This window comes from Miscanthus floridulus, chromosome 6 (genome assembly GCF_019320115.1).
Source record: "Miscanthus floridulus cultivar M001 chromosome 6, ASM1932011v1, whole genome shotgun sequence".
In the NCBI taxonomy this organism is placed as follows: Eukaryota; Viridiplantae; Streptophyta; class Magnoliopsida; order Poales; family Poaceae; genus Miscanthus; species Miscanthus floridulus.
The window spans coordinates 130797409-130869497 of record NC_089585.1 but is presented as its reverse complement, the minus strand read 5'-3'; the positions used below and the strand labels follow the sequence as shown (position 1 = coordinate 130869497).

The 72089-nt window shown below is 44.6% G+C and overlaps 1 protein-coding gene across 1 annotated transcript; it reads right to left on the bottom strand.

The window, feature by feature from the left end:
• Positions 1 to 13945: 13945 nt before the first annotated feature.
• Positions 13946 to 19002, bottom strand: LOC136461249 (uncharacterized). Its single transcript, XM_066460621.1, has 6 exons — positions 18870 to 19002; positions 18378 to 18475; positions 17969 to 18019; positions 17553 to 17716; positions 15270 to 16535; positions 13946 to 14813 (listed from the first exon to the last, which is right to left on the bottom strand). The coding sequence occupies exons 1-6, from the start codon at positions 19000 to 19002 to the stop codon at positions 13946 to 13948; spliced, it is 2580 nt and encodes an 859-aa protein (XP_066316718.1).
• Between the last annotated feature and the right edge of the window lie 53087 nt (positions 19003 to 72089).

Genomic DNA, 72089 nt, shown 5'->3' with positions numbered 1-72089 from the left:
TGTCTTTTTTAACATAATAATGTTTTGATAAGCCTGTGACCAATTTAAAGCATATGTTACAGGTGGATCGTAGGGTGCATTTCTCGACATAATAGTATAGTAAAGGCATATTAATCCTTTGACAAGTACAACCTTATCTTCCCATTACTAATTAGAGGCTTCAACAGAGACACCATGTTAATTTCCACCAGACGCGGTAGGAGAAATGATAGATCATAGAAATTCTTACAATAATTAGAAACATCTGGCCTTTAATTTGATAGACTCATATCATCATTGTCGATAATTTCCATTGGACTATTGTAATCTAACTCTGCCATTATGAAAATATATAAAGTAGCCCCCTAATTTTCCATCTAAATTATTCACCTCTGTCATTACGCAGGATAATCAAAATAACCCTTACCCATATCTGTCATAATGAAAGATAGTTCAAAATAACCCCTAAATTTGCATCTAATTACACGCGTGTCATTATAGCACATAATTCAAAATAACCCCACAACATTGCATCTAAATTACCCATCTTTGCCATTATGAAACATAATTTAAAATAACCCTCTAACTATGTACCTAAATTACTCAATCTACCATTATAAATGATAATTTAAAATACCACCTAATAATTTTATAAATTACCCATCTTTGTTATTATAAAAGATAATACAAAGTAACCTCCTAAGTTTACATTTGACAAACCATATATGTCATTATGAAAATTAATATAAAATATTATCTTTATATTTGTTTCTACCTCAATCGTTATAAAACATAAACAAAAATATCTCTCAAATCTACATGTAAATACTAATATATGCTATTGCAGAAAATAAATTAATATTCATAAACTATGAAACATATATATTTCTAAATTACAGACTTCTACATCGACGAGATTAAATAATCATAGTGTTATGTTTCACCATGTATACCAAGTAAACATGTATACATTACGTTAAATATTAATTTTAATAGCTATGGAAAAATGTTCATTAAAACCACATAGCGATAACACTGACAATTCAATTTAATTTATATTAATACTCTATGATAATAAATTTCATAAGTTGTCATTCATGGTAACTTGGTGGGGGTAGTGGCAACGGCAACACGCACAATGACCTGCCTCCTGTCCTGGCATAATTGCGATTTGATGGATATGCAAAAACAAAACCAAGGACTAATCACGGTTAGGAGGAGTAATCTATTGGGATTTTGATTCCCGGAGAGGCCACAAAAGTGTGTTGTGATGATGTTGTTCATCTCGTCTGCATGAAAAAGGCAGGGTAGGATAAAGAAAAGAGTTTATTTGGCAAGTGATTGACCATGAGACTGATGAGATGAACCCAATTTCAATTGGGCGGTCGGATCGCCCGTTTCGTTTCGAATCGCGCGAACAATCAGACCACGTGTGCAGTCCTCCGATGTTGTCGGCTCCCCTCACCCGCTCATTTCGTTGGCTATGACGTCACTGCTGACCCAACCTAAAAAAAAGGCAAAGCATTTACTTTAAAATGTTATAATTTTTGAATGGTGTATCTACTTTCAATTCCGTCTACACCGCTGTGTTCTATACGACGAGACAAGCAAAACTAACCCTACTTGCATATTTGTCGAAGATTTTTTTCTAGTAGTAATTTATGTATATTAACTTATAACTTATAACTTACAACTTATCCACACAAGTTGTATTGAATAACTTATGTACACAAGTTGTATAGAATAACTTATACACACAAGTTGTGTTTGATAACTTTTGTACATAAGTTGTGTTTCATAACTCTTGTGTTTCTAAATTTTGGTATAAGTTATAAGTTAATTCGTTCCTTTATGTGTTAATAACTTTAGTGTTTGCAAGTTTTGACATAAGTTATAAGTTAATTCGTTCCTATGTGTTTAATAAATTTTTACAAATAAGTTGTGTTTCATAACTCTTGAGTTTTCAGGTTTTTTGTATAAGTTATATGTTATAGGTTATATTTTATAAGTTATACTTATAAGTTATATGTTAACATTTGTGTTTCTAAATTTTGGTTTAAGTTATAAGTTAATTCATTTCTTTGTGTGTTAATAACTTTTGTGTTTGTAAGTTTTGGCATAAGTTATAAGTTAATTCATTCTTTTGTGTTTAATAATTTTTTGTAAATAAGTTGTGTTTTATAACTCTTGAGTTTCTAAGTTTTTCGTATAAGTTATATGTTATACTTATAAATTATATGCTATAAATTATATGATATAAGATAATACACATAAATTACTATTAAAATAAATTTCTTCGAAACATATGCAAGCGGGGTCTAATTTTGTTCGTCTCGTCGTGTAGAACACACCGGTATAGACGGAATTAAAAACGGATACACCGTTCAGAAGTTATAACATTTTGAAATAAATATTTTGCTTTTTCCTCGTTTGCATCAGCGTGACGTCGCAGCCTGTTGAAATTGAAAGAGAGCGGAGGGAAGTGCTGCGCGGAGGAGGAGAATGCTGCGCATATCAAATATGGAAAAAGTGATAGTTTATTTTTACTAAAAAAGAGAAATGTACTTGTCAGAATTTTATTCGCTGGTTTAGGATCGGATGAACGCTCGCTAATTAGTGGAGCCGTGAGAGGACGAATTGCAGGGGCCGAACTTTGACATCCCTTTTGAGTTTGGTTGGGGTTGTTGGTCATGAGGTGAGATTGGAGATCCTCCACGGCCGGGGATGGTCGTCATAATGAAATCTCAGGATTGTTGGATCTTGTCGTGTTGAACCTCAAGCACTCAAGCCGAGCAGATGTGTACACCAAGGATAGCTCTGCTGTGTGTACGACTGTCTGTTGGTACTGCTGTCTGCTATGAGTGCTCTACGGAGTACACGGATTTCTTGGCTTCCTGCTGCTGTACTTGATTGGTTATCTGGGTATTGTTCCCTTCCTACGAGGAGGACAACTTCTGCAACAAGACAGAACAATATCTAGGCCTTGTTTTGATTGCCTCAAAATTCTAAGTTTTTTCACTCTTTCTCCATCACATTAATTTTTGGACGCATGCATGGAGCATTAAATGTAGGTAAAAAAAAATAACTAATTGCACAGTTTGGTTGTAAATCACGAGACGAATCTTTTGAGCCTAGTTAGTCCATGATCGGACAAAGTTTGTCAAATACAAACGAAACGTGCTACAGTGTTCAGATTGCAAAAAATTGCAATCTAAACAAGGCCCTAGTAGTGTCAAAAGGTAACTTTTTTTCTCTCCAAGGCCATGTTTAGTTTGCCAGATTCCAGAATTTGGCACTATGCAAAAAGAAGATTCCCCGTCACATCAAATTTGTGGTACATGTATGGAGTACTAAATGTTGACAAAATTAAAAACTAATTGCACAGTTTGGTTGTACTTTACGAGACGAACATTTTGAGCCTAATTAGTCAACGATTGGACAATTATTACCAAATAAAAACAAAATGCTACAGTACTCAGCAGTGTCGCTACAGTGCCGAAAATTTCGGCGGCGCCGAATCAGGAGGCCAACTAAACGCGGCCCAAGAATCAGGAAGGTCCTCTGCAACAAGACAGAACAATATCCATTTTAGTTTTACTGGACTAAAGTTTCACATTCCACTCAACTCACGGGGACTGAAGCGACTAAACTACTTTAGGCACCTTTTATCACCAAATTTGGTATTTTAGGGACTAAAAGTTACTAAAATGTGTTGACTAAACTTTAGTCACCCGAAACCAAACATGCTCTCGGAATCTATAGTCGTCTGACTGCTTGGTTTAAAGTGCCTCAACGATTTCAGCTGAAAATGACCGCAACCGCCATTCGCTGTCGAGAATGTAATGTAACCAATGCAAAGCACTCTATTCGCCCCCCCTCCCCCCCCCCCCCCCCCCCCCCCCCCCATAATTTGTTCAGATTGCATTTCTATTCCTTTTTGTTTTGATGGGCAGAGCTGAAGGCTGGAGCTGTCTGACTGCTCTGTTGTGGTAGAATGGTACTCCCTCTGTCCCTGTTCGCTTCTCTTATAATCCGTCTTTTTTAGCTTGTTTTTTCAACTGGAACAGTGTTTTTCTCTCACAACAAATCAGTCGAAATAGTGTTTCAGCTTGTTTTTTTTTCAACGAAGCTAACGGGGACCTTGAAAGATTGGAGAACCTGGTATGGACACCTTGAAAGATTGGAGAACCTGGTACGTACGTACCTTGAAGAAGGTATTAGTACGATCGATACTGCTAGTAGTGTAGTAGCAGTACCATTATATTGCCCCACACGTACAACATCATCACTCTCACAGTCTCGTCTCCCTCCCTCCCTCCAACAAGCTAGCAAGCTAGGCGCAGGCTATTGATGCCGAAAAGTTTAGCGCAGTCTGAATGAAGCTGACCAATCAGCCATTAAGGTTGCTGGTTGGAAAGCAGGACGGCCATCCATCCACGATCGATCCACGCCGACGTGGCCGAACCGTGGCCGCGTGCCGCCCACGCCACGACGCGCCGTCGTCAGCCGTCAGCCCACGACACGGCACGGCCGGGCAAGAGATCGAGGATGCCGTGGTCAAGCTACAGTGCCAGGACATTAATAAAAGGATCACCATCGGAGGGAGCGAGAGAGACTAGTAGAGTGAACATACTCCTACTGTCCTGCTACATGGCTGACTTGCGGGATTGAATTGAAGCCGACGTACACACACGGCCCCGTCGACATGGCGCGTTGCTGGCCAGCCACGCCTACACGGACGGCTACACCACACTTAACAATGCAACTCCGCGTCAACCGAAAGCGAGCTCTAGCCGTGGCCGTCCGCTTCGCTCCATCAACACACAAGAAATGATGGAAATATCCGCTGCGCGCAACCTACTGTGTGCGACGGCGACGTGCGTTTTCCGCACAGCTACTACAGAGCTAGCGGCTAGTTGCATTGCGTGCGCGCGAGCTGGTGGAGGACTTTTGGCGGGTGTCCGGCCTGCCAATCATGCCAAAAGAGGTCGCCGTCCTCATCTTTACTACTAGTAGAGAGCTACCACCACCGGAGACGGCCTATTTGCCTAGGGCCTGAGGCTCTCAGCAAAGGCCCATTAACCCTCGGCAAAGAGCTCTCGAGGAATTTTGAGTCGACGAAGAGGGTCTTTGCCGAGGGCCCTTTATCGGGCACTCGGCAAAGCCTTTGTCGAGGGCTGGAGCGGCACTTGGCAAAGAAAAGCAGCCGTCACGGCGCCGGCCCTGGGACGGAGTCTTTGCCGAGGGCCGTCTCCGGAGGCCCTCGGCAAAGAATTATTCTTTAAAAAAAAAACTTTGCCGAGGGTCTCCAACCATGGCCCTCGGCAAAGAAATGTGCATAATTTTTCCAAAAAATCTTTGCCGAGGGCTTCCACGCAGGCCCTCGGCAAAGAATTTTTTTTTTAAAAAAAAGTCTTTGCCGAGGGCCTCCAACCATGGCCCTCGGCAAAGAAATGTTGCAGAAATTTTATTTTATTTTTTAAAAATCTTTGTCGAGGGCAATGTGATCACATGTGGAGATGTCTGGGTTTTAGGCATCCGACGTCACAACTTGCTCGAAACCTTCTCAAATTTTTACCACAGCCTACACATGCGATAACATGACACCTCGACAAGTTTCATGATTTTTGGACTTCGTATGGATTTTATATAATTTAAAAACACTTTTCCGACAAGTTCCTCGTCATGTTACGTGAAGAAGATGCCCGAAATTTGATGCGAGTTCGTGGATAGGGACTCAACATACACCAAATACCATGAATAATATTTTTTGAATCACTAAATTGCATTATTCCATCCACCTGCAGTTCAAATTTGAAATATTCAAAAAAAATGAACGAAAAGAAATAAATTAGGGAAATATATAAAAAAAAGTCAAATTTGGCCCAAATTTTAAAATTGAGATTTAAATAATGTATTATAGCACCACAAAAAAACTAGGTTCAAAAAACCAAAAAAAACTTTTTGCCGAGGGTCTAGCCTGGCCCTCGGCAAAGGGGTCTTTGCCGAGGGCCTGGCCAATGGCCCTCGGCAAATAATATTTAAAAAAAAATAAAAAAAATCTTTGCCGAGTGCCTGACGGCGGGCACTCGGCAAAGACTAACGCCAGTGGCCGCCGTGACCCATCCGGCCATATTTGCCGAGGACCAATTTGCTGAGGGCTAGGCCATCGGCAAAGATTTATTTTGCCGAGGGCCGTTTGTTTGCCGAGGGCCTAGCTTTGCCGAGGGCTCCTGGGGCTGGCTCTCGGCAAAGACCCCTTTGCCGAGTGCCCGAGATCTAGCCCTCGGCAAAGAGGACGTCTCCAGTAGTGTACAGTAGGTTGGCGCAACGCATCACGCTCATCCATCATCAGCTGCAGCTCGGACGAGAGAGCGAGCCAGCGAGGGCCGGTCGTCTCCGGTTCCGGTTGTGACGACAGATTCTTCCGTGGGGCTTGGGCTGCCTTTTACTTTAGCCCTGTTGACGACGGAGACCGGGTGCAATGTACGTACTAACGTCCCTGCCGTACGTGGGTTAGGGTCCCGGTTCCATGCATGCATGCATGGCCTACATTGTGCTTGTCTAGCGCCGTGGTAAGAGCGCGGCATGCATGCACACCAGTATACTTGTCGCGAGCTTTTGCACTAGTTAGGTTCGGGCGTTCGGCTAGCTAGTTGACCGCAGCCGGCGACCGGGGCAGCACACAAGTGGCGGCGGATCGATCGGCCGGCCGGTGCCGCAGTTCGGTGCATGCATGCAGCTTCATCGGTCGTCTCTCCACCGTGCGCGCGTACGTACGTGCCGCTTGCAGGAAACTTGGAAGGCGTACGCTCCTGCCTCATGCTGGACTTCAGTAGTTCATTTACGTGCGTGCATACGTACGGAATGCCTGCGTGGAACTAAAATGTACTACGTATCATGTCTGCATACATACGTACGTACGTACGCAAGCATATATATTAGCTTAGGTGCCTACTCCTCTAGCTGCTGGTACTAGCTTATTATTAGCTGTAAAGTCCAGCAAGACCGATCGTAACCAATATGATCGTTCCAACGGTACGTACGCAACGCACGTCGTCATCCCGTGCACGTAACAGTCGCAGGCCGGCATGGGGGTCTCTCGATCGTCAGCATGTGAAAGCCTTTTTTCCTTCGATTCGATTTTTACCTTTTCAGGTTGACTGCGGGCAGCGGCGCAGGTGTCTGATGGTGTGGGGTGTGGGGGGGGGGGGGGGGGGGGGGGGGGGGGGGGGGGCACGTACTAGGAGCAGATGTCCTAGTATAGGCCCCGTTCGCTTCGTTGAAAAAACAAGTCAAAACATTGTTCCGTCTGATTTGTTGTGAGAGAAAAACACTCTTCCGGCTGAAAAAACAAGCTGAAACAGACGGATTATAAGAGAAGCGAACATGACCTATGCTTGCTTGTCATCAATCCGCAGGTGGCCCGAGCTTCGTTTCCGTTGGTTTCGGTGCGGTGGAGGCAGGGGCGGGCCCAGCGGGTAGTCCAGGTAGGCCCGGGACTACCCTGGAATTTGGCCCAAAATGTTTTCAGTACTCTGCGCAATCCATGAGAATTTGGCCCATTCGTCATCTCTCCCAATCTGCGCACTCTCGACCGTGAGCCCGCAGCCGTCTCGGTGTCTCCCTTCCCTCCCGACGCGTGTGCGACGAGACGGCCGTCTTCCTTTCGGTTCCCGACCCCCGGCCGCACCAGGCCCCCACCGGCCCACCCCAGCCGTCGGCGGTCGCCGTCCTCCCCCGCAGCCGCGCCTAGCCGGCGACCGCCCGGCTCCAGCCGCCAGCCCCACCACACCCCACTCCCGACGGGCCGGGTGACGGGGCTAGCCGCCACTCTGCCATATCTCGACGCGCGGCGCGCCAACGTCGGCCAGCAGCTGGGCGAGTTGGCCTACGCAGCGGCCGTCCGCCCATCCTCTGGTGGCCTCTGTTTGGCCTGGACACCGACGCATGGTGAGTTTCTCCACTGCAGCACTGCTTTCTCCCCCATTGTTTTATGCAGTTAAGCCTTAGGGTTTGGATATTGGAGATTTGAGATTGGACTGTAAAGGCTTAGTAATTGTGGATCTATCATATGTGAGCCTAGAATTGAATCAAATTTGTTATAATTTTTTAGGAAGTTAAGGTATGAAGAAATCAAACACACATGCTATGGTTCCAACTTTAGAGTCATTTGAATTAGTTTTCAATGCAATGAGAAAGCGCAAAGCAAAAGCCTTGAACTAGAACTACTATTGTAGTCTCTTATTTATGTAAGGCCTTATCTTATCTATGTATGATCTATTTGTGCAAGTTTTGAACCTATTTAGGTAAGTTTCGAACTTTTTAAATGTATTATCGCAATTTGGTTAATCTATAGCCATTTTACTGAAGTTTTCCTTTGGATTTTATCGTATTGCACATGAATTTTTTTTGACTAGGACTACTCTGATTCAAAATCCTGAGCCCGCCAATGGGTGGAGGTCGTAGGCTGCGCGTGCGCCACACACACGTTACAGATGGTCAGTACTGCTACTCTCTCTAGCCTCAAATAAACTGCTAAACTTTTAGAGTTATTTCAAGTAAAATAAATAAATATATGGCATCAAAGATTTGAATCAAATCTATATATTATAAAAAAGCATTAACTTTTATATGGCACTAATGAAACAAAAAAAAACATTTCATGCTTTGATTGGTTATTAGCCAGTAATCCCCAAGTTTGCTCTTGTACTATGGGGCGGTAGAATACTTGAACCGTCCCAGAACGCCAAAACGTGCCGCGCTGTTGTAAAACTATTTCTCTTATCTTAAATAAAAATTAAAGATGGCTAATTTTTTTACGTATTCGAGAAAATATTAATTGTGCGGTGCGTCTATTAATACAAATTTAGTGTTATAAATATTTATATTTGTTTTTTAAATAAAATCAGTTAATTTAAAAAAATGGCTCAAGATAACTCAAAAAAGTTGATTTAGTTGGGACTGAGTGAGTAGGTGCCAACAAGAAGCGAGCTGCGATGCATGATGGAGCTGGCGACCATTAGCTTAATTGCTTGCATTATTGTCGAAGTCGTCGGTCGATCAGAATCAGGTCGATCCGGAAGGAACTACAACTGCTAGTAGCATAACTGTGTAAAGCGCATTAATAATGGCGGTGTTTGTTGGTGTCAAGCGAGCGTAGGAGGATTTGAATTGAAGGCCTCCTTTGACCGCACGCCGCCCTGGCCCCTGGGTTTGTGGGTGGGTCGCAAAAGCGGGCACGCCGCGCGATCTGCGTGCGTTCCGGCGGCACCCCGGCCAGCCGGCAGCAGCTGCAAGTCGTCTTCTGTTGAAACTTGAAAGCGAGCGACGGAGCGAGCAGCTGCTGCAAGTTTACCACTCATCATCACGTGGATGGATTATTTGGGTGCATGCACGGCGCCGCGCGCGTAGGGATGTGCGCGGTGAAAGACTCGACCGGAGACTTTGGAGGCCACCATGAGACTCTCTGCTCACGGGTGACTGAGGCTGAATGGCACAGACTGCACAGGGCATGCATGCTGCTGCTGGCAGTGGCACTCGGGAGTCCAGCACGATAATGCATGGCACGGTAGAGTACCTTGCCACATCCACATGATTGCTGTAATGCAGTGGATCAATCAATCATCGTGCTGTCTCTTCAAGTCTTCATGGCTAAACTGCAGTGTCCCGACGGCGACGACGGTGGCGGCGTGCATGACTCGCTTGATCTCTGACGCATGCAATGCAAACGCGCGCGGGGCCGGGGCGCCCCGTCCGGCATCCACAGCATGCACATCTGTAGCGCCGCCTTCTGACACCTGGCTAGCCAGTAGGCACTGTTGTATGCACCTGCCTCCTCGCCTACCCGGGCACGGAAGTACACAGCCACTAGTCGGCACTTGGCATCAACAACGTGCGACTTGCCACGTACTGTACGAGAGAGTGCGAGTACGTCGTGAGTAGGTCCTGTTCTGAAATTTGGCTTAAACTGATGCTTATGCTGATTTGTTGCGAGAGGAAAATACTGTTCGTTCGCTAAAAAATACCGTTGAACAGGACATTCGTTGGCAGCTGGCCGGTAGGCTTGCATTGTTGCCTTGCTTCACTTGTTGCCCTTTGCTTGTATAGTCGTAGACCATACATGCAGGAGAGCATAGCATGGATGCAATGCAGCACCGCCGGCCGTCGGAATATTAATGGGCGTGGAATTTCCAGCTTCGTCGGCCGCCCGGCTAGCACGCAGTAGCTAGCTAGCTGGCCGAGCAAGCACCATCCAGCGACATTGTGTGTTGTATCCTCACTGCATCGCATATTCGCATATCCATCGGCGACAACGATAGAGCAACAATCGAACGTACGTACGTCCCTCGTTTGACAAACATTATTGGCCGGCCAGCCGGCCGGTGGCGGTGCTTCTTGTTCCCGGCTTTAATTTTTTTTCCCCCTCCTGTCCGGTCGCTGAAACCACAGCACACATTATACCTGAAAAAGGCAGAGGAAAAACTTGACACGGCCGGGCCTGCATTTACTACTTTGCTCGGGAAAGTGCCGGTGGCGCGAGAGGAAATAAAGGAAAGCCTCCGTAGCAACTAGCACGTCGCGTGCCGCCGACCCGCTGGACCGGACGACACAGAATCGGAAAGGGCGTTGAAAGTCTGCCGAGGCCGGCCGGGCCGGGGGCTCCGTTTTTCTCAGATGGACAAAGAGAGAGAGAGAGGCTCCGGCCGTGCCTCCGTGGTGCTTTCCACTTCGAGGAATCTATCGATGGAGACTTAAGGCCACATCGAGAGGGACGCCGCAGATGATCGATGCATGCGTGGCTGGCTGACGGTGTTCCATACGGCGAGCTAACCCTCTGAAGCTTCTTGGCGCCGGCGGTGCAGAATTAAACGAGAACCGCATGTCACGCGAATTTCTGGGCATGCATGCATGTGTTTCGCTGCTATTACATATCGCGTCTCTTACCTAAAAGGCCATTTAATTTCTTCGTCTATCTTCCTTAATTACAATTCCATATCACTGTTTTGCTTAATTAACACCCTAATTAATGAACATACAAACCATCTAATTTCTGGGCTGGTAGTGCCCTAAGTTTTTATATTTGTGAACACATTCAAAAAATGCTACTACCTCTGTTCATGAATAAATCAGTTCCGAGAGTTGTCTTAATTGAAATTTTTTAAAGTTTGACCGCTCAAATTTATATAAAAAATTATAAAAATTTGTGACACAAAATGAACATATTATGAAAATATAATTTATGATTTATCCAATGATACTGATTTAATGTTATAAATCTTGAATTTTTTTTCTATAAATTCGATCAAACTTACAAAAGTTTGACTTAAGAGAACCCTATGAATTGATTTATTCAAGGATGGAAGGAGTAAAAACCATTACATTTTTATTTTCTGGGTGTAGAGAGTATATATATTGGAACCATCAAGGGAAAGGGGTCTACCATCTCATTAAAAAAGAATTTATGTCATGTTCGCTTGAGCTTATTCAGAGCGTAAGCCAAATTTCAGCATAAGCGAACAATTCGTACAATATTTTTCTCTCACAACGTTTGAGCATAAACATCAGCATAAGCTAAATTGCTCGGTGATGTAAGAACAATATGTACTTTAGGAATAGTACAAATGACAGAGACGGGCGATAAACTTTAGGACTCGAAAACGATAACAATCGCATCGATTCTATGCCTTTTGGTTTATTTTTGCGATATCTGATCACTCGTTCGAGCAGCTCCAGGCTCCACCGTGCATCTTGCGTGTAATATACGTCACCAAGCAACAGCAAGTTGGGTTTAGAGAACTGCTTATAATTAGTTTAGTACTAATTTGCTGGGACTGGAACTGGATGGAGGCATTGCCAGCATTGCGTTCCTGGACCGACCATCGCTGGACGCTGATGGATCTATCACTTACTAGTTGCTTGGCGTCATCACGTACGATTCCTCTGATCCTAGCACTCGCAGCAGCAGCGTTGGGGTCTGATCGGCTGGTCTAGTTTTCAGCCGGCTAGGCTGATGCTGCTACAGCAGCCCACCAGCCAAACAGCTGGAAACCAGCCGAAACAGCAAGCACCTTCGGCCGTTCACAGCCACTTCTATTTAAATACAACTCAAATTTAAAAATGGCGCCAAATGCAATGAATGGAGTGCAAACTAGCGCCACAACAACAGCTATACACATTCAGACTGTCACAAGGCCTTACAAACATTCATCACAGTTCATACACACTTAATTAACTAACAAATTTTGTAACAACTTCACGCACAAACCGACCCAGCAGCGCATGTACAGTAGACATGCCATTGCCACTTCCAACCAACAGTTCACAAACAAGTTATTACATTCCTTTACAACATTCGACACAACAACTTCATAGAACATACCAATACCTACATATTGGACCAGTCCATGGTTACACAATTACGCATACATGCAACATTTACAAAACTTGTAGCCTTCATAAAGCAACTACAACTCTTACCTCCATGTCAGAGAATTAGTGGTGGGCACATTTACAAAACTTGCAGCCCCTAGAAGCCACTTAATTAACTGGTAGAAGAAGTGTCACAAAATCAGACTTCTACACATTTGTCCATTAGAGCAGGTCATAAACAATTGTTTTCAAATCACAACAGTCATCTACATTTAATTGGATGCTTACGTGGAACAACAATACACAAGTTGTACCTCCTTTAAGGTACTTCACACAGTGAGCAGATGAAGCCCAAATGGTGAAAATGCACATACAAACTTGAACCATCTCCTTAATGCCATCGGCTGCTCCCCTTAGACCTAATCTCCTCCAGTACCAAATGGCCTAAGTGGCATCTGTACAAAATTCGTACCCTTTTCTAGGCACATAAGAATGAGCATGAAGGCAGTTCCCATGCAAAAGCCACTTACCCAACCATCAATGGATACATCACCTCTCCACAATCATTGTTCCCATAGTCCCAAAGATATGAACTCCCTAACCGTAGACATACTGTTACTAGCATTGAGCTGAACCTAGGGAGACGGTGGGTAGGTTGCGGATCCTAATCCATGCTCCCTAATGAATAAGTAATTATGGAGTGCAAAGCAAGAAATTATAATCATCTTTTGCTTGGTCCTATGGTAGTACGGTACCCCATCAAGAATCTGCCACCTGTTTTTTAGAACCCCAAATGACCGTTCTACAACATCGCGTAGCCTAGGATGAGTCAAATTAAATTTCTCCTGTCGAGACATAGTCTCTACAGGTACACCCCTAAAATCATCCAGATGGTACCTTGTATTTTTGAAAGGACCCATGTATCCTGACTCCAATGCGTAACCAACATCCACCAGATAGTAGCGGCCTGCGACACGTGAACCAATTGCACAATTAGATTTTTTGGACTGCACAAGCTACAGAAACAATGTAAAACATGATTCATTGGCAGTACTCACTCACTGGTTGGTGGATGCGGGAAGTTTGGTTCCTCCCAACATTCTTAGAGGGCCGACATGTCATGCACTGAACCCGCCATCCCCACACCGACATATGTGAAGCGCCCATCCATGTCGACAATGGCATAGACATTCATAGTTACATCTCCTTTCCTATTTATATGGTCAATTTTGGCCTCCTTGTTCACCCTAACTTTGACATGTGTGCCATCCAAAGCCTCGATGCATCCATTGAAGAATGGTGCATATGAGCAGCGACGGAGCACGACACAAAATCAAGGGGGGGCCAACTTGACAAAAACACAAGTGAAATATGTTGACATCAGAAGTAAAACCATATATACTATGATAAATTTAACTAATCACATATCAAGTGACTACAGAGACTGTCTGACTACTCTTAACCAAGTTATGGACTAAAACTAGCTAGTTATATATATTTATAGTTGGGTCACATTTCACAAAATGCAAGTGACCACAAACTATTAAACAAGCCAAGCCAAAATATGTGTCCAACGTCATAGGACTATCAAATCCTAAAAGTCTGCTCTTCTGTTCTTCAAATCCTTGAAATCTGAGATTATATCATCATAGGTGTAGTGTTCTACAATTTCACCTTCGACCTGAACAAGCAAATTGTTGGCAAGGTATTGATCTTCTATCTTGTTGCGCAGCCTTGTCTTGACGATCTTCAAGACAGAGAAAATACGTTCTGCAGTAGCTGTTGAAACTGGGAGAGTAACAAGCAAACAGATCAATCTATCAACCAAGTTAAAGATTCTATGCCGTCCTGTCTTAACAAAGCCTCGACATAGGTCCGCCAAGGTAGAAATATTTTTCATGTCTTCATTGGTAGAAGCATCAATAGTAAAATGGTTTAGCTGACGCTCTAACCCAATCATTTCTTGCTGATTGAAATCCAACGGGTAGTACTTCTCAACCATTCTACATATCTCTTTTGTTTGGAAATATGCAAATCCATTTCTTGGTACAAGTGTAACACTAATGGACAAAAGATCCATCACCTTCTCATTGAACTTCAAGTTTAATTCAGCCAACTGGGTATCAATGGTTGCACGAAATATCTCCACTCGATAGTAGCGCTCCTTAGTAAAATGTTCAGGTTGACGACGAGCACGACCACCACGCAAAATGTATGTTTCTTCCATATTTGGAATAAGAATGTCATGATTCATGCAAAACTCAACAACTTGACCAAAAAAAGTTTCCCATCCATCATCAGATCTCATTTTCTCAAGAAGTACTTTTGTGGTTTGCACAAGACGAATAGCATTTACTATATCTTGTGATTTCTTTTGTAAAGCTTGGCCAAGTTGTTCAGTTATTTCTAACATTTCCCTCATCATACACAGCACAAACACAAACTCAAATGATGTCAAGTACCTGAAAGAAGTATCTCCATCAGCACGGTTTGCACCTGCTGTTGAGTCGGCGGCTAGATTCTACAGGACTAAACTTACTGCTTTAAACATGTTCATAAGGCTGGAAATAGAGCCTAGGTGAGAACCCCACCTAGTATCTCCTGGACGTCTCAATGAACGGATTTGGTTTTCTCCTTGACCTGTCTCGAGCTCATCAACAGCAAGCAAGCGTGCAAGTTCAACCATTTGGGCATCATGGAGCTCATCATGACGCTTTGATGATGAATCAACCGTGTTTACAATAAAGAGAAGATGCTGAAAAAACTGGGTAACATGAACCACATCCTTTGCTGCAGCGACAAGAGCAAGTTGCAAGCGATGTGCATAGCAATGGACATAATATGCATAAGGACATTCTCTAAGAAAAAGTGCTTGCAGTCCATTCAACTCTCCCTTCATATTGCTTGCACCGTCATACCCTTGGCCACGAAGGTTTTGGATGTCAAAGCCATATTTGGACAGTACAGTACATAGTTCCTCTTTTAATGTCAATGCTTTGGTGTTCTTTACATGTATCAAGTCAAAGAACCGTTCTTGTAAAACACCATTTATATCAACAAATCTAAAAACAAGTGCCATTTGCTCTCTCTTTGCCACATCACATGTTTCATCCACAAGAATAGAGAACTTGGCATCACCAATTTCTTCACGGATATGCTTCCTGACTTTCATTGCAAAAATACTTAAAATCTCTTTTTGAATATCTGGTGAAGTGTATTTGCAATATTTTGGGGCATTCTCTAAAATTACACTTGCAATTTCAGGATTGAACTCTGCAAGAAGCTTTAGCATTTCAATAAAGTTACCTCTGTTTTTTGACTGAGGTGTCTCATCACGACCTCTAAAAGCACATGACTGAAATGTTAGCCACTTAACAGCTGCTATTGATGTTCTCAGACGTAGACGATTTCTTTCCTTCTCCCTGTCAGTTGCCTCTTCCAAAATATTTTCTATATGATTTGGTTGATTCAGTATAGCTTGACATTCTCTTACTGCATTATTGTGTTGTGAGCAAGGTGTGGATCCGACATGAACTAAGAAGCCACACTTTTTCCCATCATTAACTTTCTTCCAATTATCGAAACCTTGTGCTGTAAAGACATCAAAACCACCTCGCTTCTTTATATTTTTGCTACAAAGGAAGCAGAAAAAACAATATGCACGGCCGCTGCTCTCGGAATATTCCAACCAAGACGGAAATTGACTGAACCAAATATAATTGAAACGGCGTTGATGCCCTTGGGGTCCAGAAGGCTTGTATTTCTTCAATAATGGTTGCATGGGACCTAACTGCAAGTATGCTCGCCGCACTTGATCTCTCTGGTCATTTGGATATTGCCAAATTTGTGGACCCAATGCAGGATCTCTCTCCAAGAATTCAATGCCTTGAAACATGATGTGTTCATTTCTTTGATTTTCTTCTTCCTCAGCTCTGGCTCCTTCCGTATCTTCTTCTGCTATTCCAATTGCTTCTTCCTGGACTTCTTGTCTTTGTGGCTCTGAATCATCTAACTCATTTGCAACTGCAGCTTCTTGTTCTCCTTGCCTCAGCTGATCCAATTCATCTAACTGAGCTGCTGCTGCTTCCTCATTTCCTTCTTGCCTTTGGGGTTCCAAATCACCTAGCTGAAGTATTGGAGGAGCTTGATCTTCCTCTTCCCCAACATCTGATTCATCTCGTTTTCTTTTGTAAAAAGAATGGAGAGACACAATTTTCATGCGAACCATTGTTGGTACCTAATAAAAAAATGCATCCAGTTATTTTTTATTTCAATCAAGCATCTAGCAAAAGTGCAAAACCACCTGGAAAAGAAATAGAGCACCTCCGGTCAAATGCTCAGGGAGTCAGCCGTTAGGGACTCAGCCACTCAGGGTATTCGTAAGGCACGAGACCAAGCCACCGCGACCGATCTCCGCCATACCAAAAGCTGCAATCGTTGCTACTCAGCTACAGCTCAGACAAATCAAATGCTGTTTACCCTTTCTAATGAAGCAAATAGGACGGACTGCACCTGTTGGCTGTTGTTACGCTGTTACGGGCACCGCACGCGGCAGCGCGGAGAGCGTCGGCCTTCCTGTCCTCGAGGCAGCGCGGAGAGCGTCGGCCTCGGCAGCTGCGGTGGCCTTCCTGTCCTCGAGGTGGCAGCGGAGGCGGGCACCCAGGGGGCTATTGCCTGTTGGCAAGGGCCTTGACGGTGGAACTGCAGAAGAGTCCCCGAGTCGGCACTCTGCTCAGCTATTGTTGGGTTGTCTGCCTGTCTGGGGTATTCAGTATTGGGCTTTGTGGGCAATATTTGATATTTTTGTTTTGGATAAGGGGGGGCCGGAGCCCAGTTTGGCCCCCATTGCGCTCCGTCCGTGCATATGAGCCAAGTTGCCAATTTACTCCAGCATAGTTGTTGTCTGCTGGAACAAGAACAGAGTGTGCCCACCTACACATAACCTCGGCGACATGACTAATCTTCCTACTAACTGTATCCAAAGACAGTTCAGTTCGAATCTATCGCTGCTCCTTCTAGTTGCTAGGTTGTGCACACAAGTCCACAAATAAATACCTAAATATTCTAGGGATCCTGTCTCTCATGTACCCTTCAAGCCAAACCTAAGTAAAATGTTATGCAAATGCAACAAGTTATCAGGAGACATACGCAAGTTGTCCAAGCACTTCCTTCTGTTTCGTAGATTGACTTCTATCAACTACCGCCCGGTCATCTTCTGGAAGGGGAGGTCCAGGTTCACCACGGAAGGCTCATTGGCTATTGCATCTTTGTACTTTGCAAGCAGTAGAGCAGCAGCTGCCAAGGGCAACATGAATGATCCTTCGCTTGAGTTGTCGCTGGTAGCGGATTCCTCACTGTTGTTCATCTACAAAACCAAGATTAAATATGAAATTATCAGGCAGTGAATATTAATGCAACTTCAAACTAGAATGCTAATGATTCAGAACTCATATCATACATATGGTAAAGTTATTCACATTTGAGACACATATCAATCTAAAACAACTGAAGACAGTGGCATCATCTATTTTTCTCCTCTACTTCCTCAGCTGACTACACAAGATAGCCTAGAAAAGAAAGGGAGGGACATATGCTGCATATGTGTAAACAAATGTACAGAATGCTTCGTACCTTGCGACTTCGTGGTGGCTGCAACAGCTACTTCTTCCTGAACATGAAAAACCAAAATGTTTGTTGGACAAACCAAATAACCACACACAACAAATTTATTTGGGTACTAGAAAAAAACAACAAACAATGTTCAGGCCATAGGCCGCATTACAACGAGGGAACTTTAACAAATGTTCTAAGCGACAAAATAAAACTAAACATCAATGTAGTAGGAATATAAATAACAGAGATAGCCGTAGTAGGAGGGTTGTTTTGGTTAACATCTACTTGGATCTGGATCTCCTATCATCCTAGTAGATCTTCAGAAATTTGAGGCGGCCCTCTTTGGTTTCCATGCTGACGAAGTTTCTACGGTCCAGTGTGTCCTTGCAAATTATTAAAGCTTGAGTATAAACATCATCAGTCTCTTCCACACCATCTTCTTTCATAATCTTCACCACTTTGTCCATCTCCTCTTCCTGCTTGTTTCTACGGGTCTTCTGGAGCTTATGGTCTTTAATGAGGTCAGTGATGTCGTTCAGGCACTCATCAATGGAATCACTCTTCTTACTGCGTGTCGGGTATCATTATTAGGGATACCAAAAGTAAGGAAGTTAGTGCCCATGCTGACTCCCCTAGATGGCTCGAGACGTATTAAAAGGTCTCACTCGACCCCTTGGGTACGGGCTCCATCTCCCCTGACCCCTTGGGTGTGGGCTCCGTCTCACCCGACCCCTCAGGTGCAGGCTCCGTGTCACCCGACCTTAAGGCCGCGGGCTCTGTCTCGCCCAACCCTAAGGCCACGAGCTCCGTCTCGCCTGACCCCTTGGGTGCGGGCTCTGTCTCGCCCAACCCCTCGGGTGTGGGCTCCATCTCGTCCAACCTTAAGGCCACGGGCTCCGTCTCACCTGACCCCTTGAGCTCGTGCTCCATCTCGCCCGACCCCAAGGCCGTGGGTTCCATCTCGCCCAAGGTCACGGGCTTCGTCTTGCCTGACCACAAGTACGCGCATTCCGTCTCATCAAGAGTAGTGTCAGGCATGTCAGTACTGTTCTGCCTAATCCTCGTATGAACGCTGACAGGTGCGTCAGTTCACCGCGACGTCCACTGGGATGGAGTGGAACGCCATGACCGGTAGATGACGCCTGCGTATGGTGTCAGTGACGAACCAGGCTGTGACATGGAGTCATCCCTATTGACATCTATAGGATTGGCGGGACCCACATGAAGGAGAAGAAGGACCTGGCGATCCTAGAAGCCTTCTTCTCTCTCTTGTTTTTCTCTTTTTCATCCTTTATAACCCACGCTTTCCCTTCGCCTATAAAAGGGGAAGTAGGGCGCCCTCATCGGGGGATCCGGACAGGAGATAAAAAAACACAAGAGCACAACATGAGCACACAACTGAGCGGCAATCGAGCTCTCAGCACTAGTTCACTCCCTCCACTATAGACTTGAGATCCTCTCCCTCTCTTGTCTGTTTGTAACCCCTACTGCAAACCAAGTGCCGGTAACACGAGCAACAGCAAACTGGACATAGGGACGTTCCGACCGAACTAGTATAAACTCTTATGTCCTCCAAGCACACCATCCGAACCAGACACGCAAATACAAATTTACTCATCGGTGGTCCAAAAACACCGACAGTTGGCGCACCAGGTATGGGCTTTTTGTGCATCTCGACGTCGACATCAGACCTCGGATGGCTAGTCACGGCATTAGCTAGGTCCTAGGCACGCACATGTGCTTCAGGAACCTAGACTTCATCTTTACGTCGAAGGGAGAGTTAGCGTAGGTTCCCACCGCCGTCCAGACTCTTCTCTTTGCCGGCCTCGACATGATCGCCGAGGCGCTTAAGGAGCTATAGCTGCATGCACCGGAGGCCCATGCCCCTAGGAGTGACTAGCTCCTTGGCTTCGATTATGGGAGGCTAGAGCGCCAGCTCGGTGCCTTCCTAGGACCCCAACCGTCTCGAGAGGACCTACGCCACCTCACCTTTTTGTTCGCCAGCGTCATCACACAGCTTGCTGAAAGAGAGCCGCTCTCCCTAGAATGCCTCACCCGGAGCACCCCGACAGCGCTCCTATTCGGTCTACACAACACCGCAGAGACTGTTGGCCACCTTGTAGCACAGCGCACACCCCCATCCCCTACGAACGACGAGTTCATGGGGAGGATCGAATACATCACGGAATCTTTCTACGACCTCCTCGCGGGAGAATTAGAGTCGCCCTCTAACTCTAACTCCAGCAAGGGGAGCCATCACCTCTCATGAGAATGTTTCATGGTAGGTACCCCTAAGGGATATGTCAAAAGCATCCATGATGGAGGGGCTACCCCAATAGATGACCTCGACGATGAGGTAGAGGGGGATGCAGGGGCCCCACCTCGCCTGTGGGTAGAGCAGCTGAGGGCGTGGCACCAAGAGCTTGAAGAAGTGTGACTCCAGCTCAAGCAGGAACGTGTAGATCTCGAGCGAGAGATCGATCACCACGGAAATGGTGGTCGTGCGCATGCCATGACCCACGACATGAACTAGAGGATCATCGAGGACGAAGAAGCCCTCCCACACTTCTAGGCAAGCCAGAACGTCACTGCCACAACGGCCTTACTCCAGGGGTTTCTAGAGCCCGTGACACCTGAGGATTGTTGGGCCCATCACGAGACTCACATGCTACTCGAGCGTGCAGTGGCATAGTAGGTCGAGAGCTCACTGTCCCGATGATGCGAGCTCGACGCTAGCCAGTGCACGCCCTTAGAGCGACCTGACAAGGACGTGTCAGTCCACTTGGCGCAGCGAGGTGGCAGGCCGCACACCGAGGTCCTGGTGCATGAGCGTCTCAGCCTCCACCGTGACGCGCGCGACACCCTAGATGCCCGTAGATGTGCCCATAGTAATGAGAGGGTGGAACCTAGCCATGGCTACCACCCTCGTCATGGCGGACGCTATGACAACGGCGAGGATCAAAGCTTGAGCCCTAACTTGCCAGGATCTTAGGCTTTTGGCTGACACATCCTCAACGCCGTCTTCCCACCGTGGTATCGACCACCAACCAACATCCCAAAATACTCTAGGGAAACAAACCATGGACTATGGCTCAAGGATTATCGGCTAGCTTGCCAAGCCGGTGGAGCAGATAGTGACAATTTCATTATCCGTAGCCTTCCATTATTCCAGGCCAATTCGGAGCGAACGTGGTTGGAACACCTTCCGCCCAACCGAATCCAAAGTTGGGCGGACCTAAAAGAAATCTTCATGAGAAACTTCTAGGGCACATACACGTGTCCTGGGAACCCATGGGATCTCAAAACTGCTAATAAAAATCTAGGAAAACTCTTCATGGGTACATCTGCTGCTTCTCCCGGCAGTGTAACGAGCTGCCCAACGTCGTCGACGTCGACATCATAGGAGCTTTCCTGTCCGGGATAACTAGTGAGTCCTTGGTTCACAAGCTAGGACGTAAGGGGCCGTGAACCACCAAGAAGCTTCTCGACATTGCCACCAGCCATGTCTCGGGCAAGGAGGTGGTCTGGGCGATTTTTGATCGCCCCAAAGGCAAGGCCAAGTGGGACGAGGATGTTGGCAAAGGTGCCTCCAACCGCCCCAACAAGAAGAACAAGCAGGAGTGCGAGGGCTCGCTCATGGCCACTGTCGACCGCAAGCGGGGTCGAAAGCCCACCAAGGGTACCCCGGACCACTTTGAGAAGTTGCTCAAAGAGCCATGCCCGAATCATGTTGTCCCCATCAAGCACCTATATAAGGATTACGTCCTCATGAAGCGGTTGTTGTCCAGAGGCTCCAATAAGGGACAGCATAGGAAGGAGCCCAAGTCGGCCGCAGACGACTTCGAGGGGAAGGATGTCATATTTCTGAGAGTCAGTGGCCTATGACTCCAAGCGTCGCTAGAAGCTGGCACGCCGCGAGGTCTATACGGCCGAGCCAACCACGTCATCCTTCCTCTGATGGTCGGAGACCGCCATAACCTTTGATCGGACCGATCACCCAGAAAGCGTCCCACAGCAGGAAGATACCCGCTCGTGGTCGACCCGATCATCGGCACGAAGCAGCTCACCAAGGTGCTGATGGATGGAGGTAGCGGCCTCAACATCATGTATGCTAAAACACTCGACGCCTTGGGCATCGACCGATCACGCATCCGGCCGACCGGGGCACATTTCCATGGCATCATACCTGGAAAGTAGGCCATGCCACTTGGGCCAATCGATCTACCCGTAACCTTTAGGATTCCGACAAATTATAGGACGAAGACCCTGAAAGCTCTAGTTTGGTTTTGGTGAATTGATGAAACCCTAAGTGCTAACCTAGTTTATCAAAGTGATTATGAGATAGGTTGCACTACTCCAAGTGATTAAGCAAATGAAGATCATGACATGATAATGGTGATGGCATGGTGATGATCAAGTGCTTGGACTTTGAAAAGGAGAAAGAAAAACAAGAAGCTCAATACAAAGGTAAAATTGATAGGAGCTTTTTGGTTTAGTGATCGAGACACTTAGAGAGTGTGATCACATTTAGGATCTATAGCCGTACTATTAAGAGGGGTGAAACTCGTATCAAAATGTGGTTATCAAAGTGCCACTAGATGCTCTAACTCATTGCTGCCACTAGATGCTCTAACTCATTGCATATGCATTTAGGATCTAGTGGAAAGCTAACACCCTAGAAAATATTTGTGAAAATATGCTAACACATGTTCACAAGGTGTTACACTTGGTGGTCAGCATATTTGGGCAAGGGTGGAGAAGTAGGTGAAATGAAGGAGGTGATAGTCACTGAGAAATAGTGACCGGATGCTGGTCACACGGTGACCGGACGCTAGGGTCTACGTCCGATCAGTGGCACGCAGTGAAGGCCGCCCTTGGTCTCTTGACTGGACGTAGGCGACCAAACTCTAGCTGAACACTGTTCAACATCCGGTCGTGCTGATGTGGTGGCGCACAGAGGAGACGGTGAGTGACTGGACGCTGGGCGAGTATGGTCGGTGGTGACCGGACACGTCCGGTCGTGAGTGGAACCTTAATGGAAACGACCGGACGCCAGTGTTGGTGCGTCTGGTCACTTCAAGCAGCGCGTTCGATCACAATTTAAGTATACTAATGACCATTGAGATTGGGCGATCAGTATTTGAAGTAGGGGCCACGTGGTTTGCATCACGCGACCGGACGCTGGGGTCCTACGTCCGATTGATCTGACCGGCGCGTCCGGTCGCCCCAACTTTTCATAGAACTGAGAGCCAACGGCTCTATTCATGGGGGCTCTCTATTTAAGCCCCATGGCCGACTCAAGCTCACTCTTTTGGCCATTTGTATTGACATGGCAACCTTGTGAGCTTAGCCAAAGCACTCCCACTCATCTCCATCATTGATTCATCATCTTTACGAGATTGGGAGAGAATCCAAGTGCATTGCTTGAGTGATTGCATCTAGAGGCACTTGGTGTTTGTGTTTCACTACCAGATTCGCTTGTTGCTCTTGGTGGTTGCCACCACCTAGACAGCTTGGTGCAATGGAGGAGGATTGGCATGAGTTGGTGATTGTTCGTGGCCATCTCTAGGTGATTGTGAGGGGACTTGTGCCTTCCCCGGTGAGGCACCGAAAGGTAACCCTAGTGAATTGCTCATGTTATTGAGTTACCTCACTTGTGGGTAGGTTCTTGCGGTGTCCAATTGTGTGGACGAGGTTCATGCATCACCTCTTAGCCACCGAACCACCAAGTGTTGGTCGACACAATGGGGACATAGCGTGTTGGCAATCACGTGAACCTCAGGAGAAAATTGGTTGTTTCTTGGCCTTTGGGATTCTCCTGGTGATTGATTTAGTGTTCATCTTGTGATTGGTTCACTCCTCTACATAACGGTATAATCACCCTACTCACTCATTTATATTCTCGCAAACTAGTTGTAGCAAGCTCTTTAGTGTAGTTAGAATTGAGAGCTTGCTTTATTATTTTGAGTTCATCTAGTGGAGCTTTTTAGTGTAGCAAGTGTGAGAGCTCTTAGTGAGTAGTGAATTAGCAAATTTGAGTGTCTAGTGATCATAGTAACTAGAATTGTTGGATAGGTGGCTTACAACCCTTGTAGAGCTAAAGCAAGTTAGCATTTCGCTATTTGTTATACTAATCAAATTGCTCTAGTTGGTTTGTAGATTCTTAAATAGGCTATTCACCTCCCTCTAGCCATATTAGGACCTTTCAAGTGGTATTAGAGCCGTGGTTACCGTTTAATTGAAGGCTTTACAACCTCAATGTCATATTATGGCTCAAGTTGTGTTCAACCATATGGGGGGCAAACTACCGTTCTTTGATGGCATAAGCTATGATTATTGAAAAAGAAATATGAGGATGTATCTTGGTTCAATCAATGATCAAGTATGGGATGTGACAGAGAGTGACTATGCTATCATTGACCCTGACAATCTCACCAACCAAGACAAGACCAACAAGCAATGCAATACAATGGCTCTCAACACCATATACAATGCCATTGATTCTAAGGTGTTTGAGCAAATCAAGAATTGTGAGAGCTAATGAGGTGTGGAAGAGATTGGAGAAACATGTGAGGGCACACCGATGGTAAAGAGTGCCAAGTTGTATATTCTCAAGGACAAGTTGACAAGCTTCAAGATGAAGGAAGATGAGAGCATTCCGGAGATATTCCATCGATTGCAAGTGATTGTCAATGATTTGAAGGCATTGGGAGAAAAGATCAATGATGATGATGTCTCTTATCAGTTCTTGATGTGCTTACCTCCAAGATTTGAGATGTTGAGATTGCTTATCATAAGAGGCAATTTGAAGGAGGTCACCCCTAACCAAGTACTAGGTGATGTCATGACACAAGAGACATACCATGTGGAAAGGGAAGGGGTTGACAAGGATGACAAGAAAGAAGACGAAGACAAGAAGAAGAAGAAGAGTGTAGCATTCAAGGCTTGTTCATCATCCAGGAAAAAGGGCAAGTCCAAGAAATAATCAAGTGATGATGAGGATCTTAGTGATATTGATGATGAGGCCATTGCTCTATTTGTGCGCAAGATGAGGAAATTCATGAAGAAGAAGGGCTATGGTGCAAGAAAGAGAAGAGATCACACCAAAAAACAAAGAATATGTGAGAAGATGCTAGAATTGCAAGAGCCACGATCACGTTGTAGCAGATTATCCCTACAATAGTGATAATGATGAGGATAAGAAGAAGATGCACAAGAATGAGAAGAAAGAGAAGAAGATGACCTTCCAAAATAATAAGAAGGGTGGAGGCTATGTGGTCACTTGGGATAGTGATGGCTTTTCGGATAGTGATGACTCTAGTGATGATGACAAGAAATCTATCAAGAAAGCACTAGCAAGCATCGCCATCAACAACAAGCTCTCCATCTTCGACACTCCATGGACATGCCTCATGGCAAAGCCTACCAAGATAAAATATGATGTGAGTGATGATAATGAATGTGAAAGTGATGCTTGTAGGAGTGATGATGATGATGAGGAGTACACCAAGGAGGAGCTCATGGACATGTGTGAGCAAGTGCACACTTGCTTTGAGATAAAGAGAAAGGAGTGCAAAGAATTGCACTAGAAAGTCAAATTTCTTGAGCAATCTCTTGATGAGCTCAAAGCCACTCATGAGAGGCAATTAGAAGCCCATGAGATGCTTGGCAAAGCTCACTCTAAGCTTGAAAAGGCTCACTCCTCTCTCATTGAGCAAGTCAAAATGGAGGAAGCCAAGAAGGAGCAAGTGATTGTGTCTTGTGATGTGGAACTAACATGTGATATTTTTTATGAATCTTTTTATAAGCCCAATGTTGTTGCTCCCACTAATCCTTCTTGTAGCACTTCCACTTCAACTTCACCTTTGAGTGATGATTTCACTTGTGATGCCTCACTAATGTGGAAAATGAGACCCTCAAGAAGGAGGTGAATGAGCTCACTCGTGCCTTAGGCAATGCCTATGGTGGAGATGCCCTCTTGCTAAAGTGCTTGGGTAGCCAAAGGTTTTCCCTCAACAAAGAGGGATTAGGCTATACCCCCACGAAAGGCAAGGTGACCTTTGTTACTCCCAAAGCTAGCTTTGTGAAGGGCAATGGTCAGTTTTGCAATAGATACAAGCAAGTTGGGCATATAGAGTAATATTGCAAGATTAACAAGAACAAGCAACCTAATATATCCTCAATTAGATTTGATTCTTGTTACATGCTTGCTAAGGGTGCCAATGGTGTGAAGGCTAAGTTCATTAGTACACCAATTGTGGGCCCAAAGAAGAAGGACATTTGGGTACCAAAGACCTTGGTAACTAACCTTCAAGGACCCAATAAGTTGGGTACCTAAAAAGAATTGATCTTCTTTTGTAGGTCAATTATAAAGCCGGAGGAAGGCATTGTGTGCTTGATAGTGGGTGCACACAACACATGACCGGTGATCCAAGAATGTTCAATTCAATCAATGAAAATAAGAGCAATGTGATTGATAGTATCACATTTGGTGATAATGGCAAAGGCAAGGTCAAAGGGCTTGGTAAGATTGCAATATCCAATAACTTGAGCATTTCCAATGTGCTACTAGTAGAGAGCTTGAACTTCAATCTATTATTGGTAGCTCAATTGTGTGATCTTGGTTTCAAGTGCATATTTGGTGTGGATGATGTAGAGATCATAAGTGTAGATGGCTCTAACTTGATATTCAAAGGATTTAGATATGAGAATCTATACTTGGTTGATTTCAATGCTAGAGAAGCTCAATTGTCAACATGTTTGATCACTAAGTCTAGCATGGGTTGGTTATGGCATAGAAAGCTTGGTCATGTTGGAATGAAACAATTGAACAAGTTGATCAAGCATGACTTAGTTAGAGGCTTGAAAGATGTCACATTTGAGAAGGATAAGCTATGTAGTGCATGTAAAGCTAGAAAGCAAATTGGTAACTCACATCCTAACAAGAGCATGATGAGCACATCTAAGGCATTTGAGTTGGTGCACATAGACTTTTTTTGGACCAACCACATACACTAGCATTGGTGGAAACAAATACGGATTTGTGATTGTGGATGATTTCACTAGATATACATGGGTGTTCTTTCTTGTTGATAAGAGTGATGTGTTGCAACCTTCAAGACATTCATCAAGAGAATTCATAATGAGTTTGAAACAACCCTCATGAAAGTGAGAAGTGACAATGGAAGTGAGTTCAAGAACACAAGAGTGGATGATTTGTGTGATGAGTTTGGAATTAGGCATCAATTTTTGGCCAAGTATACTCCACAATCAAATGGCCTAGTTGAAAGAAAGAATAGGACTTTGATTGACATGGCAAGATCAATGTTGAGTGAGTACAATGTGAGTCATTCATTTTGGGCTGAAGCAATCAACATGGCTTGGTACTATAGCAACCGACTCTATTGTCACCCCATGATGGAGAAGACACCCTATGAGCTATTAAATGGAAGAAAGACCAATATAGCATATTTTCGGGGTTTTTGGTTGTAAATGCTACATATTTAAGAAAGGCACTAGATTGAGCAAGTTTGAAAAGAAATGTGATGAAGGTTTCTTGCTTGGTTACTCCACTACTAGCAAGGCATACAGAGTTTGGAATTTGGCTAGTGATACTCTTGAGGAAGTTCATGATGTGGAATTTGATGAAACAAATAGTTCCTAAGAGGAAGATGAGAATCTAGATGATATGAGAGGCACTCAATTAGTCAATGCAATGAAATACATGGACATTGGTGATATAAGACCTAGAGAGGTGATTGATGTTGAAGATGATAAGAATCAAGTGCTCTCTAACTCAAATGTACAAGCTAGTGGTTCTCAAAATCAAAGTCAAACAAGTGCTAGTGTTGATAAAGTGCAAGATCAACAACAAGTGGCTAGTTCATTATCTCAACCAAATGATCAATCAAATGCAAGCAACCAAGTGCAAGTGCTCCAACCAACCAATATTGCAAGAGAATCATCCATTGGACACTATAATTGGTGATATTTCTAGAGGTGTACAAACAAGATCTAAATTGACATCATTTTGTGAACATTTCTCGTTTGTGTCATCCATTGAACCTAAGAAGATAGATGAAGCTAGTTTGGGTCAATGCTATGCATGAAGAGCTAAACAACTTCAAGAGAAATCAAGTATGGGAGTTAGTTGAGAGGCCTATGGATCATAATGTAATTGGAACCAAGTGAGTCTTTTGGAACAAGTAAGATCAAGATGGCATTGTAATATAGAACAAAGCAAGATTAGTGGCTCAAGGTTATACTCAAGTTAAAGGTCTTGACTTTGGAGAAACATATGCTTCGGTAGCAAGATTGGAAGCAATTAGGATCTTGTTAGCCTATGCTTGTTCCCACAACATCAAGTTGTACCAAATAGATGTGAAGAGTGCATTTCTCAATGGGCACATCAATGAGCTTGTGTATGTTGAGCAACCTCCTAGTTTTGAAGATGAGAAAAAGCCCAACCATGTTTACAAGTTGAGAAAGACTTTGCATGGATTGAAACAAGCACCAAGAGCATGGTATGAGAGATTGAGGGATTTCCTACTCTTTAAGGGATTCAAGATGGGAAAGGTTGACACCACACTCTTCACCAAGAAGCTTGGAAATGATGTGTTTGTATTATAAATCTATGTTGATGATATCATATTTGGGTCAACAAACCAAGATTGTTGTGAGGGTTTTGGCAAGATGATGGCAAGTGAGTTTGAGATGTCCATGATTGGAGAGCTTAGTTGCTTTCTTGGTCTTCAAATCAAGCAAATGAAGAATGGCACATTTGTGAGTCAAGGCAAGTACATTAAAGACATGCTCAAGAAGTTTGGAATGGATGATGCTAAGCTATTAGCACACCAATGGGGACAAATGGAAGCTTGGATAGTGATGCTAGTGGCAATATGGTGGATCAAAAATTGTATCGGTCTATGATTGGAAGCCTACTCTATGTGACTGCATCAAGGCCGGATGTGATGTTTAGTGTATGCATGTGTGCTAGATTTCAAGCCTCACCAAGAGAAAGTCATTTGAAAGCTACAAAGAGAATATTATGGTACTTGAAGCATACACAAAATATTGGTTTGTGGTATCCCAAAGGAGCAAAGTTTGAGCTAGTTGGTTACTCTGACTCGGATTATACGGGATGCAAGGTTGAAAGGAAAAGCACCTCAGGCACATGTCAATTGTTGGGAAGATCACTTGTTTCATGGTCATCAAAAAAGCAAAATAGTGTTGCATTATCACCCGCCAAAGCCGAATACATATCCACCGGTAGTTGTTGTGCACAAATACTTTGGATGAAGGCCACTTTGAGTGACTTTGGAATCAAGTTCAAGAAAGTGCCTTTGCTATGTGACAATGAGAGTGCAATCAAGTTAACCAACAATCTGGTTCAACATGCAAGAACAAAGCACATTGATGTCCGCCATCATTTCATAAGAGATCACCAACAAAAAGAGGACATTTGCATTGAGAGTGTAGGCACCAAAGATCAACTTGCCGATATCTTCACCAAGCCACTTGATGAGAAGAGGGTTTTGTAAGCTAAGGAATGAATTGAACATACTTGACTTCTCAAATATATGTTGATGCACCCCCATTATATGACATGCTGAAAGGTCCTTGTGTGGTTTTGGTAATTGAGTGACAACCTAGGTGGACTAATTATATTTATGTAAGATACATAGGTGATTAGTCCACAGGTACATGTGTATGAGCAACATATGCCATGAAGGTAAAAATGGCTTAGAGATGTTGCAAAGCTCACACATGTGATGATGAAGGAGCTCATTGCAAATGAGACATGACATTGAGTCATGTGATCAAGGTGGAGAAGATCAAGACATGACTTGGCTTGATGGACCAGTTGCAAGCGTGAAGGGCAAGTTGGAGGCTTTGGAGCGATGGACCACGTGGCGGTGCAGCTTAAGCAAGACTTGGTGCCGATGGACGAAGGCAACGGTGAAAAGCAAGTGAAATCAAGATCGATGAACCAATATGATCACGTGATGATATGAAGTGGATCATATCATTGTTGATCGTGTAGGTGCATGTGTTGCATCGACATTGGAGGAGATGGAATGGAATGCGCAAGGCAAAGGTGTAACCTAGGGCATTTCATTTCACCGGTCATAGGTGTGTAGAGAAGTTTATGACCGGGTTTAGGATAGATGACCATACTATCAAGAGGGGTAAACTTGTTTGCATATCGGTCATCTAGTGCCACTCGAGTGATCTAACTTTGTATCGTCGCTAGGATTGAGTGGCGTGGCAAGTTGAGTGGCTAATCCTTTGGAAAATGATTGTGAAAATGCTAACACACATACATATGGTGGTGTATACTTGGTGGTGTTGGCACATTTACATAGGAGATGAAGTTGGAGTTGATGTGGATCAACTCAGCGATGAAACAGAGGTGAGAAGGGTTCATAACTTCACCAGCGGAGTGTCCACCCGTAGAGTGTGAAAAGTCTAACGGTGCCACCGGTGCCCTGTACAGAAAAGACAGGGTTTCACAGAGTGCACCGGACGCTGGTCACGTAGTGATCGGACGCTGGGTCCTGCGTCCGATCAGTGGCAGCAGCGAACGTGCAGTCTCGGTCTTATGACCGGACGCTGGCATGAAGAGTGACCAGACGCTCAGGGGCTACATCCGGTCAGGCTGACGTACAGTGATGTAGGCGACATAGAGAAGTTGGAGAAGGACCGGACGCTGATGCTGCGTCCGATCATGACCGATCGGACACGTCCGGTCGTGACTAGAACCTTACTAGAAATGACCGGACGCTGGGGTCCTGCGTCCGATCACTTTGAGCAGCTACGTCCAGTCATCACTTGACCATTGAGATCAAGCGATTGAGGTTGAATGGAGGTGACACATGGCAAGCATCCGTTGACCGGACGGTGAGGTCCTGCGTCCGGTCGATCTGACCGGAGCATCCAGTCACCCTGAGTTTTGCCCAGTGAAGGGGTAATGTCTAGTTTAGCCCATGGGGCTATAAATAGAAGGGGGTCTTGGCCATGGCTAGGGCTGAGCACCTTGGGGGACTTTGTGTCCATGCTTGAGAGTGCTTGGGAGCCCTCCATCTCACATATGCTTGATAGTGATCATCTGATTGTGTGAAAGAGCGATTCTAGTGCGATTGCATCGTGAAGTTGCATCGAGTGGCACTAGGTGATCGAGTTGCAAGCCGGTGGTGCTTGTTACTCTTAGAGGTTGCCACCTCCTAGATGGCTTGGTGGTGGTCTCCATCGAAGCCTGCAAGAAGCTTGTGCGGTGCTCCAGAGAAGAGCTTTGTGAGGGGCATTGTGCTCGCCCTGCGGGAGCCGCGAAGAGCAACTCTAATAAAGCGTGTCATTGAGCTACCCTCACTTTTGGGGTAGGTTCTTGCGGTGTCCGACATGCAGGCTTGGCGGGTGATGCCAATTAGCCACCGAACCACCAAGTGAGCGGTCGACACAACGGGGACTAGCGTGTTGGCAAGCACGTGAACCTTGGGAGAAAAATCATCGTGTCGACCTTGTTCTTCCCATTGGTTTGCAATCCCCTTACACAAGCTTGTGATTACTTTTATATACATTGTGCTTGTGTAGTTTCTCTTATAACTAGTTAGCTTGTGTGGCTCACTAGTTATCTTCTTGCTTGTGTAGCATAGAAGTAGCTCCCTTGCGTGCCTAATTTGGTTTGTGTAACCTTGTTAGTCACTTTGCTTAGTTTGTGTAGCTAAGTATTTGCACTCTCTAATTTGGCATTGGTTGCCTTGTTATTGAGCATTGCTAGTGAGCTTAGTTGGCTTTGTGCTTTTGCTTACTATCATGTGTAGGAGCTCCCTCATTGCTTGAAATACTAGTGGCATAGGTTTATGTGACCTTGCTCCTAGAATTGGTTAGGTGAGCTCTAGTTAGTCCAGCACCTTTGTTGCATAATTATGATCTTTGCAAGGTGCTAGAGAACATAGATAGAGGGGTGTAGTCTTGGTTATATTGATAGTTTTAATTCCACACTTGTTTCGGTTAGCCAACGCGATTAAGTTTTAGTAACGACTATTCACCCCCCCTCTAATCACCATCTTGACCCTATAAGTGGTATCAGAGCTAGGTCTCTCATTTGTGGTCTTCACCGACCCGAGAGGATGACGTCTAGTGGGCTAGATGTTTGTGAGACACACATTTTTTATGGCACAAACTTTGCACTTTGGAAAAATCACATGCTTGATCATTTTTGTTCAAAGGGACCTAAGTTTTGGTGGATTGTCACTAGTGGTCTCACCTATGTCTTAGATCATAGAAATCTCACCAAAGCTCAAAGAGTTCTCTATGAACTTGATGCACATGCTTGTTGTTTTCTAATGGATGCTTTGAGTTTTGATTTGATGAAACAAGTAAACATCACGGGAACCGCTCGTGAGATATGGGAGTCTATCAAGCACACCTTCGGTGATTCCTCCACATGGGATGATGGCAAGTTCAAGGAGGATGAGCCCAAGAAAGTGGCGCATGAGGATGTTGAGCATGACCACAATTTGGTGATTGTGGAAGATTGCTCCACCTCATGGTCAAGTGATGATGATGATGATCGATCCACCACAAGTTCACTTGACAAGGTTGATAATGTTGCCACAAGTGTTGCACATGAAGATTCTACCTCAAGCACACTTGGTGGTGATCTTGATGTTGGTTCATGCTCAAGCCATGATGATGATGCTACTACAAGCTCTCCAACTACACCATATTGTTTCATGTCACAAGGTGACACTAAGGTGTCAAATAATAATTTGGTTGATCATGTTGATTCATATGATGAGCTTGTTAGTAGACATGCTAGCATGACCGTGTCTTTAGAAAATGAGAAAGCTAAAACAATGAAATTAGAAAATGAAAACTCATTTCTAAAGAACTCTTGTGAAGAACATAAGAAATTACTTGATGCTTTTAAATCTTCACATGATGAGCTAAAATTGAATCATGAGACAGTACATGCATCTCATGATGAATTATTAGAGCAACATGCTTCTCTCATTAAAGTGTTTACAAAGAAACTTAAAAATAATGAGAGCTCATCATATGGATCAAATGATAAAATGCAAAATGTTGCTAACCCTTGTGATGTAGGCAAGAAGCATATATCCACCTCTTGTGATGATTTCTTAGATATGCCATGCGATTCACATATAGATGCTTGTTCTACTTCTATGTCTTGTGAGACTAATATTTCGAAGGAGAACATTGAGCTCAAATGTGAAGTGAAGAAATTGAGCAACAAATTAGAGAGGTGCTATAACTCTCAAGTCACCTTTGAGCATATATTGAAGTCTCAAAGAAACTTTGGTGATAAGAGTGGCGTTGGCTTTAAGACTAGCAAAGTCAATCATCAAGAAAGCCGCAATGACATGAGTGGCATTGGCTTCAACAAGAGCAAGATCAAGGGGAAGAGATGGGGCAAGAGAAGATATAAAAGAGAGACAAGGAAGCAAGAACAAGAGAAGCTCTCTCATTTCATGTGCTTCAAGTGCCATGAAGTGGGACATCTTGCAAATGGTTGGCCCAATGAAGAAAAGCTCAAGTTGAAGAAAGAAGAAGAGAGGCTAAGGCATGTTAAGTGCTTCAAATACCGCACATGGGGTCATCTCACCTCTATGTGCCCAACCAAGCAATTGGTGAAGCAAGTAGAAGAGCCTCAACCAAAGCCACAAGTTGAGCAAGAGAAGACACCCCAAGAGCAAATCAAGATCAACCATGAAGATGGTAGTGACTTGATGAAGAAGAAGAAGAAGAAGAAGAAGAAGAAGAAAAGGGGTGGAAAAGCAAGGCATCCAATGCTTATTCAAGATGCCAAGATGATGAGCAAAGATCAAGAAAAGAAAATATATGCTCACATCAAGTGCTTCAAGTGTGGAAATATGGGACACTTTGCCTCTAAGTGTCCTACCAAGCTTGAGAAGAAGGCTCAAGCAATCCATGAGAGGCAAGGCAATGGGAAGCACCACATGAGCAAGGAAGACAAGGCTCAATCAAAGAGAAAGTGCTACTCATGCCGGGAAAGGGGAAACATGGCATATTCATGTCCCCTAGGTAATACTCCTAAGCCTATTTCAATTAATGATGATTCTATGCTTAGGAAGAAAGGTAATGGTACCTCTATGGTTACTATTGTGAAACATCTCGTTACTCATACTAAGGCTATGCCTAAGTATATTGCTCCTAACTTGAGAGGACCCAAAATTGTTTGGGTACCATCAAAAAGTGGATGATTGATTGTAGGTACCATCAGCATTGGAGACTTGATTCAATTAATTTCATATTGATTATCATATGTTGAGTCAAGTTATGAAGCCTAGTGCACATCTAAACCCAATGCTATAATAATTAAGTGAAGTCCAAATGTGCTACATCATACAAGTGCTATAATTCAAGTTGTTGGTGATTCATTGGATATATTTGATGGCTTGTAAATAATTGAGTTAAAACTTGCTAGTTGAATGATCATGAGCTAACAAAGGTATATCTCTTGTTGATCATTTCATTTGGTGCATATGAGTTGATTGAATTGGATAAATATAAAATGTTGCTTGCTATAAGATGTTTGAATGGATAAATTGATTAGTAATCAAGTTTGGATTGATTTATGCTGGATAAATTCATGAGATGACTTTTAGTAAGTGGTTTGAATGGATATATGTCTTATGGAAGTATTCAAACAAGTTGGTTTCAAGTTTGATTCATACTTGATGAAGTATAGCTCAAGTGATTGAAATCTATCCTATATTGAAAATCTAAGCTAGCTGTGATCTTAGCCATATTTGAGTGATCAAAACTTATTGGATTGGCATGAAAATTATTGTACATGCTCTATACTTATGGTATAAGATGCTGTAGAAATTTCATGAAAATTGGATAAGAAAGGCTTCGGTTTTGAAGTAGATTTTGTCAGATAAAGTGCAGCAGTTTTCATCATGTAACAGTGGTGGAAGAATTGAAATATGGTAGCAATCTAGAAGTCAAATGAAGTCAAATTTTTACAGCTGCTAGATAACTTAGTGAAGCTCATCTCCACCAAATTTCGTGTTATTTGGATTTGTATTTTGGGAGATATTCATTTTTCTTTGAAGAATACAAAATCTGCCAGAAAAGTGACAAAATGTTGGATCGATCTAGAGTCACTTTGATTGAAAGGTCCTCAAGTTGGAAATATGTTTATAAGTAATTGAGGCACCTAAGTTTGTTCTTGAGATGATCTAGAAACATGACAAGCAAAGAGTACAAGGGCTTTCGTTTGTGGAGTGTACTTTGCACACATTCGGTACTCAAATTGGAAGATCAAGATCAAACTTAAGATGAAGATGAAGTTTAAGTTCAAGTGATGATTGGAGATCATTTGGTAGAAAGAAAAGGACTTAAACAAGTAGAAAGGAAAGGACTTAAAGAAGGAATCGAGGTTTCTCATCAAGTTAAGTCCATCACTTGGATTAATCAATCAAGTTATTTCAAGTGAGTATCAAGAATGGTTCTTGGAGAGAGGTCACTTCTCTCTAGTGTGGGGGCTTGCCACCTATGAGTAGATAAACCAAGTGTGGTACTTGGAAGGCTAACATGGAAGTGGTGATCCGAGAAATATTTGAGATGCTTAGTTGAAGCAATCAAAAAGGTTGACCCAGAAAAGCGAGCAACATCCAAAAGAGAGCTAGTCATGATATTTCAAGTGGTATTCTCAAATTGATGATCTCAAGCAAGTAAAGATGAAAAGTAGAAGCAAGCCAACCACAACAAGAAAGTGCACTTGATCATAAGTGGTATTTATTTCATATGGGTGAAGAATGGAATTCAAAATGGTATCTATTGGTCTTTACCAAGCTTATAATTAGACTTCACATTGCTATTGGAGTAATAAATTGGAATCTATATGACTATCCTCTACTCCAACATAGCAAAGGTATCATTGTAATGCGCATGATCATTTCATCCCTTACTAGTATGCGGTTAGTGCATATAGTACATGCTTCATAGGATCATGCATAACAAATGAAATGTTTAAATTCATAGCCTATCACTATTGCTTGAATGATTACTTGATCTAGTGGTTAGTATATGAATTTGTTCGTGAGCTAGTAAACCTAAGTACTTGATTTAATTTGGATTGCTAATAAGAGACAAGTACAACATTGGCAAGATAACCTTTGCAAGAGGTGTGAAGAAGCTTGTCATTGGTTCAAACCGGACTTGAAAGCTTAGGAAAATCAGTTTAGTTCAAGTCAATCATAGAAGCTTATGATAGTGATAAGAGTACAAGCACAAGACAACAATGCAAATGGATATCTAGTTTATTTGTTACAAGTGGTATCTAGACTCAAGTATTTCATCAAGAATCTACAAGTGATGTCTAGATGAACTCACAAGTGATATCCTATAAGTGGTACTCATGAAGATAGCAAATGTTCAAGAAATGGTTTTTATTGATAAATCCAACAAGTGGTTCCATACTAAAAGATTCTTTCAAGTGGTATCACGTCTACACATGGTATCAATCTTGCAAGACGATGGTTCCACAAGTGATCCTCAACTTTAAGTGATCATCAAATGAAGAATGCATCCCTCACCTACAAGAGCTCAAGTGTATCAAATGGATGACCCATGCTATCACATAGGGGGAGGTGTCCCACAAATTAATATCAAGATCAAAGATCCTATGTGTGGTATCTTAAGAAGCCCTACACAAGATACAAGTGGTACAAGTTACAAGTGGTATCTACAAGTGGTGTAATTCCAACAATCAAGTGATGTCCATAAAAATGCAAGATTCAAGTCTCAACCATCTACTCCAAATGCATACCTTTGCATCAATGAGAAGCACACCTTTTTATGGAAATTAATGACAAAGGGGGAGAGATTGTACAAAGATATGAAAGCCTGGAGATTAAGATTGTATAAGAGATATAAGATAAGATATGAAAGCTTTGGGAGAGATTGAGATAAAGAAGTAGAGGTTGGACATGGACATGGACAAAGAGGGAATAACATTAAAGAAAAGAGATGGATCAAAATTCTTGGACAAGAGAAGCACACAAGTAGGGGGAGCAAGCTCATGAACTTTGATTAATTGCATTTGATATGTGCATATTCATGTGCTTGCTTGCATTGCATAAGTTCTTAAATTCAATATGCATGCTTGTGCGATGTATGCTAGTTGTAGAATTTGATTGATGAAATGAAAACTAGCATGCATAGGATGATAGCTAGACACTTGGTATGCTTTTCAAGTAATGCTAGTACCTTGCTTTTAACGTTGATCTCATGAGGTATCTAGCGCTTTTTATTTCCAAGTGTTATCTAGCTAACCATGGTGCTAAGGATGAACTTAAAGGTGCAACTTCGATTGGTATCACACTTCAAAGGTTTACTCTATACACCTTAGCATCATTTGGTAGTAATTACTCTCCCACAATTCCAATCTATGCATATGTGCGAGCTTCAAACCAAACACTCTAGCACCTATGTAGGGGAAGCTAATACTACCGTTTTGGGTTTGTGTTACTTGTCCAAAATCATTTTCACATGGTAAAATTGCTTGGGCAAGCAACATGAATCCAAAAGAGCTTAATTTCCATATCTTTGTAGAGTTGTCACCAATTACCAAAAATGGAGAGATTGAAAGGTCCTTGTGTGGTTTTGGTAATTGAGTGATAACCTAGGTGGACTAATTGTGTTTATGTAAGATACACAAGTGATTAGTCTACAGGTACATATGTGTGAGCAACATATGCCATGAAGGTGAAAATGGCTTGGAGATGTTGCAAAGCTCACACATGTGATGATGAAGGAGCTCATTGTAAATGAGACATGACATTGAGTCATGTGATCAAGGTGGAGAAGCTCAGGACATGACTTGGCTTAATGGACCGGTTGCAAGTGTGAAGGGCAAGTTGGAGGCTTTGAAGCGATGGACCGCGTGGCAGTGAAGCTTAAGCAAGACTTGGCGCCAATGGACGAAGGCAACGGTGAAAAGCAAGTTAAATCAAGATCAATGAACCAATATGATCACATGATGATATGAAGTGGATCATATCATTATTGATCATGTTGGTGCATGTGTTGCATCGACATTGGAGGATATGGAATGGAATGCGCAAGGCAAAGGTGTAACCTAGGGCATTTCATTTCACCGGTCATAGGTGTGTAGAGAAGTTTATGACCGGGTTTAGGATAGATGACCGTACTATCAAGAGGGGTACACTTGTTTGCATAACGGTCATCTAGTGCCACTTGAGTGATCTAACTTTGTATCATCGCTAGGATTGCGTGGCGTGGCAAGTTGAGTGGCTAGTCCTTTGGAAAATGATTGCAAAAATGCTAACACACATACATATGGTGGTGTACATTTGGTGGTGTTGGCACATTTACAAAGGAGATGAAGTTGGAGTTGATGTGGATCAACTCGGCGATGAAACGGAGGTGAGAAGGGTTCATAACTTCACCAGCGGACTGTCCGCCCGTAGATTGCGGAAAGTCCGACGGTGCCACCGGCGCCCTGTACAGAAAAGACAGGGTTTCATAGAGTGCACCGGGCGCTGGGTCCTACGTTTGGTCAGTGGCAACAGCGAATACAGGGTCTCGGTCTTGTGACCAGACGCTGGCACGAAGAGTGACCAGACGCTCAGGGGCTACGTCCGGTCAGGTTGATGTACAGTGACGTAGATGACGCAGCGAAGTTGGAGAAGGACCGAATGCTGATGCTGCGTCCGATCGTGACCGACCGAACACGTCTAGTCATGACTGGAACCTTACTGGAAATGACCGGACGCCCAAGTGCCCTGCTTCCCTTCCATCTACGCAGCTCCGACCGCCAACAAAGCCTTGAACCGAGCGCCTCCCTCTCCTTTTCTTCGATTGCCGCTCGAGCTCGCCACTGCCGCCCGTAGCCTTGCTGCTCCGATGCCCTTAACCTTGACGCTGACGCCACCCAGAGCTCCGCTGTTTTCCCCCGCGCCTGTAGGTACCGTCAATTTTTGGTTTTGGTCATGGTTTGCTCAGATTCACGCTCACCCGCACCCCTTTCTCTCTCTCTCCAGCTGCCGCCATCGATGACTCGCCCCTTTGGAGCCTCCCTGGACGCTGCGCTCCGTTCCAGTCGATTCACGGTGAGCTTCTTCACCTCCTCGTGCCTCCATTGTGTTGAACGATGCTCTAGAACGCCGTATTGGCAAGCTTATGAGCCACCAGTGATGGGGCCGCCATGGGGAACACCACCCCGACGTGCTCCCTATCCCCGTTGCGGTACCCTATCAAGTTCTGTAGATCGTATTCATGTATTTGGTTTGTCCTGGGATGGTCTGGAACGTCGTACCAGCGTTCGCCATGGAGCACAGTCGCCGCTAGCCATGGAGGGCTCGTCGGAGGCGCTGACCAGCCGCCGGAGGATCACCCGCACACACCTGCCATCGGATCTTGATGAACGGTTAGGATCAGATACCCCTTCGGGGTTAAGTGGCCGGTCCACCGTGGACCCATGAACTCGGTCCACAGCGCCGGTCAGCGCACGCCCACCGCAGGCTTGGCGCACTGCGCCAACTGGAGGCTGCCACGTGGCTGCCCAGTCAGCGGCCACACAGGTCAACCCGTAGACAGCCATGTACTTTTGTAGTTTAGCCCCTGGGTTTTCAAGTAATTAACCCGCAGTCCAACCAAAGTTTAAAATAATTTCATTTAGGTCCTGTTTTCTTCTATTTTAACCCCTATATTTTGGAGTATTAGGACCCACAGTCCAGTTAGTATTTAAAATTCAGAATTAATTAGTTTAAATTTAAATTTAAGTTTATTTAATTACAGAAATATCATTGCACCTTATTTCATGCATAACTTTTGCGTTTAAGTCTGATTTGACCTGTTCGAATTGCGTTAGGACCGTATTTATGTTTTCTACATGTTTATACTACTATTAGGCATGTTTTCAATATCTAAAATTCATGGGTAGATTTAATCTATTATTTAACTAAAGTAAAACTTGTTTAAATCATAACTTATTCATTTTAACTCCGAAATAGTCCGTTCAAGTTGCGTTGGTTTCATGACAACGTGACCTACGCATTAGTATTAATGTCAAAATCTCTAGAATTTCATGGTTTAAATCCCAACTTGAATAATAATTATGTCACTAGATTTATAAATAAAATGTAATAAATTCCACTTCGATTTTTAAAACCAAATATAAGTTTGACTTAATTCAACTTAAGTATTTTCTCTGAAATATCTTATACATGTTTTATATAATTATTAAAATAAATGAAGTATGTGGTTTTGTTTTTAAAGTAAATCTTTTGGTAGTTGTATCTTTTCAACCGTAGCTCTGATTAGCGTGCCTGCCGCGACTGTGTTCATAGCGATGCGTAGAATCGTATTTCAAACTCTTTTACTTATTTTTCTATGATTGGTGTACTGTTCTGATATAGATGCAATTGTATGCTATGCATGTGTGTGTATAGATGTTTGTGTGGTGTTCTATGATTACGTGTGATCTAGAAGAAGAAGAAGAAGAAGAAGAAGGACGTTGAAGATTAAAGCTTACTGAAGGATCAGTGCTTAAGACAAGTATAGCATGGGACCTTCCTTGTTACCTATTCATCTTTAATCACTTAATTCATATTGCATGTGTCTACCTTGTTGCCAATAAGGATATCCTAGATATTTGATATCTTGTACCTTAACACCATGGGTGATTATGCATTGGGTAGTATTATGCTAGTGCTCAAGATGAATAACCATGATCTTGTAACTTGACTAATAGAATATGCAATAAACACTAAAAGATGTCTTTTTAGCAACATGGAAATAGGGGGCTAGAGTATTTAGCTACTTTCTAAATGCTTTAGATTCCTCTCCCTAAGGACTTATCTGTAAGTGATCATCTAGGACTTACAGTACAACTATGAGAGCTATATGGCTCTGGCTTTAGCTCAGTATGAGGACCTTTTCTAGCTTGTTAGTGGTTACCTTTATGGTGCAAGAGGGGCTCCGACGGGTATGATCTCGGCCTGCCAAGTGGGTGTACTTTGTTAGTCACTCCTTGGAGGAGAGTTTATGCTTATTGATGGGGAAATGCCCTAACTTGTTAGACGAACCTTTGAAAGGCTTTATAGTGAACTCTGTCGACCTTCTTTGGTAGTGGGTCAAGGGGCTAATCACCCCAGGCAAAAGGGTAAATTATGACTCACAGTGAAAGTGTACAATCTCTGTAGAGTGTAAAACTGTTATAACAGCCATGCTCACGGATACGAGCGACCTTGGAACCCTTATGGAATATAGATGATCACTAATGGTTAATTGTTCTAATGATAATTTGTTTAGGCTATTCATTATTCATGTTTACCTGATCATGTGTTTACGGGCTTATGATAAATTTGTTGCTACTTAATTTCTTAAAAAGATGACCTAATAAAAGCTAATCGTAGTAAACCAGTGTCAATCTTTTTGAGCCTCATGAACCCACTGCTATATTGCTGAGTACGAGATGTACTTATGCTTGCTTTACTTTTCTATACTTTGGATAAAAATCCTGGATGGGTACCAGATTGCTAGTCTGGAGGAGTTAGGCTTGTGTTCAACCAGTCAGTTGTCCTTGTGGATTTGGAGTCTTCGCCAGAAGATCGGAGTTGTCTTTCTGTTGTCCATACTCTGAGGTTATATTCCTTATACTAATACGTTATGTAATAAGTATTGTCTTTTGATATTACCCTTATTTGTGGCTATATATGAGATTTGACTTCCTAGGCTCACATATAGTGTGTATCTGGTTTTATCTTTAAAACTAGGTGCTACAACCTGCCGACCCAAGCACTCCAAACGATCCCCATCATGTGGTCGTTCGTGGTCTGGGGTCTTGATTTGGTCAGGCCTCTCAAGAAGGCGCCCGGGGGATATACACACTTGCTTGTCGCCGTAGACAAGTTTACAAAGTGGATAGAGGCTCGACCGATCTCTGTGATCAAGTACAAGCAAGCCATGCTATTCTTCCTTGACATCATCCATCACTTTGTAATTCCGAACTCTATTATCACGGACAACGGCACGTAGTTCATCAGGAAGAAGTTCCTCCAATTCTATAATAAATACCAGATCCACGTCAATTGGGCCATCGTGGCGCACCCCCGCATGAACGGGTAGGTCGAGCGCACGAACGGCATAGTCATATAAGGCCCCATGCCTACGATCTTCAATCGGTTGAACAAGTTTGGCAGACGATGGGTCGTGGAGCTTCCTACGGCGCTCTAGAGCCTGAGGATGACCCCCAGCTAGGCCACCGGCTACATGCCATTCTTCATGGTCTACGGTTCTGAGGCTATCCTCCCAACCGACCTCGATTATGGAGCGTCGAGTGTCAGAGCGTATGACGAACAGGGAGTCAAGGCATCCCTCGAGGATGCCATGGACCAGCTAGATGAAGCGCATGACATTGCCCTCCTCTACTTGGCCAAGTACCAGCAAGCGTTGCACCGGTACCAAAGCCATCGAGTGCGGGGTTTGGCCTTCAACATTGGGGACCTAGTGCCCCGCCTCATCTAGAGAAACAAGAACCACCACAAGCTCTCTCCACCATGGGAGAGATTGTACATCATCGCGGAGGTGCTCCGACTAGGCACCTATAAGCTTAGGACCATCGATGGCGAAATCTTCGTCAACGCCTGGAACATCGATCAACTATGTCGCTTTTACCACTAATTTACGCACGCTTTCTCTTATCGGTTTCGCTATTGACTCCTCGATCTTTAGTGACACCCGACCCTAGCAATGGCAAGGGGCTCAAGACCATCGATGGAGAAGTATTTGTCAATGCCTGAAACATCAAATAACTATGTCGCTTTTACCCTAAATTTATGCACGCTTTCTCTTATCAGTTTTTCGCTATCAACTCCTCGATCTTTAGTGACACCCGACCCCAGCAACGGTAAGGGGTTGGGCCTCACTTTGGGGATGATAAGGGCATATCTATCTAGTAGATATTCTCTATGTCCAACCCTTTCTCATGTTAAGACCTAGAAGCAAGGGTTGCAAAAACAAACGATGAGTAAAACTGGTCGGACCGCGAGAATCCTACGCCCCAGTGACTATGGCATTTTTGCTCACCAGCGTGATTAGAGTTTTTTGCCCACACCCTAAGCTTTTTAGCCTTAACTATGGAAAGAATCAGAACACGTTAAAGAGTATATCTACCCAGCAAACTTTCACTGTGCCCAACCCTTTCTCACGTTAAGATCTAGAAGTAAGGATTATGGAAACGAACGCTGAGTAAAAATGGTCAGACCGCAAGAAACCTATGCCCTAGTGGCTATGGCTTTTTTACTCACCGGCGTGATAAGAGTTTTTTGCCCACAACCCTAGCTTTACAGCCTTAACAACGGAAAGGGTCAGAACGCATTAACCTTTTTATACAAAAGGGGAGAAGAGCTAAAGATCTGTTTAGCCATAATGAAATTTAAGAGCTTGTCCACTTATTTCAAGTTCGCCGCCTGGCTTATCTACCTAACTAATTTCTTGAGGTGATGATCTCATCCTCTATCTTGGCAGGTAATTCCTATGCTAGAGGGGCTGCCTTCTTCTCAATGTCATCTAGCTCGACGTCGATATAGATAGGCGTGAGAACCATCATAGGTAATGTGGGATACAGAGCTAAAAACACTCCTACAGCCCATTCAGGCCTAGGAGTTCGAAGGCTAGCCGTCCGATGGGTTCCCAGCCGCTCCGAGGCACCCTTAGAGTGAGAGGTGGAAAGGGATGGGCCCACTAGCGGCTAGTATCTAGGTGCACGAGTGTTGCGGGCATCTTGGCCCATGTTCTAGTCTTGGTTGGTTCCCAGTCGATGGTTTTTCCTCGATGAAAGGCAATGAACCCTTGGGACTAGTCGAACGAACCAACAACTATATGGATTAGCCACTGAGAATCTGAAGTTGGTCACCAACCGACTCATGTCGAACCCCCACAAATGGGAAGCCAGGCCCCACTCGGACTAGCCCGTTAATAGCTCACCAAGCATCATGTTTCGTCCATCGAAAAAAAACATGGCACGGCTTAGCCCCTCTATTTTATAAAAAACACTTAAGGGATGATGATTACAAAGATGAGTCAACCCTCAACCATACCCCTGCAACGCGTGAGGGCTCGAGGGAAGTTGGACTCACAAGAAGACCGAATGAGTGGTCGTAGGACGATGGCTCAGATCCAAGGGAGGGCTACGTCTCCTCGATCTTTAGTGAAACACAACCCTAGCAACGGCAAGGGGTCAGGCCTCACTCGAGGGATGATAAGGGTATATATTTATCCTTTTTGAAACAGTCACCATGCCTGACCCTTTTCTCACATTAAAAACCTAGAGACAAGGTTTGTGGAAATGAACGCTGAGTAAAGCTGGTCGGACTGTAAGAAACCTACGCCCCAGCGGCTATGGCACTCTTGCTTACCAGCGTGATCTGAGTTTTTTGTCCACATCTTGAGCTCTACAGTCTTAACAACAAGAAGGGTCGAAACACATTAACCCTTTTTCACACATAAAAGGGAGAAAAGAACAAACTTGTTTAAACCAAACAAAAGGGATGAAGCTTGTCCTCTTATTACAAATACGCCGCCTGACCTATCTGACTAAACTAAACCCCTCGAAGGGATGATTTCATCTTCTATCTTGGCAAAAAGGTCATGCGCCAGGGGGCCACCTCCTTCTCGATGTCATCCAGCTCAGCGTTGGTATAGATAGGTGTGAAGCCTTAGCTCATCATCACCAGATCGATGTTCTCCTAATGAGAACGGGCGATCGCAAATGATCGGTGAATGCCAAAGTGAAGCCCGCCCCTTGCCATATCACATGCCCGGTCCTTGATCCGGGTGGCGTGAACCGTGAGCGAGCTTTTCTCTTGCTCCAGGGCCAGCTCGAGCTCTCCTTCTGGAGGGCATCCTCACCTTGTTGAGCTCTTTCTTCAGGCCATGGCTCTTCACAACCTCCTCCCCAAGCTTATCGTCGAGACCTACCCAAGTCACGTACCGACCGTGTCAGAAGACTTACCATAGATTCCTGGGAGAAAGACAAGGGAAATCGGAGACTTACCATCCACATCCACCCAAAGCTTGCGTACCTCATCGTGCTGCCGAGTCACCTCGACCTCTAGGCACCAGACCTCTTCTTGGCGCTGACCGACCTCCACGGTGAGCTCGGCAGACAAGCCCTTAGCTGTAACCTTTAGGTCCCTCTCTCTCTGAAGCTCATCCTCAAGGTGGTCGATCCATTATTGAGCATCGTCACGCTCCTAGCGAGCCAAGGCAATCCCCGTGCAGAGCTCCTCTACGGCCCGGAGCAAATCATCCTGCTTCTTTCATAGCCACTCGGCCTCCATGGTGTCCATGCGCGCCCTCTCAATCAGGGCCGCAAGCTACTCCCTGGCCTCATGGGCATCATCGCGAGCGTCCTCTCGGGCGGCAGGGACAAGCTTAGCCACCTCCTGATGGGCGGCAGCGAGCTATGTGGATAGCCCCTAACTCCACTGTGTCTCCTTAGCAAGGAACTAGGACTTCACCTGACTATGGGCCATAAGGATCTATGAAGAAGACAAGACTTAGAGGCACGGAAAGAGAACATGAGGGTCAGAAGCACGGTCATATCATACCTGGCCAACCGGGGTGACAATGTCATGCACCGAGCTCAGCATAGTGGTTAGGGCATGAACCGCGTCCCCAACCTCCTTGTGGATGCTCCCTCATTCCCTCTCCTCTGTCGCTTCATCGAGGGCAGCCACCCGGACCAGAGACCTGGATGTCCTCGCACCGACCTCAAGCGGCGTCGACCTCTCTTGTGGCGGTAGCTCCTCCAGAGCGGCTCCTCTGGCATTAGAGGGGGCGGGTGACGTGGACACGGAGGCCTGCCCTATCGCCACATCCACAAAGGATGTCTCGGGAGCGCCCCCTTCCATCTGCCCCGCCACGGACACGGCCACCTACATGGACGGTGGCTCTGGCCTGCCTTCTCCGCCTATGACATCGAGGACACGACTGGCCGTGCTATGCCTGCCATGGGCGCCCCAGACACGCCCTCCTCTGCCTACTCTCCCATGGACATAGCCATCGACTACGCCTCCTCGGTCGACGCCGTGGTCGCCCTGACGCCACTGACGCTGTCCACCGGCGCGGCGCCAGCAGGCTCCTGGCGTATTTGCCAGAGGAGGATCTTTTTCGGAGCAAGCCGTAGGAGAGTCCCACGTCCTCCAACACTACAAGGGACATGGCGGTCAGTTCACGACAAAAATTCATCAAGACAAAATTACAAAAAAAACTTTTGACTCACCCTGATGCCATGATGCGAGGACATTTTGGGGCCGGCTTGCCCGACCCCGGCTGCTCCTCGTCGACATGTTGCCACTTTGAGCTCTCCCTTGTCTTGGAGGGCTTGGATGAGTCAGAACGGCCACCTCCCACTGACTCCGGAGGCACCGCTGAGGGCTCGGATGGAGCTGGGCGACCCGTTCTCGTCGGCTTCAGGGCCGACGTCGAAGGCCCAGACGAGGCGAGGCGGCCTGATTCTACCGGATCTGAGGCCACCATCGAAGGTCCAGACAGGGCAAGGTGGCCTATGGCGAAGGCGGGTCCTCGTCCTTGGCGTCCAGATCATCCCATGGGATGGGCAACATGGAGCCGTCATCCTCCTCCTCCTCCTCTTCTTCTTCCTCATCTTCTTCCGATGAACCTTGACGCTTCTTTCCTCGCTGCAGCTTCACTCACTACTACAACCACCCATTTCTTCTCCTCATCATCCTTCTTTTTTCCTTTGTTCATCCATGGCACAGTTTGCCGCCCTCACGGTCGCGTGCTCTGGCAGCGGTGCGATAGAGTCTCAGAAGACTAACCCACCGGTAGCTTGATGAAGCCCGTGTTCGACCACATCACGTGATGCCCAGGATCAGGAACACGGTATCAGCCACCCCCATGGCCTCCTTGATGCACTGCATGACCTTGCTGTCATGGAGCAGCCCCTAGGCGAGCGTAGTCCCGACAAGCTACATGCCGGGCGTCATCCCGTACAGTGGGAGGACGCACGCCATCAGGGGCGCCACCCTCCTCGCGTGATACCCCCCCGACGATGATGGCCCTACGGAGGCCGTGAGTCTTTAGAAACATGATGGCCTGAAGGAGGTCACGCATCGTCTTCTTCTCCTTGATGGGTGGCCCCCATGGCCATGACGGTGGAACCTCTTTAATCAGATGCCCAGAGAAGATAGGCAAGGGAGCGGTAGGGTCATCCTTTAGGTAGAACCAATGCAAGTGTCACCCCTTGTTAGATCTAGAGAGCTGGCAGGGCATGTACTTGGCCGCCCATTGCCCCCAGAGGTGGATGCCCATGGGGTGGAGAAGAAATATCTCCTTCTTCTTGATCAAGGAGATGGAGAAGAAATATCTCCACAGCTCAAAGTGGGGCTCGATCCCTAGGTACCCCTCGCACATCGCAATGAAGGCCACGATGTGCTGGATCCCATTGGGATTCAAGTGCTGGAGCTCGATCTGATAGTGGTGCAGCAGACCTTGGAAGAACGGGTGGGAGGAACCGTGAGTCCGCGCTCATGGAAGGGCGCGAAGGAGACGATGTAGCCATCGGGCGGCGCTGGCGCATCCTCACGGTTGGGCGGAGAAGACCATGTTTGACGAGTCCCTCCATGTGCGCATGGGTAACATAGGAGCGGTACCATGAATCCATGGAGGATGGAGGCGGCCGTGGAGAAACAAAGGTGGCGGTAGAGAAGCAGAAGCTACAGTCATAGGGATCCAGTGGCGGATTAGCAAGCACGACAGATTCAAATGGTGGTGGTGGAGAAATAGAGAAGGTAAGGTTGTGGTTTTGGTGTGCAAAAACATGAAGGGGGAGGTCGCTATTTATAGGACGAAGTGGGGCAAGAAGGTGAACTGTTTGCCTAGATTCACATGCCCGTTGCGCCATGTCACGTCACCTCCCTCCGAAGATCATGCGCACACTATCTCTAGCCATACCCTCAAAGGACACGCCGTATGACGGTTCGCCCGGTCGATGGGCCAAGAACCGTCATAGGTAAGGAGGGATATAGAGCTAAAAACACTCCTATGGCCCATTCAGGCCCAGGAGTTCAAAGGCTGGCCCATTGATGGGTTCACAGTCGCTCTAGGGAACCCTTAGAGTGAGGGGTGGAAAGGGATGCCCCACCAAGAAGACCAACCATGGCAAAAGGGAATCGTCATCCTACCAGGACACGCTACGGGTTACAAAAAGAACGCCAAGGCCCTCAAAGTCCTTCCATTCAGAAAAGCCTCCTAAGGAGTATTCTACTACTCCGCAGGCTCAGGGGCTACTATCGGGTATTATTATTAGGGATATAGAAAGCAAGGAAGTTAGCGCCCATGCTGACTCCCCCGGATGGCTTGAGACGTATTAAAAGGTCTCGCCTGACCCCTTGGGTGCGGGCTCCATCTCACCCGACCCTTTGGATATGGGCTTTATCTCGGGTACGGGCTCCGTCTCGCCCGACCCCTCGAGTGCAGGCTCCGTCTTGCCCGACCTTAAGGCCGCGGGCTCTGTCTCGTCTGACCCCGAGGCAGCGGGTTTTGTCTCACCCAAGGTCACGGGCTCTGTCTCGCCCGACCCCAAGGATGCAGGTTCCGTACGAGGACTCATACCACCGCCAACAACTCTAGGTCCAAGCATATGGGCTTGGGTCAAAACTTCGATACCCGGGAAGAAGCTGGCATGCCTTGATATAACCCGTGGCCATGACGGGCCATACCCAGTGATTCACATCAAGAGCAGTGTCGGGCATGCCGGTACTGTTCTACCTAATCCTCGTACGGACGCTGACAGCCGCATCAGTTCACCACGACGTTCACCGAGACAGAGTGGAATGCCTTGACCGGTAGATGATGCCTGTGTATGGCGCCAGTGACTAACAGGGCCATGACATGGAGCCATCCCTATTGACATCTACAGGATCAGTGGGACCCCCATGAAGGAGAAGAAGGACCCGGTGATCCTAGAAGCCTTCTTCTCTCTCTCATTCTTCTCATTTTCCTCCTCTGTAACATGCGCTTTCCCTTCGCCTACAAAAGGGGAAGCAGGGCGCACCTACCGGGGGATCCGGACAGGAGATAAAAAAACACAAGAGCACGACACGAGCACATAGTTGAACGGCAATCGAGCTCTGACAACCCGTTGAGTCCCTCCACCAGAGACTTGGGATCCTCTCCCTCTCTCGCCTGTTTGTAACCCCTACTACAAACCAAGTGCTAGTAACACGAGCAGCAGCAAACTGGACATAAGGACGTTCTGCCCGAACTAGTATAAACCCTTGTGTACTCCGAGCACACCATTCGTGCCAGACGTGCAAATACAAATTTACTCATCGATGGTCCAAAAACACCGACACTGCGTGGGCTATTGATAGAGTAATCTCTAGTGGTTCTCTTGGACGACTGACCAACACTTTTAACAACGAAGGGGTCCAGTGATATCTTGTGTGGACTATCATGGCTGTCATTGTTGGGTGTCGTCTCGCGATGATGGCCACCAGTCGAGATCAACGTACCCCTATCATGGGGAGTGTGTCCCCACAGAATTATCAGTAGGTCAAGGCATTTGGGCATTTTGGTCCGTTCCACAGCAGACTGGCTATTTTCCTGCACATGTGCCATGGATCCAAGGGTTAGAATTAAATAGAATGGGAACATCCCTATTAGAGGTTAGTTGTGGGGTTATAAAACAAATAGGTGGAATTAGTACCCTGTTGGCACCCTTAAAGAATGAGGGGTCAACTATGACGCCGCCTGTATGTGGGTCACGGCCTAGGCTAGTGTGGGATTGAAGGTCGCGCCAAGTAAAATATGCTCGCTTTAGCTCATTCTATAGTTGTTTCTTGTCGTACGTCAACTCCGTTGCCGTTGCGAATGATGGATACAAATTTGCCCACCCCAAGGTTGTGAGGCCTCTTTGGTTCTAGTGCAATAGGTTTTTCTGTTCTATCACAAGTTCTAGAAAGGTCCTCACGGTGGTGTCATCCTAGTTAGCACGTTTCGTGGACATCTGTTGCCATGTTTACATTATAGGGGATGATGAACGCGGTACAGACACTAATAAACAGTAGCTCTTGTCGTCACAAACAAGAGAGTTAGGGCAAAAGAAATTCGGATGTACCTTAGCAGAACGCTTGGTGTGTTTTGATCCATGGTTGTAGTGCCTGGCTTAAGGTGAAGAGCACGACAAAGTGGAGGACGCTGCCAGTGTGGGCAGTGTTGAGAAGCTCTTGCGAGCGGTGCACTGAAAGAAACAAACAAAAAACACCTTGTCAATGAAAATATATGTGCACAATGGGGAATCATAGATACAAAAGCAGGCCCAAAAACTCGGCAACCCATTTCGTGTTTCGACATAACTAATTGTCATATCAAATTTGCATCCGAGACCATAGACACAAAACAAGCAAGAAAAAAGTAGTAGTAGTTGCTCTCATCGTTGAAATGATGTGAAGTGGTGGTGACAAGGTGAAGCAGTATGAAAAAGCAAAAAGCAGGTCATAAGATTTTAAGGTTGACAAATCATAATTTGAACAAACAAATATGAAGGTTTTTACCACTGTAGAAAGTAATCAGAGTATGTAATGATAACATGCACCATTGCTAGCAATTAGCAAGCATTGTGCCGCATTGCGCCGTACCTAAACTTTAGGAGGGGTGCACCGAATAGGCCCTTAAGCATTAAAGGGTGTATAATCATCAGTAATAATCATAATAATATCAAACAATCAACTTAAGCAAAAAGCACTGCTTCCGTTCTTTTCACCTTTTTTCAAAGAAACAGGAGTATTTTGTTTGACTTTGAAGGGTATATAATCATCACTAATATCAAAGGATCAACTAAAGCAAGGTGTACTCCCCATCAATTGATCCAATACAGTAGCAAATGCCAAGTGTCAAGCAATACAAGATTACATAGGCACTGCTCATACTACCACAACCAAATTGAGAAATGGTACACTTAAAGAAAAGGGTCCACCACGAGTCTATGCATATTGCTCTAGGGAGGTGAGACGAACATGGGAGCTCAGATCCCCCGTGTACCCTCCCCCCATAGACAAACCCTAGAAAACAAAATGAAACTAAACTACAATTGAACCTATAATCGGAACATGTGTTACAAATTTGAGATGGCAAAACCACATTCAGATCAAACCAAAAGTAGACCACCACACAAAACAAATAATGAATAAGAACAAAAGGGGCACGATAGAACATAGGTCCACAAAACCAATGAACCGATGGACGGCTAGGGGTTCGAATCCTAGGAGGAGATGGCGGAGTGGAAGGACGGAAGGGGCGTTGGGAAAGTGGCGGTGGGGCACGGTACAGAGGCAATGAGTAGGGAGAGTTGGGACGCAGGTTAACGAGAACGAACCTAGGTTAACCAGATCCGGCGAGGCGGCAGGCAATTCGGGCGAGCTGAGATGCAGCACTTGCGGGAGGAAGGCGATTCTGGGTGCTGAGATGGAGATCCGTGGGCGGCGGTCTAGACTCACCTGCAAAATGAGAATGTGGGGGTCAGATCTGGAGCGGGAGGGACGACGCCGGACGCGTAACCGGGTTTACCTATCGCTGGCGGACAGGCGTCGATGGCGACAGGTTCGGGGAGGGATGTGGAGCAGACGGTCGGTGCGGAAGGCTATCGACAGTGATGGTACACCCTCATGGCGTTGCGAGGCGGGCAGGGATGGATCCGCTGACGGTGGCCGGGGCAGGCACGGCGAAGTGGAGGTGACAGCCGCCGCGCCTAGCGTGGAGGTGAGAGGCTGAGCGGCGCGTGAGCGGAACCCTAGCGGCTATCGGGGGAACAGGATGGCAGGAGGGAATACGAACGGAGCTGAGGGTCAGCTTGTAGATCAGCTGTTTGGCTGGTGCTAGGCCGCCGAACGGCTGGGCTATTCAGCCGAGCCAAAACTAGCCCAGCCAGCCAATTAAGCCCAGCCAAACACACCCCAATCCAATCTTCTTTCATACTGTAGTACATTTGATGGACGAGATTGACGATGATGACGCTACTACAGCCTCACTTTCTTTCTCTGCAGGATCGATCGAATCATTTTATATAATGAGATAAATGCACTGTAGGTCCATCAACTTTTTGTGCTGTGTCATTCAAGCCCATTAACTTTGAAAGTGCAGGTTTTGGTACATGAACTTTTAAGTTGTGCCATTTAGGTCCAAATCTGTCCGTTTAGGGATTATATCCAAGTGGCAATGCATGACAGCACCATAGGTCATGTGAGCAGCACGTGAGGGCCATTTGCCATTCATTTTTTTTTGCCAATAGCCCCCTATGCTTTCCATTCCCTCACTCTTCACCCCTTCCTCTCCCTTCCCTTCGAAGACATCGTCTTCAGACGACGCTGGGGCGCTGGGTGGGACGACGGAGGTGACGGGTGGTCGACCGACGACGACATAGCCGGTGGAGGCGGTGAAGATTGTGCGTGGTGGTGGTGCCAAGCGCTGACTGCCGCGCAGATCGCAGCCGGTCGGCACAATGGTGGCCTCTTTGCGACCACTGGGGGCACGGGCGCCACAGTATGGTGAGTTCTTCGATGTCATGAACTCTAAAATCGGTTGGTTTAGGAGGTATTTCTTGCGTCGATTAGGTCGCTTGTTGCAGAAAATATCTTATTTTGTCGGCTAGGGTTTCATGTATTAGTCATTTATGCTGTAGATTTTGCGGTTTTCTTCTATAGGCACTGATGACGAAGAATTCTTAGTGGAAATGCATCATGGGGGGTGCTTTGTTTCTCAAGGGTTAAACAAAGCCTATCTGGGTGGAAGAGTTAGTTGGTTTGACCACGTAGAAGTTGCTAAATGGTCTCCTCTTTTCATAGAGCAACTTGTTTTTAAGTTACACTACCCAAAAAATCCAAACATGAAGGTGTTCTGGCTGCTACCTGGGAAGAATCTTTCAAATGGGTTGAGATTGATTTGGTCTGACACAGACACAATGGTAATGTCCTCATTAGTTCACAAATTTAAGAATTTTGTGTTGTATTTGGACCATGATGACAACCTTTCTGGAATGCCTTGGGATGACAATGTTGCAAACCCATTGAACTCACCTCCCAAGGTTTTTAGTCCTATGAAGACTATGCATATGGACAATGCAGATAGTGGGAGGGTTGGTGATAACAGTGGAGAGGACCCTGATTTTGGTGATGGCAGAGATGATGACAGTGTTGGTGATAACAGTGAAGAGGACCCTGATTTTGTTGATTCTGACTACGAACTGGATGCAGATGATGATGACCTTTTTCAGTATGCAGATGATGAAGAAGCAAGCAAGAAGAAAGATAAGGGCAAGAAAGCTTTCAGTGTTGTAGAAAATGTTGAAGATGACATGTCAACAGAAGATGATGAGCTATAGTTGCCTAAATCAGATGATGAAGGTGGAGGAAGCCTAAGGTTTTAGACTTTTAGAGAGCAGGATATGCATAACCTAATATTTAAGTTGGGTCAATTGTTTGCAACCCCTGAGATTCTAAGGGAAGCAATTACAGAATACAATTTGAAGCATAGGGTTGAAATTAAATTGCCAAGGAATGAGAAGAAGAGGATTGAAGCACACTGTGTAGAAGGTTATCCTTGGAACTTGTATGCTTCAGTGGATAGCAGATCCCATGGTATGGTTATCAAGCAATTCAATGGACAACACACATGCCAGAAAAGGTGGGTTTTGAAGAGGTGCACATCAAGATGGCTTGCTGACAAGTATCTGGAAACATTTAGGGCAAATCAGAAGATGAGCCTCACAAATTTTGCTAGGTCAGTATAGAGGGACTGGAACATAACTCCAGCAAGGTTCAAGCTTGCTAGAGCTAAAAGATTAGCTATGAAGAAAGTTATGGGAGATGAGGTGGAGCAATACAAGTTACTTTGGGACTATGGTCATGAACTTAGAAGAAGTAACCCAGGCAGCAGCTTCTTTCTGAACCTAGATGGCAATGTATTTAGCACATTGTACATGTCATTGGATGCATGTAAAAGAGGTTTCTTGACTGCATGTAGGCCTATCATATGCTTGGATGGATGCCGCATTAAGACTAAGTATGGTGGACAAATACTGATAGCTGTGGGCATTGATCCAAATGGATGTATCTTCCCAATTGCCATTGGAATAGTGGAAGTGGAATCACTAGTGACATGGAAGTGGTTTTTGGAGACACTAAAAAATGACCTTGACATAGATAACACATATCCTTGGACCATCATAACAGATAAACAAAAGGTAAAAACAACACTGTATCCTTTGTTGTAGTTGTTTGCTAGGTGAAAACACCATTTTCATATGTTTGTACTTTTGTTTTCAGGGTCTTATTCCAGTAGTTCAACAGGTCTTCCCTGACTCTGAACATAGGTTCTGTGTCAGACACCTATATTCCAACTTCCAACACCACTTCAAAGGTGAAAATCTCAAGAAGCAGCTTTGGTGTTGTGCAAGGTCAAGTTCAATACCTCAGTTCAATAGGAACATGGAGAAAATGAAGACCCTGGATCAGAAGGCCTATGAGTGGTTGCAGAAGATGCCTTTCAACACCTGGGTTAGAGCTTACTTCAGCACTTTTCCAAAGTGTGACCTGTTGCTGAACAACAGCTGTGAAGTGTTCAACAGTTATATCTTGGAGGCAAGGGAGATGCCAATTCTTAGTATGCTAGAGCAGATCAAGGGACAGCTAATGTCCAGGTTCTACAAAAAACAGAGGGAGGTGGGAGAAGAGTGGCAGGGACCCATCTGTCCTAAGATAAAGAAGATAATTAATAGGAACACAGAATGGGCCAATACATGTTATGCAATGCCTGCTGGACAGGGCATATTCTAGGTACAAGATAGGGACTATAGGTTCATAGTGGACATCAATATGAAGACTTGTGATTGCAGAAGGTGGGACCTCACTGGAATCCCTTGCTCTCATGCAATTTCATGCTTGAGGCATCAAAGGATCACACCAGAGTCAGTTGTTCCTGAGTGTTACTCTTCCAATAGCTATCTCAGTGCTTATGGCCACAATGTGTGGCCATGTAAAGACAAGAGCACATGGCAGAAAGTTGGAGGCAATGTAATTCTACCACCAGTATATGTGAAGAAAGTTGGAAGGCCTCCTAAATCAAGGAAGAAGCAGCCATATGAGGTACAAGGTAGTCATGGACTAAGGTTGACAAAGCATGGAATTCAAATGACATGTAGATACTGTGGAGACAAAGGACATAACATGGCTACATGTAGCATGAGAAAGGCTGGACTTCCACCCAAGACACCTGCACAGAGGAGCCAAACTTCTATGCCAATTGAAACTAAAGAGGCTTTTGAGGAAGCTACAACTAAAGATTATAGTGACATGCCAATGATGCCAGTTCAAACTGCTATGCCAGTGATTAGTCAGGTAACTGCTCATGTTTAGCACATTGTACTAGTATGTCTTATCTAAGTTGTCAAATATATGTTACAGGTTTCCATGTTTGAAGAAACTGACATGCCAATGATGTCCCAGTTATCAAGTACCATGATGTCCCAGATGCAAGCAGAGGTTAGTGTCACTGTCATTTAATTCCTCTAGATCACCCAACATCTTATTCAAACTAATCATCTCCATTCTCAGTCATCACAGAGTAGATTACTGGAAAAAGAACCACTTCCATTTTCAAGCTTCATATTGTCTAACCAACCAGCAGCTAGGCCAGTTCCACCCACTACTGCAACACAGGCTGGGAGATCAAGGTCCACTACTGTGAAGAAAACAACTGCTACAAAGAAGACTACGGCTGGCAAGAAGAAAACATCCCACAAGAAGGTTTCTGCTGCAATAAACAATCCTGATGGTGCTGTTGGTTGAAGAGGACAAGTAATGATGTGTGTGAAATTGTAAATCATGCAAAAACTCTAAGTGCATGTTCTTCTTTTCTGCCTTTTGTACAGCAGAAAGATGACCTTTTGGTTAGGTATAAGTATGTGAATGACATGTATGCTTTGGTTGCAAAACCATGCTACAGTTCACTGGAATGATATCAAAGCATCTTTGGATTATCAGTTCATTTTCTGTGTACACTCTATGCTTGTTGAAATCAGTTTGGATTTCTTTCATTTTTCAAGATGAGAGAAAAATTGCAAAATCACATTCACATTTTAGACAATACACCTTCAAATTGCATAGAACTTCATAACTTAGTCATTCATCCGTACATATTCAGACCTTAATGGTGATTACAACCAGGATCAAGAACAGCAACAAGGTAATACATAGAGCCATGAAACAAGTCAGTTGCATCAACCTAACTAAGTTGTCACCAGTTCTAACCAAGGTTTTCAAATGTTTCACAATATTAGCATCAACAGCAATGCCTCTTTCCTTCTTTATCCCTACGGCTACTTCCTGCTCCTTGGATTCCACAACTTGCTCGGCAATGGAGGCACTTGCTTGCTCCTGTGGCATCAGATGCTGACAAAATCACATGCCCTCCATCTTCAAAGAATCAACATATTCGATATACTCCTTCTCCCATTTGAAAAAGGGACAGCCCAAGCCTTTGCGCTACAAGCAAGAGGAAAGGATCAATCTTCACTGCAAACTGCAATGTAAACACCCAGTCGAATCAAAACAGTTTGAATCTCACCTTGTGGGCCGAGCAACAGTAGAAAACCTCACCGTCGCTCCAGGGTTGCTTCGAAATACGCCGAACCACCTGCCACTTGTGGCATTCTGTGCACCTAATCAGTGGAACATCACCTGGTTTACCCAGATCTACAGCGGAGGAGCTCGAATCTTGAGGGAACATCAGCGTCGCCTCCGTCGTCCCACCCAGCGCCTCGACGTCGTCTGAAGACGATGTCTTCGAAGGGAAGGGAGAGGAAGGGGTGAAGAGTGAGGGAATGGAAAACATAGGGGGCTATCGGCAAAAAAAACGAATGGCAAAGGGCCCTCACGTGCTGCTCGCATGACCTATGGTGCTATCATGCATTGCCACGTAGGATCTAATCCCTAAACGGACAGATTTGGACATAAATGGCACAACTTAAAAGTTCATGTACCCAAACCTGCACTTTCAAAGTTAATGGACCTGAATGACACAGCACAAAAAGTTGATGGACCTACCGTGCATTTATCTCTTATATAATTTTAGCCACCTTTTTTCCAGGAGACGTCGACGAAACGGTCGATACTATCTACATCCCAAAAGAATACAATTCTAACCTAGTGTCACGTTTTAGTACCTTAGGTTTGACCAATTATAGATGAAAAAGTATTCATATTGGTGATACGAAATAAATACCATCAGATTAATTACCAAAATGTATTTTTAGAATAAATTAATTTAAAGACATAACTGTGAATATTATTCGATAAAAACTTAGTCAAACGTGAACCACTTTTTGCGGCACACAACCCATAGATGCATTCTTTTTATGACGGAGATAGTACAAAGTGAATGTCTATTCGCGGGTATGACTTCTGATATATGCATTATTCAATGCAAGCACGAACTCCATCCCTGCAACCACCGGTAAATCTCTATTTTTTATGTCTATGAAAAAAAGAAATATGTTTTTAATAGAAATGTCCGGTTTATTAATTATGAATTTAAAAGTGAACCCTGACTACAAGTCAACGACAAAGAAAATCTTGCGCTTGTAACTTCCAAGTTACCTTCTTTGACTGGATTGGATCCACGTAGCATCTTTTTGTACTTACGAGTAAAACTCACCTTCAATCATGTCACGCAGATCTGCTTCACAAGTCATACCTGCGGCAAGCAAGTCAAAATGCTCCTCGTCAATGAATTCAAATGGATACTCCTCTGTCCCGATCGTCGCCATGGTTAATTTGTGTGTCGATAAGTTTAACTAAATTTGTATAAAATATTAGCAACATTTATATCTCAAAATAAATTTATTATAAAAATAGATTAAACAATCTATCTAATAATATTAATTATGTACAATAAATATTAATATTTATATATATTTAGTCAACTTTGTTTTTCGAAAAGCGAAAATAACGGTTAAAAAGGGACAGAGGGAACTACTAGCATGACTTTCATTGGAAGAAGAAGAAGGCTGGAATTCTCATACTTCGCACAAGCAGAATGTCAAGGAAACTTCATCCAACAGGCACATGGTATTTTTTTTTTATTTTGTTTTGGAATCAACAGGCACATGGTAGTTTATTCAGTAGGCAGATGCCGTACTACCTGCTCTGCAGCATACTGGCTCCGCCATCCATAAACAACAATGGCATCTCGGTTGAATTCGATCGATTCACAGAGAGGTTGGCTAGCCTCGCCTCCCTCGCTCGCTCCATCAACACACAAGAATTGCATCGTTGAAATATCTCGTAACGGCGACGTGTTCGTTTTTCGCAAAGCTGGCTGGCTTGTTAGGACTTTGGCAGCCTGCCTGCCAATGCCAAAAGAGGTTGGCGCAGCGCATCACACTCGCGCGTGCGAACGACGATTGCACGAACGGTTCTTCGATCAAGTCGATCCGATCCGTGGTACTGACTGACTGATCGACCCGCTGACGACTCAGCTCGGACGAGATAGATGAGCGAGGTCCGGCCGGTCGTCGTCCTCTCCGGTGACGACGACGGATTCTCTTGGACCGCCGTTACTTTAGCCCTGTTGACGGACCGGGTGCAATGTAACGTGCCTGCCGGACGTGGGTGCGTGGGTTAGGGTCCCGGTTATTCCATGCATGCAGGGACGAAGAAGCTACGTACGTGGGTTGTGGTACGTACCATGTCTGCAAACATACGTACGTACGCAAGCTTACTAGTAGTATTATATTAGCTGTAAAGTCCAGCAAGATCGACATGATCGTGACCAAGATGATCCGTTGGACCAACGGTACGCACGTACGTCGTCGTCCCGTACACGTAACAGTCGCCGGCGGGCACGGGACTCTCTCGTCAATCGTCATCATGAACACCTTTTCGATTCCTCGGGCTATCATCATTTTTGCAAGGCGTGTGAGGTTTGGACTTGAGGCGTATTGACAGAGGACGGAGATCCTCTCCTACGAAATGGGAAAGCAAGCGGCAATGCGGCCGCGTGGTCGGTGAAGGGAGACACGGAGCGATTGACCAGATAAGCTAGGAGATTTTGGCCTGTTCAAGAAGGTGCATGAGCTGCATTTCATAACATTTTATTCCCAACGAATACGTTTGCAACCGGCCAGGCAGCAGGTTTGCAAGAGCAGGACGAACAAATCCTAGTGGAAAGCAACCGGGAACTCCAGGATTGGCTCGGTAGGAATCCCTCTCATCACAAAGATAATTGAACCAGGAATGGAAGTTTTTTTTTTATATAAATCTCAACCCAAAACGTATTTGTGGGTTCTATTTAGGGGAGCTCATTGACTCCGTTTCTGAGCCCAATTGCCGCAAATGGAAGAGAGAAAGGACTGGATTATAGAGGCATGTTGCAAGTTGGAGGCTGCATCGATACCTTTCCTCCCATTCGATGGATGGTCCTTCACTTTTAGGCTTGGTTTTAATTCAAGGTGTCTATAAACTATGTGACTTTTTGTGTGTCAAACTTTGATTCTTATTTTGAGGGAATAAAGCCAGATGTTTAATTCCATTTTTTAAAAAGATATTTGAACAAACAACCAGAGAAGATTAAGTAGAATAATATTTGTAATTTTATATGGGGATTGCTAGGGCCTGGATGCCCGCGCCTACACCCTGTTTTGCGTGCCCACACAGGGGCATGCGCTGCTCAGACGATTCACCCTGCTCGCGCCACCCGACCACTCGTTCTCCCTCCGCTTCCCACGCACATGCACGCGGGGACCGTTTGTGCCTGCTAGGCGGTGCCCCAGCAGCTGCAGCAAGCGGCTGCGGCAGGTGGGTGCTATCACAACATGTGCAATACCAGATCTACCTTTGCAACGTCTAGATGAAACACTTACAAGATACGTCCGAAAACAGCTGAAACACTAACAATATACGTCTGAAACACTTGCAAAACACCTAGAAACACTTGAAAGCCACTGCAAACATATACAACATCCAGATATCCTTTTGCAACATCCAGATGAAACACTTGCAACATACATATAAAACACCTGAAACATTTGAAACATACGCTTGCAACATGCATGTTATGTAACATCATCCAGATAAAAACACTTGAAACATATGTCTAAAACACCTGAAACACTTGAAATGTATGCTTGCAACATACACTTAAAATACAACATCGCCGCCGGAGGAGAGGCCGAGGCCGGTCGATTCTGACCAATGGGGTGGGAGCCGGTGGCGAGCGGCGGCACGCGAGCACCACCTGCATCGGTCGCACTCATGGGTGCCTTGGCTTGGCCGAAGACAACCTGAGGTGCCCAGGCATGTGCGCCCAGCGGCTGTCGGCAGGGGTGGTGGCGGCGGCCCGCGGTGCCGAGGCATCCCGGTGGCATTGGGGTTGGGAAAGAGGCCAGGGAGGTGCTACACGAAATGAGGGAGGAGGCGGCGTGGTCGGCTTGGGTGGTGGAAGGAGGCAGCGGTGCCGGCACATGGCTCTGCTGCTACCAGCGGACGCGTGCGAGAGAGAGACACAGAGAGATGGGAGAGAGAATGGGAAGAGCTGAGGCAACACGACATGTGTTGGTATTTATAAGTGCAAATAGAATATGAAGAATTCCGCAAGCGCACAGAATACCATTGTAGCATTTTATCGTGAGTATTTCAGGTATCGTTATTTATATTCTACCGTAGGGAAACAATGGAGTAAAGATTTATTGGGTAACAAAGGAGTATCTATCGGTCAACATACCAGCATTGCTAGAGCAGGGGTGAAGGTAATGATAGGAATTAAGGATAATGATACTCAGGGGGTAGATCTATAAGATAACGTAAACTAGTCAACTCGGGAGAGCAACGAGTGAGGTAGATTCCTGTGATATTCTTATTACATGGTCAAAGTATATATACATCCAACTATAGTTAAGACTAACTCTACTCTTGTGCACTTTGTGACGCCACTTAGACGGTAGAGTACCCACAATAGATAACTCTATCGACGCGACTACGGTCCTACAATTTAAGAACCTGCTCAATTCGGAGTGCACTACAAAGGATAGACGGGGCTATCGCCTCCCGCTACTACTACCGAACTAGAGAACATGGTGTACTCACAGGCAAAGCATCGTATAAGCACCATGCTTACACGAGGCTTGGCTACTTATCCCAATCGATAAACTAGCAGGCTAAGCGTTCTATGAACTCGCACACAAAAGTAATGATAATCTCAACTAAGCAAGATACATATTAAAAATAAGCATAGCCATGTATATGGAAATATGATGAATTTATAATAAGTCTTACAAGATGTGGAAGGGAATATACTTCAGCATGAGCCCAACTCGACCCTCACTCCCGAGCTACTAATCTACTACATTGGAGAGTTTAGACCTAATCCTCCAGGTGTATCTTGATCTCTAAATGAGAGGTATGAATTAGGGTTTCAGGGATGCTCTAGGGAGGGGGGTAAGGGCTGCTATATTTAGGCCGGAGCATCAATTCTAGACCATCGAATCAAACCGACTTAAAAGAACAGCGTAAATACAATCTAGAAGGTGGTGGAGAACCGACATTCGAAGGAGGGGCTGACAGGTGGGCCTAGAGGACCAGGTGACCTACAGGTGGGGTCGGCTGACCCCACATAGTAGCCACTTGCCCTCCACTTTGGTGGTTTGCCTTCTAGAGTCTTCTAGAGTCTTCTTATGTCAGTTTCACTGTGGATAAACGTGATTTGCTTTGACGAATAGGTCCTCCTTGACGATTTTCTGAGTAAATCCTCCTATAAATACAGATTCATCAAAACTTATAAAATTTATTAGTTTAAACCCCTAGACCTATGTTGGTGATCCTTTTTATGCATTTATATAAGTTATATTGACAATTTACGATGAACGTTAATTAACGTTAACAAGCTCTCCCACACTTAACCTTTGCTAGTCTCTGAGTAAAGCAAAACTCAGCAATGGATCAGGAGTTGCTACAATGCTTTCACGCCTCAAAAGTACATAGGTGTTCAATCAAAAATTCTCCTCTGGATTAGAATAAACTGATCTGACTTTCAAACTTACACATATTACCTTCAACCATAGGGCTTCTTATCCTTCACTTGGGTCTTGAGCAATTAAAGATAGAACAATCAAGTCAAGCACTATGTCTCAAGTTCTTTGATCCACCATTATTACGGAGTTTTTATAAGTTTTCAAAATAAAACTAAGAGATTCCATTGTATGACACTCTCAAGTCTCTCAATATATGTGGTATTTATAGATCCTCACCAAGACAATAAATATGTTATGCCTTTTCTCTTCCTACCACTAAGGCTTATTGGAGTTCATTGGTAGGGAGAAAGCTAAAGCATTTTGCAATGCATATATTATAAAGTCAAACTTCGAATCTAAAAAGAGTTAAGTCATACAATCAAATTAAGATGTGCATGTGTGTGGATGTATATGGTGGATATATGTATGGTGGCTAACCTGATACTGCTATGCTCTTTGGAAACATATCTCTCCTTTGACATGGAAATATTTTTGTAAGAAAACAAGGTCTATCTTATTCATCTCTTTTTTTCAGGCGGGCATCTGAGTACCCATTGTTTTACATATTTCAGATATTTGTCCATTTTTTCTCAACTTTTTTTCTTTTCTTTCTCTTTTTTGAATAACTTTTGCATAGCCCCATGTCTCTTTTCTGCAACAAAACTTTGAGAGATAGCAACAAGAACTTGGAGCATTTATTTGGAGAATGGAAAAACTATCAAGCATGTTTTTAGTGTTCACTCCCAGTGTAGGAGTAGAATATTTTTTGGTGGATCTAAACGAAAAGCATGTTTTTGCGCCTACCCCCAGTGTAGGAGTAGTGCATATTTAGGTCGTGTGTACGTGATTTTGATTTTAAGAGCATGACAAACCTCTCATAAGGGTCAACAAAGCTTGACAAAACTCAATGCAAAACTAGCAATATATATGTGGAAATTATCCTCGCCTAAATAACATGTATGGCTCTCGTAGGAATTCAAGCTTTATCATATAGGAACTCATCATGTAGAATTTTTATGTTTTAAAAAAAAGTAAATCTCCATAACTTTAGTGTCATTAGGAATAAGATAAACAACAGCTCAGATCTTCTCATATCATATCCATCGATTACCTAAACTTAGATCAAGCATGTGCTACCCATGAGTTTCAAGTTCAGAGTAAATCCTTATATCAAAACAATCTTATCCAAAACTCGGAAGAATTCAAGGCTGAAAACTAGATACTTGAAAGGAATTACAAAAGTGCAACTATCCATCATTTTCATTTTAAGAGATTATCTTAAGAGTCCTCTTTATTTTATTCAGCTCTTAAAACAAATTAAAGGAAACTGGACACACTCTCTTTATTTTATTTTCATTTTTTAGATCACACATTATAACTATATATATTTCTATAAAGATAAGTTTTACTTTGTTTTTAGTAATTCATCTTTTTTCTAATATATATATATAAAGCAAACTAAGAATAATAAAAGGAAAATAAATACTTATCTAGATACATAGGGAATGCCTTCTCCCCCAAGCTGGTTGTTGTCGTAGTTGCTCAACGAGATGGCCAGATGTGGAGGTGCTAGAACAGAGCCTTATAATTTTGATTTTGTTGTTGCTGGAAGCTGGCCATCTCCTGTCCCATGCTTACCTACCATTGTGTATGATTGTGTAACGTACCTTGGATGGCAGGTATCCTCTCATCAATGGTTATGAGCTTGTTGTCGAATTCAGAACTTCCACTTGTAGAATTTTGGGGATCGACTCCCCCACACTTTACTCAATGTATGTTCTGCTTATAAAGACAAGGTAGAGATCAAGTGCATGAGCTCTGTTAGTGAAAAAACACCAATAGAACTGAAACTTTATTTATTTTTCTCTAGCCTTAGGCACATTGAATCATGATAGAGCTAATGTTATATGCATTATTTATTCTTATAACATGGGTGATAAGATTAGAAGGATGTAGCATTTTGACTGTGACAAAAAGAGTGGAGTTGCTTAACCTATGGAAGGATTGTCCATATTTATAATGTATCAAACTTTATATGATTATGACTATTATCTTCCAAGGGTAAGATATGTAAAATTTTAGCTCATTTGGTTAAGACTATGAGATCAAGAAAGTGGAGCTATGAATAAGCTTAAGGAATAAAACATGTTGAGTTAATCAGGTTGGATTAAGCAAAATTGTAACTCAAATATATTTGTTTCTTCATTTATGTGCATACCAAGATTCAGAGGAAAATGATGACCACTTACCTTAAGATGCTACCTTCATTATTGGAGCGTGATGACATCATGTGATGAAGGTTAGATGACTTGTGGTGGTCTTCTCTTCATGCTTAAGGTTTCCTTGCTTGAGCTATTCATGAGTATCTTGTCTCCTATGTTGCACTCCTTTCCTATTCTTGTCATGCCATCTTTTTGTCTTTTGTTTTGTGGATCTTGGCATTGTGTTAGACCTTCTGCTCTACTCATTGTTTCTTTTCTACAAAGGATTAGTGGACAACACATACCCGAAAGAATATATAAATAATTCAAAACAAGGATAGTGTTGTCATAGAGCCAAAGGTCACCTTCTATTCTACAAAAGTTGGTTTTAATATTTTAATTTGTATAAAATCTTTATCCCATGTTTTAAATAGTATACCTTGATTGTTCATCACTACTTCAAATTTTTTAACAAGGTTAAGGCAAAGATGTGTAAAATTGTTTTGAAAAGTACCTCAAACCTTGAACTGTTTATACGAATGATTTCCTAATAGTTCCTACAAAATTTAAATATTTTCCTGCAAGGGTTAGTCCATATATACAACCCACTTCTATACAAGTATGTTTTGATTCAATAATCATGTCTAAATAATATTTCGAAGCATATTTGTAATAGAACAAGGAAACTTAAAAGACTAAAGAGATTCATTCAAGTAAAAAGAAGAATATGTAGAACCAAGGGAGCATGATTATTTAGATTTTTATTTGTTAGTGATTTAGCAAGTCGAGCACATCATGAAGGTAAAGATGACCAAGACAAATTAGCAATATGGCATTAGATATTTTTAAAGAGCTCGATCCCCCAGACTTGAATTTTGCAGAATGCAAAATCTAGCTTGAATGATAGAATTCTTCTATGAATGTGATTCTATGTTGCATAATGCTTGGTTGAATATACCTTATGTTTTTTTTCTTTTTGTTGAAATGATTAGTGACAAACATACCTGAAGGAAACTTATCCGATGTACCTATCAGTGAGGGCTTCATGGCTTATTCGATTTACCTGTTGACGAGAGCTCGTAGTCCGTTAAGCAGGACCTTTCCTTGTATTAAGCCTCGATCCTAGAGATAAGGATACGGACAATCGCACACTTTTCTTCCATCAACCTTTCTTGATTTTTGTTGATTCTTGGTTGACTAATTGGGGTTCATTGGAGATGCAACTCAAGTTCCTCCTTGATTGTCTAATGGCGTGGCGGAGAGTTGTTTTTCTTTATTTGTTATGCTTATTGACACAATGATGCATGCCATGCTGTAGTGGCATGTCGTTTTCTTGGTCCTTGTTGCCAACACGCGAGCTGGTCCCTTTGAAGATGATGAAACTAGGCATATTCTGGTTAATACAAGGTGGGTTTCATACTGCTTCTCATCAGCATCCTAGCTTGAGTCTTGGAAAGGTGCAAAGCTATGTTGTCTTTCATATTGCTCATAGCATGTTGATTTGTTCGTCCACTTCCACAGCTATAGTGGTGGTTTGGTTCAGGGTTTGTGGATTCATACCAAACCTTGAACAGGCATAGCTTCTATTCATTCTTTTCTGTAAAATGTTAATAAACACATATCCGAGGGAAATAACAAATTTGAAACACGGGTTGTGTTGTCCATTTTTTTGTTATTTTCCTCTATGCTAATGGAAGAATGGTTTTAGGATTGTTTAGCATAGATTTTGTTTATCATGTTTTATGTGTTTGCTGCATTCTAGTATGGGTCAAGATAAAGATAACCTGCAACAAAAGATAAGTGAATAAACCTTAATACTCACAGTTCTTCCTTTCATGAAGAATGAGCCGGGTCTTCTTTGCGCAAAGTTATTGGAGTTCATCGCATGCCTTGATTCATCTTCGATGTGAATTTATCTCAGGACTTACCCAGATTGAATTTGAGAGTTTCTATAGGTTTAATAAAATAACCAGTATCTACTAAACCATACTATCGACTCAAAAATTAAACTAGACACCATGTCTATTTTAATTTAGAAAAGTATTTTAACCTATACATCATGCTTAATTTAAAAAGCCTTTGGAAGTAAGATCAACACACCTCTTGGTTCAAAAATCAAACTAAACACCATGTCTAGTTTGATTTAAGAAAATAGTTTAAACTAAGCACCACGCTTACTTTAAAAGGTGTATGAAGATACTCCAAACCTAAGCATACTATAGCAAACAAAGGTAGCATGAAAGCATAAAAGAGATTTATTCAAATAAAGATGAAAGAGCATGATCATGGTGAGATTCTCTTTTTTAATAAAAGATGCAAGTAGTATAAATATATGCAAGGAACTAAATATGCTATGGATTTGATATAAGAGAATTTAAACTAAATGGAGTGGATGCATTAATCATTAAAAATAAACATGCAATGGAATGCAAAAATTAAAAGATAACTGCTCATCAAGTTTAAAGTCCATGAGCAAGACTATCTCACCTTTCTTGATCATACTTACCATGACTCACATTATGGAATTTGTGAGTAGTGCAGCATCTGTATTCATCACTTGAGATGTGATTTTTGTGACGTCGATCTTTTTCTCCAATCTACACATGGTTAGAATAATATATATGTGTATACAAACCTGTGAGATGGCAGGGTTCCAACGTTGATGGATCTTGAATGTTCAGACACCCTAGGTTCTTTAATGTTTCTTCTTTTCTTGTGGAAGCTTGCCGGAAGGTCGAAACAGAGTTTGTTGTCCTATCTTATTCCACAACTTAACAGAATAGGGGTAATACTACTAAAGCTTATGGTATGTTAATGATCTAAATCTTTACGCCAATTATTTCCCCGGCAACGGCGCCAAAAATATTTGTTGGTATTTATAAGTGCAAATAGAATACGAAGAATTCCGCAAGCGCACAGAATACCATTATAGCATTTTACTAGGAGTATTTTAGGTATCGTTATTTATATTTTACCGTAGAAAAACAGTGGAGTAAAGATTTATTGGGTAACAAAGGTGTATCTATCAATCAACGTACCAGCATGGCTAGAGCAGGAGTGAAGATAATGATACGAATTAAGGATAATGATACTCAAGGGGTAGATCTATAAGATAACGTAAACTAGTCAACTCGGGAGAGCAACGAGTGAGGTAGATTCCTGTGATATTCTTATTACAGGGTCAAAGTACATATATATCCAACTATAGTTAAGACTAACTCTACTCTTGTGCACTTCGGGACGTCGCTTAGACGGTAGAGTACCCACAATAGATAACTCTACCGACGCGACTATGGTCCTACAGTTTAAGAACCTGCTCAATTCAGAGTGGACTACAAAGGATAGACGGGGTTGTCACCTTCCGCTACTACCACCCAACTAGAGAACAGGGTGTACTCATAGGCAGAGCATCGTATAAGCATCATGCTTATACGAGGCTCGGCTACTTAGCCCAATCGACAAACTAGCAGGCTAAACGCTCTATGAACCCACATACAAAAGTAATGATAATCTCAACTAAGCCAGATACATATTAAAAGTAAGCATAGCCATGTTGATAGGAATATGATGAATTTATAATAAGTCTTACAAGATGAAAAAGTGAAGATACAAGGCTCTGTCGAGCCTCCAAGACTAGATCCGAAACTTGAGCATGAGCCCAACTCGACCCTCACTTCCGGGCTACTAATATACTATATTGGAGAGTCTAGACCTAATCCTCTTGGTGTATCTTGATCTCTGAATGAGAGGTATGAATTAGGGTTTCAGGGATGCTCTAGGGAGGAGGATAGGGCCTGCTATATATAGGTCGGAGGATCAATTCTGGACCCTCGGATCAAACCGACTTAAACGAACGGTGTAGATGCAATCTAGGAGGCAGTGTAGCACCGACATTCGAATGAGGGGCTAACAGGTGGGCCCGGGGGCTGGGTGGCCTGTAGGTGGGGCCGACCGGCCCCACATGGCAGCCACCTGCCCTCCGCTTCGGTGGTTTGCCTTCCGGAGTCTTCCTACGTCGGTTTCGCTACAGATAAACTTGATTTGCTTTGACGAATAGGCCATTTTTAACGGTTTTCTAAGTAAATTCTCCTGCAAACACATATTCATCAAAACTTATGGAATTTATTTGTTTAAACCTCTAGACCTATATTGGTGATCATTTTTATGCATTTATATAAGTTATATTGACGGTTTATGATGAATGTTAACTAACGTCAATGGCGTGAGATTGGGGCACGGTGGGGGGTGATCGTGGCGGCGAGACGAAGTGGGACGGATGAGGCGTTGGTATGAACGGATGCCCGCGTCTAAGCATTTCTGGTTTTATATTAAAGTAAGCTACAATAGCGTGTTCGCACTGCTGCATAGAATTCTGCATGCCCGAATCCTGTAAGACAACTCCGATCGAGGGTCCTAGTCCGATTATATTTACATACTATGGAGTATCTTATTAGCCATGACACATCTTTTAAACTTATTTTAGATGGAATATAGTTGGGATGCTGGACGTATTTCTTGTACGTTTTTTTTTGTCATACATCGTAGGCAAGGTGTACGTTTCCAGGAGGATTACTCCTATTGAGAAGCGACAGTTCTATGAGCCGTGCCAAATTCTCGAAGTCCTACGTTTCCAGCAAGAAAATATGCGGTGACGCACTTGCGACATGTCACATCATCCTGGTTTTAGCATCGCAACCGAAAACGCCCTCTCCAGCTAAAGAGCTAATAACTAATAAGATACTCTATAGGAACATATTATCCTATTTAATCATAAAAAATAAATGAAATAAATTCTAGCCATTAATTTTTCTTAGAATATATAGTCAAATGTCAAAAATAATATTATTTCAAAGATAGTTTAAATACAAGTTTATGTATGCAAGTTCTACTTTCTAAACTTGCATGTAATTTAACTAAATGGAAATTGGGCGTAGCTCAGCTGGTTGGGTTTCTTGTGGTGAAACCTGTCTTTCTGGGTTCAAGTCCTCAACTTACACGAGTGGGTTCAAATCCTCGACTTACATATTGTCGGGTTCGTAAACCCGAGGTCCCTCGAGGACTGTCTTCCATGCCCGGGCTCGGCCCAGGAAAACAACAGATATTTCATGGGCCGGCCCAAAAAACTAAAACACAGCGGGTCAGAAGGGAAGTCCGGTTGTCGACCGGAAAGTCTACCTTTGAGAACAGGCGCCCGCTCGCCAACTTTATCGGTCCACCTCTCCGACCGGAGCACTCGCTTCAGGCACCAGCCGTCTCCAAGCAGTCTCTCCAATCAGGAGGCTTGGCCCAAAACGCTGCTTCCTACTCCGACCTCGCGACTCCGACCCCACGACTGGGGCTCGTGGGAAGCCTGCTCACCGCTCTTCTCCGACCGACACACTGAGAGCCGACTGGAGTCATCCGACCGGGGGCTCCCCGTTTGGAAGGAACCAGAAGACGTGCGGAGAAAGGCAAGGCATGGCTCACAAGTCAAAACCACTGTACCAGGGACCATACCCTGCACGAAACAGTGCTCTACAGCCACCCTGACACAAAGTATTGTAGGGGCCGCTAGAAACTCCCATATGGTAAGTCCCCCTGCGTGTCTCCGGACATCGATCGCGGTATGGGCTCCAGGATTTGTCATACCGGGTGAACATAGCGTGGCTCCTCACATGCCACTAGGCATCCAGAAGTATTTGTAGGTACCAGCGTCCATCCTTCCAGGAGAAGATAGCTCGACCCCCCGTGCACATCTGACATCCTACAGCGACATCGACAGTATTGGGGGGCTTCAACCATTACCCAGTTTTCATCACCGTAGGTAGCAAGGCTTAGAAATATCTGTACTCTCTCCCTCTCACCTATAAAAGCCATCCCCTTCATCTATAAAAGGGGATGCGCTCCCTCCAACGAGGGGAGATCGACTTCTTCAAGCTCAGACTCACTAGATAGACATCAACACTCCCAACCATAGGACCACCCAGTTCCGACCGTGACCCTTCCGGTTGGAGCCAACCGAACCTCTTGTACACCCCCTCCTTTCTCCATCTCGTCTGTAACCCCACTACAGACTTCGAGCGCCTGGGCTCAGGAATATAGTCACCGACCGACCCCGACTGGACATAGGGCACGTTGCCCAAACCAGTATAAATTCTGTGTCATTGAGCGCTAGGCCACCTCCGATCACAACGTACAGCAAAACTACAAATATTTACTAGTTGGTCACTTTCTGCACTGACAGTTGGCGCCGTCCGTGGGGAAGACGCTGTACGTTCAACACTTTTTTGGTAATCGGACGGCCCATTTCTCCGCCACCCCCGCCGTGGCGGGCTCGGGCGATACGATTCGCTTCGGCTCGCTGGAGTTCCCTACACCCTCACCCGTCGGGATGCGGGTTCCACCCGTCTTCGTGCCAACCCAGGCCTTTCGCTTCAGGAGCCTGGACTTTGTCGCCGACCGGCTCGGCGTACTCCACCTCCGTGAGGAGGCTCGTGACCCGGCACCCGTCGGAGCGATGTCCTCCATCGACTCTGGGATGCGCGACTTCAATGGTGCGGCATCTGCGCTTCTTTCCGAGCAAACTCTCTACTCAAACCCCGCTGTAAGTAATATGCGTACTACTCGCTCTTTATTTGCTATCTCTCACCAGTCACCCAGAGGAAATGTACCACCCACACCACAAACGCCATGCGATCGGTTCCCCTATGGCCTTGCGTCCTCCGCGGATGCCTACGCTCGGGGGCTCCGAAGGATCCTGGCACCATCCCCCCTCACGTCTGAGTTCGTGGGAGTGGCGGGCTTCATTCTTGCCATCTCCCACAAACTCCCGGATGGTGATGGCGAGAGCGACGGTTCAAGCATCGATGATGTGGCACCCCGCCACTGTCCGTCCCGGAAGTGCGCTATGGCGGACGCTCCGCAACAACCGCCGATGGTTGCGGAGTCTGTGCAAACTCCCACCCCTCCAGACCCGCGTGTGGGAGCCCTCACGTCTGTGCAAGCACACGCCGAGGAATTACGACAACGACGACAGAATTAGCCGCTGCTTGCACCGGTGCCGTCGGTACAGCACGTTGCCCCGCACACGCCTGGCCTGGCGGGTGGCGCCCGGGGTCACGCTCGTTAGGTTCAGCACGACATCGTGAGCGAGGGGAACGATGTCCCACAATTCGCCCGGGTCAGCCAGAATATCACTGCTGCAGCAATGCTTCTCCGTGGTGTTCCCGAGCCCATCGACCCTCAGGAGCGGACAGTCTACCGGAACCTCCGGGTTCTAGTAGAGGCCACCGCCGTCCAACAGGCGGAAAGCTCCGCACCACGACTCCAACCCGCGCCCCCTCTCCCCACTGGGGGGACGGGGATGCACCAGCCGGATCGATTCGTACGCTCGCCGCCGTAGCCAGCAGGCTCAGCTCGAGGAGCGGCAGCCGCACCACGGTCCAACCAGGCGCCTCCTCCACACCAACCGCACTAGGACGCTCGTAGCATCGCTAGCAACCATCGTCGGGCCCGACACGGCAACGACGTCCGCCATACGGTAGCAGGCGACATGGACCCTGGCCGAACCATCGAGGGAAGCGGTGAAACGCGCCCTAGGCGCGATCGCCGGTCGGATAACTGGAGCCCCAGCCCTAAGGGCCCGGGGCCATGGGCCTTCAGCCGTCGCATTCGGAGAGCACCGTTTCCATAGCGTTTTTGGCCTCCCACCAACATCACCAAATACACCAGGGAGACGAACCCAGGCATCTGGCTTGAAGACTTCTGGCTCGCCTGTCGAGCCGGAGGGGTGGATGATGACTTTTTCATCATCAAATATCTTCCCATTTCCATGGGGG

Excerpts from the sequence above, each read along its gene's own strand:
- LOC136461249 (XM_066460621.1), bottom strand. The coding sequence starts at position 19,002 with ATGCCTGACACTACTCTTGATGAGACGGAATGCGCGTACTTGTGGTCA. Across the intron at positions 18,476-18,869 it reads GCACGAGCTCAAGGGGTCAG|ACCATAAGCTCCAGAAGACC; the intron begins GTGAGACGGAGC and ends ACCTCATTAAAG. Across the intron at positions 16,536-17,552 it reads TTCCAGAAGATGACCGGGCG|AAAACGAGATGAATCAGATG; the intron begins GTAGTTGATAGA and ends TTTTTACAAAAG.